Raw genomic sequence first — 72,089 nt, 5'->3', positions numbered from 1 at the left:
CCTAATTCTTAGATTACCAGACTTAATAAAAAGGGGCATATTCGATTTCGATAATTCAACCATAGAATGTAGTTTCACGTACTTGTGTCTATTTTGTAAATCATTTATAAAAATTGCGCATGTATTCTCAGCCCAAAAATATAAAGGGTAAAAAGGCAAATGAAACTCACCATACTGTATTTTGTAGTAAAAATACATATAACATCATTGAACAAGTGTAAGGTTGGCCTTGGATTCACGAACCTAAATTATTTATATATAATTATGTATTTGTCAATATTTGTCTAATACATTAAGTTAAGTCATAGTGTATCACAATCCTAATGCTCGAGTCTAATATGCAAAGGTCGACAAAAATTAGTTTGACTCAAAATGATTTCCATTAAAAATGATTATTATATGATTTTAAATATCGTCGTTTTATATTTTAAAAATATTTTAAAAGATTTAATAGAGTAAATAATATAATTCATTTATTAATAGATCCAATTTTATATTAAAGTATACTTTTATATATTTTAAGTAATAAAATTTATAAAGTGCATTTAGTATCATAAAAATATTGTGATAGATTCTATTGAGGTAATTATATAATTTATATTACATTTTTATTTGATAAACTAGCATTGATAAATATTATGATAATAAATATACTAATAACTATTTTATGTGATAATAATAATAATACTAATTATAACTTTAACGATAGTAATTATAAAAATAACAATTCTTAATAATAATAATAATGATAATAATAATAACTATAATAATAATAATAATATTAACAATTATATAAAAATTAGGACAACGATATTAACGATGATAATAATAATCATTTTTACGAAATTTCAATTGGCTATAACTTCTAATCCGTCCATCAGATCCATTTGGCACCTAAAGGTAAAGTTATTAATTTTTCATTAGCTTTCCAATGACATGCATATCTTATACCTTATTTCATCCCTAGTATTACAACCTTTAAGATTCAACATAACCTATCTAACGGCAATATCAAATATACAAGCATGCACAATCCTATATTCTCGAGCACTAGTCAGGGATACACTATTAGTAAATAAAAGTTAAGTTATGAGTGCTCACGTATCAATATTGAGGTTCAATATTGTAGGAAAGGTACGTAGACGCGACGGAGACCATAACTACCAATTTGACCTCAAGGGCATACCCATGAACAATACCCATCACCTCCATAGCCATAACCCATAATTTCCTTAGCCCTATCCTACTCATAAAACTTGTCTTGAAATGACCCGCTCATGACCTCGTCGTAGTATTTTATGTATATTACTGCTAATATTAATACTACTGATAATAATAATAAGATTAATAATATTATTAATCTTAATAATAATAATGATAATGATTATATATATATATATATATATATATATATATATATATATATATATATATATATATATATATATATATATTAGAGTGCAGAGAGGATAGAAAGAATGAATGAAATGAAAACGTAAACCAGAAATCGAACAATTTAAAGAAGTTAGCCACCTACCCAACGCATGGGGTCTCCTAGTATAATTCATGCTATCGCATGATTCTAAATTACAGCTCATATCACACTAACAAAACTTGCCGACAGTTGATATGTATCACATAACATATACGTAGGTTTTTTTTTTTTTTTATATTATTTAATATAAATTATATTTAATCTTTAGAATTAATTAAATATTATATTATATTTACGTTCATGGTAAAAATATAATTTTTACAAAAATGACACGGTCATGGTCTCACGACTCATGTACCACTTTCGGTTTTTCGGGCGCACTTTCGTATGTTTAGAAAACTAGCCTTTTACGTTACGTGACGTGTACCTTTTACAAAAAAATAGACTTACTCAGCAATAAATTACCTTTATAAAAATATAACTTATAAAATTGAGTGTTGTGGTCATTTCCTTCTATAAATTAGTGACTCGTTGTTTATCAAAATATTTTATTTTAAATTAAACATTTTGTGACACGTACCTTTATTAATAACTAGACTTAATTTAATTAAAAACTAACCCACACAAAGTGTAACTTAATCTTTTGAGTATTTTGGTCATTTACCTTTATAATTCATAAACTCGTTATTTAACAAAGTCTAACTATTAATATTAGTTTAAAATCAACACGTTCTATGATTAATTATAATCCATCACTTTATGTATTTTCTTTTAAAAATATAAACTCGTACGCATCGTACTTAATGGAAAAGTATATAATATAATACTTAGTTTTTCAAAGCTAATAATAGTTCAAAAATTATTTTAATTTCATTAGAAAATCTTCTAACACATTACGTTTATACTTCAAGCTTAATTTGATATAATTTCGTATATGCGACATCGTCTAAATTAATTTCCTTAAACTTTCAAAATATCTAATGAATCAAATAGTCAGATTCTATTATATCGCAAATCGTTTTCGTAAGTTTGAAAAATAGATCAATCAAGTGTTATGATATTCAATCCTCCACCAACTTCTGTCTAATCCTCAATAATAACACTTTTGTTCTTACATGTAACCACTTTTCCAAATATTCCGAATACCGATAAAAGTAAGGGTTTTCTAATTCAAGTGGACCTCATAACAAAGACTCGTAATTATAATTCAATGTACCTGATAAATCAATCACTTGATATTATCTTTTAATCTCATTGATAAACTTACATCGAACAAATACGTTCAAGTAAAGTATTATTCACTAACTACTGGGATAGCATTTCTATGTTCATAAAATAGATCTCGTAGCTTATATTCATATCAACTAATTCGTTCAATGCTTTCAAGTCACATAATAATCTCATAATCTATTTTTGTATCACCAAGCTCTTAAATGTTTTATCAATATTTCTTAGCTTAAAAAAAATACACATATGTACATACACATACATTTCTATTTACACATTTTTGTTCGTGAATCGTCAGACATGGTCAAAGGGTAATTGATTACATGAATATAGTTTTCAAACTTTTCGAGACTCAACATTACAGATTTTGCTTATCGTGTCGGATACATATAAAGATTAAAGTTTAAATTTGATCGGAAATTTCCGGGTCACTACAGTACCTACCCGTTAAAAGAAATTTCGTCCCGAAATTTGATAGAGGTCGTCATAGCTAATAGTAAGAATGTTATTATGACGAATATAAGCTGATACATAGAGTTTTATCATGATTAAGAAGTACGGATAAAATAATTCGATTTCTCGAAGCGTATGAGTGAAGCTATCGTAAAAGAGCGAAATGAGTAAATGTAGATTTGTTTTAACTGATGACGTAGCTATGATTGATTTCCGGAATTTAAGGGATTTAAAGAAAATTTTTGTAATAAGATTTGGTTCTTCGGCGACTTAGGAAATCAGGATCTTCTTTGAGTAAATGTAATAATCTGTTCCGATTGCTCTGTCGGATATTTTTCTATAAATCCACCCTCTTTGTTTCCTTACAACTCACACCTTCTATTCTTTCTCCTCAGTTCATACTTTAAAACATTCGTCAATATGCTCCATCCCATTTTGATCCTTGATATACTCTTAATTTTTACATCTATCATCCTTCTCTTTCATCTACCACCGGAAGATTTTATTTACTTCTACTATTATCTTGGGGTTATAGTGTTATTAATTTTTCCGTGCCTTTACGTGGCAATACGTATTGATATGCACGGTTTGTAGCTTCAGGGTGGTTGTTGAGTTTTATATCTTCCCTTATATTTCGATGCCCCTGCATCTGTCTTCTATAATCATTGTCACCCATAATTAATATTCTCTTTTATTTGCTGCGGTTTATGCTCCAATTTCTAGTTTGGAGCTTCATTCTTTCGTTTCCTCTTCCCGTCCTCGAGTCAAGCGAGTAATGGTCCAGAATTTGCAGTTATGAATTTCGGAATGAACATAGTTAATGTTCTAAGAAGGAAATCTTAATGATGCGATTTTGACTTGTCAAATTACCAGAATATCCTTTAAAAGATCGAATCATCAAGAAATATTTTCTTGCTATGTTTAAGGATTAGATCGAATGTAAGAGTCGTGTAAATGGCACATGATGATGGTGCTGTGAATCATCACATCCCATTAGAAACTTAACATGACCTACTGTAATATAATGACGTTGATCAAGTGTCATTATATTATATTAACTCATGTATCAGTTCCCAACACTACTTCAAAAACATTCATATTCGAATTTTTCAGTATTTAGAAACTAACACAGTTTCTTTTTATGTTGCAGATATTACAGAGAGATAATTGATTTCAAATGAGAATACTTATGAAAATATCTTCAGAATTATCAAGGATATTTATAATGAAAGATACTATGATATCTTAGAATATTCAAGATTTGATGATGATGAATAATATTTGTCTGTGGAGATTTAGAATAAGAAGTAAGGTGTTTGCTAACGAGTTCAGCAGGCACTGAATCATTTGGATCCTTTGAAGGCAGATTCAGTCTCTGTGATTTGTCCATGGCTTCCTTCATACTTTGCTCAATCCATTTTTCAGTACCAAATCCTTTCTTTTTCTGAGCTTTACCAACTCACTATCTTTTATCATCAAACTTTTGACCGTTTAAACCATCTACCATTTTTATGTTTCCTCTGCATTTAATGCAATAATATCTGAATCTCTGGTTATCAATCTGAGGTGGGTTCAGAAGAATCGTGTTTTAGATGATTAAACGCTGGTGGTAATATGGTGGAATATGAAAGGTTCCCCAGTAATAATGACGAAAGGGCAACGTATCTATCAGGGTTATAATAAGACTGGTCCGACTGAAAAAATCGAAGTTGACTTGCTGGATCCGTGACAAAATTGGCTACTTTGAAAAGGAATCGAAATGTTGTTCTTGCTAGAAGAATTCGACGCAGGTACATGTTAGATTATGACTTTGGTTTCGAGAGTTTTTCAGGTACAAAACTTCGGGTAACGTGTGGTTGGATCATCATCTCAATTGTTTATTATTTGAAGTGTCTTCTAGAATTTCGGAGGGTTTTGATTGCAGATTGTCATAGTCAATATCCAAATGATGAAATCGTCCTAAGTCCCGAATGATTTCTCATATCCATCTTGTGTGTTACGATTAAAAGTGATGTGCTATCACAGTTTTGAAGTCAAAGTATAGCTTTGAAAAATATAAGGATCTAAGAGTGATGATTTTGGTTGTATCTCGAGTTGAATTCTGAAATTCCCAAAATCAGAATATGTAATTAGATTCGAATGAGTATGATTGTTTTGATTTCTATAGAAGAATGTATATTGGTTTAGTTGATGATTATTGAATCAGAATTGAAGAATGTAACATATTAATTGTGATTTTATATATCTCTCGGGTATTACCTACCCGTTAAAAAAATTTCACAAATAATATTTTGAACAAGAATTCTCATTACAATCTTTATGAAAATATATGTGGGTATATTTTCTTCAGATGTAGTACAGATTCAATGAGTTAATATCATACTAAGCTCATTTGATTTTCGGATTGAATTAGAAATGAATTTTCTCTAAAACATTAGAGATTACATAATCTTCGCGAAGTATTTCACTAATGTAATCAATGCTTCAATGTTTATATGTATTTCCTTAGTGAATCATGCTGATGCTCATAGAACTGTTGCTAATTTCGCAAGATACGAATATTGTTTTCCCGTAAATTTCGGGTATATCGAAGATGAAAGTGTATAATCAAACATGTTATTGAATGATACACTTGATTTATTATGAACCGGAGTTCATTAGATTGAAACAGAGATTGTGGTTAACGATGATTAAGTTGTTAATGAAGGATGTACATCATAAGATATTAGTAATATGAATTTAAACGAGTAGTATCTACTCTTTTTCAATTCATACTTAATAGCTTAGTACAAAAAGATTTATTATAATTCCAGAATTCATATATATAAAATATATAATAATTCTTCAGAAGGAATGAGTTAATATAACTTGTTGATACAACATATTCGTTGTTGATTGGTAACGATTTCCACAGTGATTCTTGAACTGATGGGATTTGTGATGTCATAGGTGTTGCTGATTCTGACGATGCTGACGTTACTGACTATACTGGTGATGCTAACGGTACTGTTGCTGCTGATGATACTTCCGGTAATTGCTAGTGATGCTTATATAACAAGTAAATCGCGCACCAACCTTGTTAGGGTTTCGATTCTTCCTCGACTCATTTTGGTTCACTCATCTGATTTATGGTTAAGGCTGAGATAGATAATCTCTAAAACTTTAGAGATTACCTAATCACCACAGAATGTTTCTCCGATGAAGTTATGAATCAATACTTCATCGTTTGTTGTTGTTGGTACTCCTTGGTATCTTTGGTGCGTGTGACGTTGATATCCGATATACAGATTGGGATATTGAGGTGTGTGATGCGGATGTGATTGTTGGTGGTGGTAATGATCCTGTTGATGTTAATAATGGTGGTTGATGTTGATGTCGGTGATGCTGCTGGTGCTTTTAGTATTGAGACTTGCGATGTGGATGTTACTGGCGGTACTGGTTACGCTGCTGGTGCTGCTGATGGTGTTTGTAACCTTCGCACCGTATTCTCCAAAGCCACTACCCGAGCGCGAAGCTCGTTAACTTCTTCTATTACACCGGGGTGATCGTCGGTTCGGACGAGCGGATAAATATAATCAAGAATTTGGTGTAGTATATAATCGTGACGAGATACTCTGGAGATGAGAGAGAAAATGGTTTCTCGAACAGGTTCGCCGGTAAGTGCTTCAGGTTCATTGTCAATAGGGCAATTTGGTGGATGGAAAGGATCACCTTCTTCTTGTCTCCAATAATTGAGGAGGCTACGAACCCATCCCCATTTCATCCAGAATAGGTGATGACTGATTGGTTGATCTATTCCGGTCATACTGCTTTCGGAGCTGGAATGAGACTCCATATCGGAATAGCTGTCGTAATCTGAGGAATTCGAACTGGTTGAGGGATCCATCTCGTATGATCAAGGGAATGAATTTTTGATATGAAATAGATTATAGGAGTTAGATTTGATATCTTTCTATACATAATTTACATATGTATATATAATACCAAAATCCCATAAATTACGGAGAATCTTTGAAAAATGTCAGTCAAAGTTCACAGTATCAGATATGCTAAGATAAGAATTCGTCTATACACTATTATGCAATAAATGCAGGAAAGAGCGTCTAGACTTAAAAATGATAAGCAGGTAATTTTCGACACGAAATGATAAGCAAAACTTTTGACATGCAGACACGGTCGAAGTCCAGACTCACTAATGTATCCTAACGACTTATCAGTTAGACACACTAATGCAGACCTGGTTCGCTAAGACCACCGCTCTGATACCAACTGAAAGGACCCGTTCATATACATTATAAACGATTCACAATAGTTGATTACATTGCGAGGTATTTGACCTCTATATGATACATTTTACAAACATTGCATTCGTTTTTAAAAGGCAATCTTTCTTTACATCGAAAATTGACATGTATGCATACCATTTCATAATATCCAAACTATAAATGACCTAATCTGTCATTTACTTAATAATAATCTTTAATGAACTTCAACGACTCGAATGCAACGTCTTTTGAAATATGTCATGAATGACTCCAAGTATTATCTTTAAAATGAGCTAATGCACAGCGGAAGATCTCTTTCAAACCTGAGAATAAACATGCTTTCAAGTGTCAACCAAAAGGTTGGTGAGTTCATTAGTTTATCATAATCATTTATTTCCATCATTTTAATAGACCACAAGAATTTCATTTCCAGTTCTCATAAATATACGTCCCATGCATAGAGACAAAAATAATCATTCAAATGGTGAACACCTGGTAACCGACATTAACAATATGCATATAAGAATATCCCCATCATTCCGGGATCCTCCTTCGGACATGATATCTATTTCGAAGTACTAAAGCATCCGGTACTTTGGATGGGGCTTGTTGGGCCCAATAGATCTATCTTTAGGATTCGCGTCAATTAGGGTGTCTGTTCCCTAATTCTTAGATTACCAGACTTAATAAAAAGGGGCATATTCGATTTCGATAATTCAACCATAGAATGTAGTTTCACGTACTTGTGTCTATTTTGTAAATCATTTATAAAAATTGCGCATGTATTCTCAGCCCAAAAATATAAAGGGTAAAAAGGCAAATGAAACTCACCATACTGTATTTTGTAGTAAAAATACATATAACATCATTGAACAAGTGTAAGGTTGGCCTTGGATTCACGAACCTAAATTATTTATATATAATTATGTATTTGTCAATATTTGTCTAATACATTAAGTTAAGTCATAGTGTATCACAATCCTAATGCTCGAGTCTAATATGCAAAGGTCGACAAAAATTAGTTTGACTCAAAATGATTTCCATTAAAAATGATTATTATATGATTTTAAATATCGTCGTTTTATATTTTAAAAATATTTTAAAAGATTTAATAGAGTAAATAATATAATTCATTTATTAATAGATCCAATTTTATATTAAAGTATACTTTTATATATTTTAAGTAATAAAATTTATAAAGTGCATTTAGTATCATAAAAATATTGTGATAGATTCTATTGAGGTAATTATATAATTTATATTACATTTTTATTTGATAAACTAGCATTGATAAATATTATGATAATAAATATACTAATAACTATTTTATGTGATAATAATAATAATACTAATTATAACTTTAACGATAGTAATTATAAAAATAACAATTCTTAATAATAATAATAATGATAATAATAATAACTATAATAATAATAATAATATTAACAATTATATAAAAATTAGGACAACGATATTAACGATGATAATAATAATCATTTTTACGAAATTTCAATTGGCTATAACTTCTAATCCGTCCATCAGATCCATTTGGCACCTAAAGGTAAAGTTATTAATTTTTCATTAGCTTTCCAATGACATGCATATCTTATACCTTATTTCATCCCTAGTATAACAACCTTTAAGATTCAACATAACCTATCTAACGGCAATATCAAATATACAAGCATGCACAATCCTATATTCTCGAGCACTAGTCAGGGATACACTATTAGTAAATAAAAGTTAAGTTATGAGTGCTCACGTATCAATATTGAGGTTCAATATTGTAGGAAAGGTACGTAGACGCGACGGAGACCATAACTACCAATTTGACCTCAAGGGCATACCCATGAACAATACCCATCACCTCCATAGCCATAACCCATAATTTCCTTAGCCCTATCCTACTCATAAAACTTGTCTTGAAATGACCCGCTCATGACCTCGTCGTAGTATTTTATGTATATTACTGCTAATATTAATACTACTGATAATAATAATAAGATTAATAATATTATTAATCTTAATAATAATAATGATAATGATTATATATATATATATATATATATATATATATATATATATATATTAGAGTGCAGAGAGGATAGAAAGAATGAATGAAATGAAAACGTAAACCAGAAATCGAACAATTTAAAGAAGTTAGCCACCTACCCAACGCATGGGGTCTCCTAGTATAATTCATGCTATCGCATGATTCTAAATTACAGCTCATATCACACTAACAAAACTTGCCGACAGTTGATATGTATCACATAACATATACGTAGGTTTTTTTTTTTTTTATATTATTTAATATAAATTATATTTAATCTTTAGAATTAATTAAATATTATATTATATTTACGTTCATGGTAAAAATATAATTTTTACAAAAATGACACGGTCATGGTCTCACGACTCATGTACCACTTTCGGTTTTTCGGGCGCACTTTCGTATGTTTAGAAAACTAGCCTTTTACGTTACGTGACGTGTACCTTTTACAAAAAAATAGACTTACTCAGCAATAAATTACCTTTATAAAAATATAACTTATAAAATTGAGTGTTGTGGTCATTTCCTTCTATAAATTAGTGACTCGTTGTTTATCAAAATATTTTATTTTAAATTAAACATTTTGTGACACGTACCTTTATTAATAACTAGACTTAATTTAATTAAAAACTAACCCACACAAAGTGTAACTTAATCTTTTGAGTATTTTGGTCATTTACCTTTATAATTCATAAACTCGTTATTTAACAAAGTCTAACTATTAATATTAGTTTAAAATCAACACGTTCTATGATTAATTATAATCCATCACTTTATGTATTTTCTTTTAAAAATATAAACTCGTACGCATCGTACTTAATGGAAAAGTATATAATATAATACTTAGTTTTTCAAAGCTAATAATAGTTCAAAAATTATTTTAATTTCATTAGAAAATCTTCTAACACATTACGTTTATACTTCAAGCTTAATTTGATATAATTTCGTATATGCGACATCGTCTAAATTAATTTCCTTAAACTTTCAAAATATCTAATGAATCAAATAGTCAGATTCTATTATATCGCAAATCGTTTTCGTAAGTTTGAAAAATAGATCAATCAAGTGTTATGATATTCAATCCTCCACCAACTTCTGTCTAATCCTCAATAATAACACTTTTGTTCTTACATGTAACCACTTTTCCAAATATTCCGAATACCGATAAAAGTAAGGGTTTTCTAATTCAAGTGGACCTCATAACAAAGACTCGTAATTATAATTCAATGTACCTGATAAATCAATCACTTGATATTATCTTTTAATCTCATTGATAAACTTACATCGAACAAATACGTTCAAGTAAAGTATTATTCACTAACTACTGGGATAGCATTTCTATGTTCATAAAATAGATCTCGTAGCTTATATTCATATCAACTAATTCGTTCAATGCTTTCAAGTCACATAATAATCTCATAATCTATTTTTGTATCACCAAGCTCTTAAATGTTTTATCAATATTTCTTAGCTTAAAAAAAATACACATATGTACATACACATACATTTCTATTTACACATTTTTGTTCGTGAATCGTCAGACATGGTCAAAGGGTAATTGATTACATGAATATAGTTTTCAAACTTTTCGAGACTCAACATTACAGATTTTGCTTATCGTGTCGGATACATATAAAGATTAAAGTTTAAATTTGATCGGAAATTTCCGGGTCACTACATGTGAAGACAATTCTAGCTAGTACACAAGTCGTTCAGCAAAGGCAATAAAGACACGTAATTCATACGTCCAGAAACAAGTCATGCATTCTGGTTTTACTAGGACTACTTCCCATCCTTGGTCTTGTGCAACATAACCGTTATGGCCGTTGATAAGACAGCGTGTTGTAACGTCATCAAAGGGACGAGGGTTACGTAATGTCCAACAGTCCCGTAATAATCTAAAAACCTCATTTCTTACCCCAATTACCGACTCCGTCACTTGTGGAAACGTTTTGTTTAATAGTTGTAGCCCGATGTTCTTGTTCTCACTTTGGTGAGAAGCGAACATTACTAATCCGTAAGCATAACATGCTTCTTTATGTTTCATGTTAGCCGCTTTTTCTAAATCACGAAGTCCAATATTCGGATATATTGAGTCAAAATAATTTCTTAACCCGTTGCGTAAAATAGCATTTGGGTTCCCCGCAATATATGCGTCAAAGTAAACACATCGTAACTTATGGGTTTCCCAATGTGATATCCCCCATCTTTCAAACGAAAGTCTCTTATAAACCAAGACATTCTTGGAACGTTCTTCGAATGTCTTACAAACTGATCTCGCCTTAAATAGTTGTGCCGAAGAATTCTGGCCGACTCTAGACAAGATTTCATCAATCATGTCTCCGGGTAGGTCTCTTAAAATATTGGGTTGTCTATCCATTTTGTGTTTTTAAACTGTAAAATAGACAAGAGTTAGATTCATAAAAAAATACTTATTAATACAAGCAATTTTTACATATATCATAAAGCATAAGAACACTATATTCCATATATTACACCACACGAATACAACTATCTTATTCCGACTCGCTCGTTTCTTCTTCTTCGGTTTTGGTTCGTTTTGCCAAGTTTCTAGGGATATATGATGTTCCCCTAATACGAGCCGTCGTTGTCCACATTGGTTTAGAAAAACCTGGTGGTTTAGAGGTTCCCGGGTCATTGTTACAACTTAAGGACTTCGGGGGTTGACGATACATATAAAGTTCATCGGGGTTGGAATTAGATTTCTCTATTTTTATGCCCTTTCCCTTATTATTTTCTTTTGCCTTTTTAAATTCAGTTGGGGTAATTTCTATAACATCATCGGAATTCTCGTCGGAATCCGATTCATCGGAGAATTGGTAATCCTCCCAATATTTTGCTTCCTTGGCGGAAACACCATTGACCATAATTAACTTTGGTCGGTTGGTTGAGGATTTTCTTTTACTTAACCGTTTTATTATTTCCCCCACCGGTTCTATTTCTTCATCCGGTTCCGATTCTTCTTCCGGTTCCGATTCTTCTTCCGGTTCCGACTCTTCTTCCGGTTCCTCTTCGGGAACTTGTGAATCAGTCCACAAATCATTCCAATTTACATTTGACTCTTCATTATTATTAGGTGAGTCAATGGGACTTGTTCTAGAGGTAGACATCTATCACATAATATCAAACACGTTAAGAGATTAATATATCACATAATATTCATATGTTAAAAATATATAGTTTCCAACAAAAATGTTAAGCAATCATTTTTAAAGAAAACACGGTCGAAGTCCAGACTCACTAATGCATCCTAACAAACTCGATAAGACACACTAATGCAAATTTTCTGGTTCTCTAAGACCAACGCTCGGATACCAACTGAAATGTCCCGTTCTTATTGATTAAAAACGTTCCATATTAATTGATTTCGTTGCGAGGTTTTGACCTCTATATGAGACGTTTTTCAAAAACTGCATTCAAGAAACTTATTTTGTTGTAACATATTTGTATTGTAAACCATTATGTAATGGTCGTGTGTAAACAGGATATTTTAGATTATCATTATTTGATAATCTACGTAAAGCTTTTTAAACCTTTATTGATGAAATAAAGGTTATGGTTTGTTTAAAAATGAATGCAGTCTTTGAAAAACGTCTCATATAGAGGTCAAAACCTCGCAACGAAATCAATTAATATGGAACGTTTTTAATCAATAAGAACGGGACATTTCAGATTCCAAATATGTAATTTGTTTTGTTGTAAGCCTCCTAGATCGAATTTAGATGATGAATGATTGAATTGGGTGTTTGTGTGTGTGTTCTTGCTAGAGAGAAAGAGAGAGAGATGGAGATGATTGAATGATGGTGATTGAGGTGGACTAGTTGACCTAGTCAACTAGTTTGCCCCGTGTCAATTTTAGTCCCTCGAGTTTAGAAGCGGGTGCGGGATTTTACCGAACGGATATTTTGAAAACGCTCGAGTGAATGAGTGATGTTATAATTAAATAATGGAAATATTATGAACGTTAGTCAACGAAAGTTACGAATTTTAAATAACGAAAGATATTATAATAAAAAAAAAGACAGTGTTAAAAATAAATTTAACGGAAAAACGCGGGATGTTACATTATCCACACCTCAAAAGAAATTTCGTCCCGAAATTTAGTTGGAAGTAGTAGTTGTTGAATCTTCCTCGAGATCTTGCATTGTAAATTCTACGGATAAGTGAAGGTACGTCCTTGGGCATTTCAACGAACTTCGACGGTCGGGATTTTTACGTTGGATTGAAGTTTGGTTTCACGATTCATAATTTCAACCGGTTCTCCTAGGAAGTGGAGTGTACCATCGATAGCAAGCTCATCGAAGGGAATAGCAAGTTACGTCTTCAGGTTCTATGTAGGATGAACGGAGACTCGAATGAGTTGAAAAATCTAAACGGCTAGTAACGGGTCCAAAATGCCCCAGGATTTTAAAAGGACTAAAAATATCGCGGATTTAGCTATCTACGTTTCCCGAAATGGATTACACCTTTTCAAGGTGCGACTTTAACGTTACGCGGTTACCCACTTGGAATTTGAAATGTTTACGTCTAACATTGGCATAGTTCCTTTGGCGACTACGGGCCGTCTCGAGCCTTTCTCGGATTGGAACGATTTTATCGATTACTCCATGAATGAGTCCAGGTTCGGTGACTTGATTATCATTTACTTGGTTCTACAAAAGGAGAATGACGTTTCCGGTCATATAAGATTTCAAAAGGTGTGACGTTAAGACTTGAATGATAACCATCGTTGTAAGAGAATTTGGTTAAAGGCAAAAACTTTTCTCAAGTAAATTTGAAGTTGATAACGCAAACTCGTATTATGGTTTTCAAGGTTTGAATCATGTGTTTGCTTGGTCCGTCGGTTTATGGATGATACGCGGTACTCATGTTTAAACTTGGTCCCGAAGCTTTTTGTAAGGCACTCTGAAATCTAGAAGTGAAATGAGAATCTCAATCCGAAACGAGGTACATTTCTTTAAGGTATAATTGAAAAAGTTTGTTAGGACTTGAAAACGTTTGTTGGAACAAGTTTCTGTTTCTCAAGAATTTTGCGCCGCGGAAGATTTATCGGTTTCCGAAAATATTCGATAGGACTATTCACCCTCGAGGCGAATACTAGTATAGTGTGAAGAGTCTTTCTCTCCATTGAGAATTTAAAATAAAAGATTTCCTGAACCAGAATTACGAGTGTAAGGCGAGAGAAGTTTCCGCCTCGATGCGAGCATAACGAGTAAATTGTAGTTAGTCAATAAGACTGTGCGAGGACGAGATAGTATACACGTGTAACATACGGTTGAAGTCGAAAGGAATCGGTAATTCATTCGGAAGCATAAGTATAGTTCGACAAAAATCGAAGGTGTGTCCCCGGTATGGTTGTTATCAATATTCTCGGAGTTTTCAGATGTCCAACATGAATAGATGAAGTCATGTACATGGCTCATGGTGGTGTTTAGGTTGATCGAGTCTAACCACCATCACGTGTCACTAGAACTTTGGTATGTCTTACCGTAATATAACCACGTTGATCGAGTGTCGTTATATTACGCTAACTCATACCTCCATTCCCACATCACTCTATAGATTCAAGTTCGTGTAATCGTGAAGTTTAAAATAAACAAAGTGTAACGACGTCTCTAACGTAACTCGTATTGAATCGAAAGAGTTAGTGCAACTATAAAGAAGCGTTCCCCGAGGGAAGTGTATAAATGATTGTTCACGTCAATGTGGTTCGAGTCAGACAATAAGGTATTCAGGTATGAAAAGAGTAACGAGTCATGATAACGAGTAGCACGCAACCGTAGTGATAAATGTTGATGACGATACTCACCTAGAGTAGTGATGGTAGTAACACCAAAAAGTAGATAGTAAGAAACACCAGTGGGAAACCGATAGTAAGTTGAAACGGTGGCAAATAACAATCCGGGAGACAGAGTTCCCGAACAAGTATGACTAATGAAGTCGTCGTCATCCATACGTGTATGAATCATGAATTTACGTGTGTTACCAAAAAGTGGCGGAATACGAGTTCGTATGATGAAGGTTGGGTACCATTAAAAAGTTTGCCTAAGAATGATTCAAGTATAATGCACAAGTATTCAAGTAAGTGCTATCTATAGCAAATGTATGTCAGAATGCAATGGCTAACTATCCGGTTGTAGTCTAGACTCACTAATGCGTCCTAACGACTCTGTTAGACACACTAATGCACGTCCTAGTTCCCTACAACCAACGCTCTGATACCACTTGTAACGACCCGACCAAAACCGTTATTGACGGCGCCGTTAACTTAGGTCCCGTTGCATGGTCGTAGTCCCTATATGAGACTCGTTTGACCAAAATTATGTCGCATTCATTTGAAAGGTACAAGACTTGCAAGTTTAGTTTACAAAACCGTTCGACAACGAGTCTAAGTTTACAAAAGTCATAAAGTATAAATGAAATAACTTGCGACATAATTAGTTTAAAAACACAGTTGCTATAAATAGCGTAAGTATGTAAACAAAAGTTTGAATCCAAAAGTGCTATCCCTAGCGTATGCATGCATGGTTGACTCCAATCAAGTAATCAAAGAGTGCGGAAGCATGTATCAAGTAGCCAGGTATGAACCTGAGAAAACATGTAGAAAACTGTCAACGAAAAACGTTGGTGAAATCATAGGTTTAGTAAATGAGTATGTAAGTAAAATAAGTTGAACCACAAGTTATAGTATAAGTCGATTTTCCGAATCGTTTGAATTTCATAAGTGTTGTTGTTTACCGAGCACCCAATTATCAAAGCTTAACCGTATCATTTACCTCAGCATAAAAGTGTTAGAACATACACCGTACCAGAATATATTTCATTCGCTTAACGGTAGCGAACCGTCCGAATGAGGGTTAGTCAAACCCGTATGGATCCACACAACATAGTCTCGCTTACACCATCTGATGTAATTAATGATAATTGAATTGAGGGTTTTCGTTCAAACTCGTCCGTATCTTTGTATTCGTATTCGTGTTCGATGTATAAAAGTATGAAAGGTATATATACATATGAAATGTATATAAGTATGTAACGTATATGTTTCTCAGCCCACAATTTAAAAATATAAAAGTTGTTGAAAAAGTGGGACTATGATCTCACCTCGAGTGCGCGAGTATAAAAGTACTTCACAAAGTAAACGTGTGCATGATAGTTGCTTAGCCTTGACCTAAACAAGTACGTTGTATTAATTAACCGGTTACGTCACAAGGTCGGGCGAAATGTGTTCAATTAGTCCTATGGCTCGTTACGACTCGAATAGTATAGCATGTGAATCACGTTGTCAAGTTTCATGCAAGAATCACGTATAAAAGCATGTTAGAACGATTGCATAAAAGTTTGGTTAAGTTTGACTAAAAGTCAAACTTGGTCAAAGTCAACGAAAAGTCAACACGTTCGGGTCGGGTCCCGAACTATTTTTCTGTGCTAGTTATTCATATATAAGCATGTTAGAACAAGTTACATGTGAAATGGAGGTCTATAACATGTCAAACATTTTTGATAAAAAGTGACATCCAAAACAGAAACTGGAGCAGGCTTGTGGCGCGCCGCGGCCAGGCCTGTCGCGCCGCGACAATGGCCGTGGCCTGGTCCCTGGCCTGTTTCACTTGTTCAAGGCTTGGTAAAATTTCAAACAAACGCAAAACTCAAACCGTAAACAATTAGAAAGCGTATCTTATACCGTTGGAAAGCTCTTTTGACAAGGAACACAACTAAACATGTTTCATCAAACAAAAACAACATTTTCCATAACCGATTTCTCGTCAAGTGATCATTAAAAGTCCATTTTCAAAGTTTCAAGTTCATCAATTGCATTTTAAGTTTCGGGAATCCAATTCACACATATGATATGCCGTTTTGAAGGTAATGAAGCATGTAATACAACCAAGCACTTATCAATAACATTAACAAGCATTCAACGCATCAAAAGTTCGCTTTAAGGCTATCAAACCCTAACCAAAAGTTCACAAAATCAATAATCGCGTTTATGAAGTTTCTTTGATCAATCTATACATCAACATGAAGCTAATGATGCTAGTAACACTTTTAAAACATGAACTTTAACAATCAAACAACATTTAATCTTCCAAAATGCAAGATTAAGCAAACCCATTTCAAATGTTCAAACTAGTTACTCAAAACAACAAATCGAGCAAACAAAATATATATTCATGTTAGACACGAGCCATAGACACTAACTAACACCATTTCAAATCAAAAATACGAATTTAGAGAAATCTAGAGTTTTAGAAATGTTACCCAAACGAGATGAAGTTGGTATCAAATTGTAGAGGATGAAGAGGGGATTCCAAATATGTAATTTGTTTTGTTGTAAGCCTCCTAGATCGAATTTAGATGATGAATGATTGAATTGGGTGTTTGTGTGTGTGTTCTTGCTAGAGAGAAAGAGAGAGAGATGGAGATGATTGAATGATGGTGATTGGGGTGGACTAGTTGACCTAGTCAACTAGTTTGCCCCGTGTCAATTTTAGTCCCTCGAGTTTAGAAGCGGGTGCGGGATTTTACCGAACGGATATTTTGAAAACGCTCGAGTAAATGAGTGATGTTATAATTAAATAACGGAAATATTATGAACGTTAGTCAACGAAAGTTACGAATTTTAAATAACGAAAGATATTATAATAAAAAAAAAGACAGTGTTAAAAATAAATTTAACGGAAAAACGCGGGATGTTACAATATATCCAACTATAATTGACTTAGTAATAATCTTGATGAACTCGAAGACTCGAATGCAACGTCTTTTGAAATATGTCATGAATGACTCCAAGTAATATTTCTAATATAAACAAATGCACAACAGAAGATTTCTTTCATACATGAGAATAAACATGCTTTAAAGTGTCAACCAAAAGGTTGGTGAGTTCATAGGTTTATCATAACAATCATTTCAATATTTTAATAGACCACAAGACTTCATATTTCGAAAACAATCTGTGCAGGTCTGCTCACTGCTGTAAAAATCATTCATACGAATTGAACCCTGGTAACCGACATTAACAAAATGCATCTAGAATATCCACAAACATAAAAATATCGAAGTACTAAAGCAGTTCAAATTCTCTGACTGGGGCATGTCAAAGCCCATAGATCTATCTTTAGGATTCGCGTCAATTGGTGGCAATTATAATAAACACCAATTCTTAGGTTACCAAGCTCAAAGGGGTGATATCCGATATAACAATTCAATCGTAGAATGTAGTTTCTAATTACTTGTGTCTATTCGTCAAGTGTTTATAAAAGCGCATGTATTCTCAGTCCCAAAAATATATATTGCAAAAGCATTTAAACTGAAGGTATTTCGTATGCCCGAGAGACATATTAAATTAACGTGGCTGACGTGTTATGATCCAAGTCGGGTCATACCCAATAACAAACTTACTGACACCTTATTCATCTTTGATCTTAACGATTGAATTGTTGATCAAATACGCGACACTTGAACTTTGAGAAAAATGGTTTTCTTAAATAATACTTGGTGTGTATATATATATATATAAATTATGGAATAATTTATATTATATGGAATTAATTATTTATGGGTTAAATAATTAATTAATTTATGTTACATTTATATAAATTGGTTTTATATAAATAAAATGTACATAAATTAAATTGCAAGTTTATAAAATGTGCATTATAAATATATGGAAGTTTTATATAAACATATAACTTGTTTAAAACTAATTAATTTAAACAAAAGATGGAGTGGCCTTGGAGTTGTAAGTAAGCATGCTAATAACTCCAACACTTGTCCATACTTTCCCACTTCCATATACATGCACTTTGACTCCTTGGTGGATAATAATACTTGCAAAAATACATCAAAAAAACTGCACAAAGTCTCCCATTCTGCTGCTGCAGGCCGTGGGGTTTAGGGAGCAAGAAGGGGTTCATAATTTGGTTTTGTAAGTTTAATTCAAGTGTTAATTAAATCCTAACCAAAGTACAAGGTGTTGGTTACAAGTTTGGGGTATAATCTCTTGAGGTTTCATCCATTTGAAGCTCCATTCAACATCATCATCTTCATCACTTTCAACTAGCTTGGAATAGGTATAACATCTTATTCTTGCTTGTAGTTTGTAAGCTTATTTCTCAACTTGATCCTTTTCTTGGGATTTAACTTTTATATGGTTAAAGATTAACATGTTCTAAAATGGTAATTACATGCTTCCGCTTTTAGGAAGTGGAAGATCTTTAATTGAAAAATGACAAAACCGGACAGAAGCTGAAACAGCTTGTGCGCGCCGCGCACAAGAAGGGCTGCGAGCCGCGCACCCTTCTGTATAATTTTTTTTTTTTTTAGTCGTGCAGTTTTCGGTTGGATATTGGGTTGGGTTGTTACATAACATAGTAATTTTAAATAACTTACGTTCGTAAGAAATCTATTTCACTACAATTGAACAACACATATGAGTGTGCAATGGCCAAAGTGTCGTAGCCGAGTTTTACTACTATTGGTAAAACAGTCTCATCACCACCACCATCATGATTTCGACTAGTCTTATTATGTATAGTCTTGACATCACTAGCTAAATACAAAGAACAAAATGAAAGACACTCTTCAGCTAGATATCCTTCGGCAATTGAACCCTCGGGTTTACTCCTGTTCGCACATAAGATTTTAATGTACCTAAATACCCGATTAGTGGTCAAAATCATATTCAAAACAGTCATATATATTTAAAAAAGTACAGTATAATTTACTACAACATAAATGGTCACCTCTCGATTAGATACATCCAACGGTAATAAACAGGTCCCCCTAATCTGGCCTCTGAAGCTAGATGAACCGATAGATGAATCATGACTTCAATAAATGACGGTGGAAAAATCCTTTCTATATCACAAAGTATTTTTACAATATCTTTTTCTGTAATACCCCGTCAGAATCCACTAACGGTGTATTAACTCTGGTCCCACAGTTTAACGGTCACACCCTCTATATGTGACGTTTTCGAAAAAGTATTCGCATTAAATATCAAAACAAAGTCATTTATTAAAAGAAATATATCTGAAAAGCAGTTGACATAAACGACTAACTTAAATAAACCAAAACATTATTTGAAACGACAGTGTTCAATGCGAATATATGTTCTTTAAATTATGTCATGGCGAAAACATGCTGGACAACATCCAGTACTAGCAGCTAACAAGCAATCATGATAACTCTGCAAAGCAGAAGCAATACCTCTATGGACCTGAGATAAAAACATGCAAAACGTTAACGAAAAAAGTTGAGTGAATCTACAGGTTTAGTAAAGCATTTCATAAGTTATGCCACAAGATTTCGTAAGCTAAAGCGCTACACGTCTTCGCTTTACCCTTTCTAAGCATACACCGATTAAGTGTACAAGTTACAATAGAATAAGCACCTCGTAGGTTGAGGCGAGGTTCGTCAAACCTAATGGTACCTTCCCTATAAGTCGAGCTTACATAAAGTAATTATTATAATTGATATCGGCCAAAAAGTCACATTTTTACCCCCGATATTAGGCCACAAAACTCATAAAGTTCCAAACTTTATCGCAAAAATAATCGCTTTGTTGGTTGATTTTGTAGATTAAGTAATTACAAATGCGATGCAAAAAGAATCAACAAAAACGGAGCTAAAACGAAGAATCTAGAGCGAATACGGTGAAAGACAAGAAATCAAGTTACGATCCAGTGAAAATCAGCTGACCAGGCAGACCAAACGGATTGCCAAACAGCCTGCCAAACGACATGCCTAGCTCACAAACGGCCTGCCAAATGGCCAGATCAAACGGGCACCTTAAACGTCAAACCTGGCAAACGGCTCCTATAAACGGCCTGCCAAATGGCCTGCCAGCCGTTTGCAGGCAAAATCCAAGTCTATTTAAAGGGCTCTCTCCATCCACTTCAACACACACTCGATTTACAATTCATTTTATATTTTTAAGTTTTAGTTAGTTTTTAGTAGTAGTAGCTAGCTTAGCCTTTATTTTTCAGAGGATATCTCGGCGAGTCCCTGCGATCTAGGGCAGATTTCTTCAGCCTTTTTAGGTTTTTATCCGAAACGCTTGTCTTTTGTATTAAACATGTATTCTTACCTTTTATGTTTAATAATGCGTTCCGATATTACCATGCTAGCTTAATTAATCTGTATGTTTCCATGATAGAAGTTTGGGTTAGCGTAATTATGTTAAATTAGTACGGTTATTGTTATTATGCTGAACTTGTAAGCCGGATAGATTTGTGATATCGGGCAAAAAGTCACGTTTTTACCCCCTAAATTAAGCCCTAAAACAATAAAGATCAAAAATTTGTCGGCAAAATTATCATTTTTTCGGTTGATTTTGTAGATTAAGTAATTACAAAGGCGATGCAAAAAGAATCAAGTAAAACGGAGCTAAAACGAAGATTCTAGAGCGAAAACGGTGAAAGACAAGAAATCAAATTACGATCTAGTGAATCAAGGCTGACCAGCACCGAATACGGCCTGCCAAATGGTCCAGCAAACGGCCCCTCAATACGGCTTACCATGCAAATGGGCTGCCAAATACGGCCTGCCACACGGCCTGCCAGCCGTTTGCAGGCAAAATTGTGGTCTATTTAAAGGGCCTTCTCCGTCCATTCCAAGACACACTCAACTTGCAATTCATTTTATATTTTCAATCTTTTAGTTAGCTTTTAGTAGTAGTTACCTTAGCTTTTATTTTCTGGAGGATATCCCGGCGAGTCCCTGCGATCTCGGGCATATTTGTTCGGCCTTTTCAGGTTTTTATCAGAAACGCTTGTCTTTTATATTAAACATGTATGCTTACTTTTTATGTTTAATAATGTGTTCCAATATTGCCATGATAGCTTAATTAATCTGTATGTTGCCATGATAGAAGTTTGGGTTAGCGTAATTATGTTAATTTAGTACGATTACTGTTATAATGCTGAACTAGGAAGTCTGATAGATTTGTATGCTAGCATCTTAAGGATTGACCAACCTAGGTTGTGATCAGGACTTGTCCACCTATATGAAATTAGCTACTTCAAAGGATTAAGACACCTGGTTATACTGTATCTGAAGATTCTATGAACTCGGTATTGCCGGAGTTCCCGAGAGGCATCTAATGCACTTTTAGGACACGGAACTTAGGAATTGAGACATGAATGACCTAGTAAGCCTATGACTGTTCTGAAGAGGCCTCATAGGAGCTGTTAAGATCTAGTTAGTGCCTTTACTGTATGACCCAAGCCTATTGCATGTTCTTGTCTGATTGTTGCCCTAGGTCTTAGTCATATCAACTGTTTAGGTATTCATTAGGTTCTATCTGCTTTACTATCATTATATTAACTGTAATGCTGTATAATGCTTGAATTGTTGTGATCTCATTAGTATGATGAAATGGTTGTTAGTTTCCATTCAAGGTTTTGCCAACTTAAACCGACGGATCCCTTCCGTTTGTGATCAGTGTTCAATCAACACGGCACGTTGTTATTCAGTTACCTAAACTGATAACGAGGGTTAGGATTAGAGCTTAACTCACTAATAAACCTAGTACTCTACTGAGGATAACCTCCGAGGTATTGTTATACTTCAGTTATACGACCAAGTGACATACTTCTCACTGCTCAAAGAGAACTCCGAGAGTTCAGAGTAAAGTAGGTCTGTGTAATTAGCTCATCCAACCAGATCTACATCATTCCAAGCATAGTCTTAACATAAGCATAATTACCTTTCCCTAACCCAACACTGATATCTTGGTCAACATTTCCCTGATCTGCATACTCCAGATATCCTTCCACTTTATTTACTTTTTTGCATTTAGGACATTTAGCTAAAATCAACTACTATCATTTATTCAGGTAATTTAACTAAAAGACAATTATCCACTTGATCTTCGATTTGTTAATCAGCATAAAAATACGACACTAGGTTAACTCACACCTTCTACACTTTAGAAAGTAAAAGTAAATTTAGGCCCCACAAAATATAAATAAACAAAACCACTGTGTGCTACCTTGATCAACTGAATCAGACGTCCTGCAGCCTAATGACACCGCGCGAATAAAACCGTCCATTTCGGCCATATCATAGTAGTAACGAGTTTTCTTGCGCCGCTGCCGGGGGATCGAATATTTTGTTCGAGAAAGATTTTAAACAGACAAAGTATTGTTTGGTGGTGTCTAAGAAAGACAATTATACACTGACTTGGTTGTTGGATTTTCCGAACAGTCTCCAATTATATTGGAACCAAAAGGATCCTGCCTCTCCGTAGTCGGCCTGGCCACCTTAATAAAAGTAATATGTGAGAAGTCCTATTGATTGATATATCCGATCTGGTTAGCGACCGAATTTCAAGAATAATTGTTTTTATTAAAGTTATCGATCCTTTTAGTGAATTAATATTTTCTAAAAGTTACTTTTAAGTCTTCTTAAACAGAAAATCTAAAAAATGGAACAACAAGATACCCTTGCTTCTATGCATAAGTCATGCTTAGAGGAAAGAGGAGGACCAATCATCTTAGGAACCTAAGGAATTCCTGAAATCAGTTCACATATGATTAAACTAGTCAGTATGATCTGTAAATTTCAAGGATTACCGACTGACGATCCGAACTTTCATATAAAAAAATTTATCAGTCTGATTGACTCTTTTAAGAAGGAATGAAACGAGAAAAATATTTTAAAACTTCATCTTTTTCAATATTCGCTTTCTGCACACTCTTCAGCATGGTTTGACGAACTTATCCTGAATTCAATCCACACATGGGAGGATTTAGCCACTAAATTTCTAAACAAATTCTATCCACCCTCCCAGCAAACCTGTTTAAGAAATGACATCACAAACTTTTCTCAAAAAGAAAATGAGTCATTGTGTCTAGCATGGAATAGAGTAAAGATGATGCTTAAAAGATGCCCGAATCATTCGTTAAGTCGGGCAGACATAATATGTATGCTTTACAATGGTTTAACCAAAGATGACAAGTCTCTCCTAGACATGGCCTCGCAAGGCAATTTCATGTCTCGAACAGCAGACGGAGCTTGGGATCTCTTGGACACAATAGCTGCACAGCAGGAAGATTGGAATAATGAAGCTGCTGAGAAGGATGACGTCTTCGCTCATACGGTAAAAATACTGGAAACCAGGTTACAAGATCTCACCCTCACTCTTCAAAGTTTACTAATTCCTAGAAACTCTGATGCTACTAGAACCAATCTAAGGTATCCTTACCCTAGATGGGCACACAAACAGCAAAATAGCTCGGATCATAATATAGTATTCCCATTGCATAAACCAACTCTCCACTCTAAGGAAATTTTAGTTGAATTTATGAAAAAGCAATATATGAAAAACCTTCAAGTCATAGAATGCCAGAACAAATTTGATACATTGATGAAGACTTTTGAAGAATTAATCACTAGTTTTTAGCTTACGCTTAAACGATTAACCGTTAAAATTGATATAGAGTGTAGTGAGTTTGATGCCCTAGTAACTACTAGAGGAGGGAAAGAAAAAAACTGTTAATATACCCATACAAGATTTTTCCGATAAGGAACCTGTGTCAATTGACCCAGTTGTCAATCCACCGGAACCTATCTCTCCTAAGGCCCCGGAAATTATTCCGCGCGCCCGCATACCTTTCCCAGGTAGGCTTAGGAAGGAAAAACAAGTTGCGAAATTCGCTAAGTATTGGGATATTATCAAGAATTTGCATTTGAATGTATGACTAGTAGATGCTTTAGTAGAAATGCCAAACTGCGCTAAATTTTTCAAAGAATTACTTTCAAACAAAGAGAGATTAAGAGAGATAGTTAGCTTGCCCTTAAGGGAAGAATGCTCGTTAGTGTTACAACATGAAATCCCCCCTAAGTTAGGAGATACATGAAGATTTAAGGTACCTTGCTACCTGCAAGATGTCCAAATTAGCAATGCGTTAGCAGACTTAGGTGCCAGTGTAAACCTAATGCCCTATTCATTATTCAAGAAGCTAGGATTAAATGAATTAAGGCCCACTAGAATGACTATCCAACTTGTGGACAGATCAATTAAGATTCCTTGGGGAATACCTGAAGATGTCCTAGTTAGAGTGGATAAGTTCGCGTTTCCCAATGACTTCGTCATTATGGATATTGAGGAAGACACGAAGGTCCCACTCATTCTTGGCAGACCATTCCTGAACACTGCCAAGGTCGTAATTGACATTCACGAGAAATCATTGAAGTGAAGGGTTGGAGGAGAAGAAATCACATTCAATGTTGATCGCCTCATGAACCATCCTAAGGAAGAAGATGTGAATCTCTTTGATTCTTTTCAAGAACTCGTCAACGAATACCTGGAAGAGACTATGGCTATATGTAGTCAAGATCAAATTTCTAAGGATCTGTTCTTTACACCTCCTGAAGGAAATCTCAACAAACATTCCGCCATAGACCTTAGTCAACACATATCTCCCCTCTCTGAAAGTAACTTTCTTGCAATACTATTCAAATAGCACCACTAGGAAAAGGCATTCCTTTACCTCTATTAAGGAGAAGACCAAATGAAGAGACAGATTTCATTCCGATATATCAGGAACCCCAGTCAAGGGAAGACTGTGAGGAATTTCCCGAACCTACCTTCGAAACTAAGGAAGACGTTTCTGAAGAGGAAGCATTAAGAAGGACAATTTCTAGAAATGAAGAACAGATAGTATCAGTGACCGCTACCGAAGAATCAGAATTCCAGGAGAAGTACGACTCATTAGACAGAAAGGAGATAGCTAGGATGAAGCCATCTATCGAGGAGCCTCCAGAATTGGAATTGAAGAAGTTACCCGATAATCTGGAGTATGCATTCTTAGAAGGAGAATCGCAACTCCCTGTAATCATATCAAAAGACCTCACGCCACAAGAGAAGGCGAAACTGATTCAAGTTTTGAAATCATATAAGAAGGCAATTGCTTGGAAGATCTCCGACATCAAAGGGATCAGCCCCAACTATTGAACCCACAAGATCTTCATGGAAGATGATTTCAAACCATCAGTTAAGAGGCAAAGAAGGGTCAATCCTATGATTCAAGAAGTCATCAAGAAAGAAGTAATCAAACTTCTGGACGCCGTTCTGATATATCCCATCTATGATTCACCATGGGTCAATCCTGTTCAAGTGGTACCCAAGAAGGGAGGGATGACTGTAATTCAAAATGAGAATAATGAACTTATTCCAACTCGGGAAGTCACCGGTTGGAGGGTTTGTGAAATGTCCCGTTCTTATTGATTAAAAACGTTCCATATTAATTGATTTCGTTGCGAGGTTTTGACCTCTATATGAGACGTTTTTCAAAGACTGCATTCATTTTTAAAACAAACCATAACCTTTATTTCATAAATAAAGGTTTAAAAAGCTTTACGTAGATTATCAAATAATGATAATCTAAAATATCCTGTTTACACACGACCATTACATAATGGTTTACAATACAAATATGTTACATCGAAATCAGTTTCTTGAATGCAGTTTTTACACAATATCATACAAACATGGACTCCAAATCTTGTCCTTATTTTAGTATGCAACAGCGGAAGCTCTTAATATTCCCTGAGAATAAACATGCTTTAAACGTCAACAAAAATGTTGGTGAGTTATAGGTTTAACCTATATATATCAAATCGTAACAATAGACCACAAGATTTCATATTTCAATACACATCCCATACATAGAGATAAAAATCATTCATATGGTGAACACCTGGTAACCGACATTAACAAGATGTATATATAAGAATATCCCCATCATTCCGGGACACCCTTCGGATATGATATAAATTTCGAAGTAATAAAGCATCCGGTACTTTGGATGGGGCTTGTTGGGCCCGATAGATCTATCTTTAGGATTCGCGTCAATTAGGGTGTCTGTTCCCTAATTCTTAGATTACCAGACTTAATAAAAAGGGGCATATTCGATTTCGATAATTCAACCATAGAATGTAGTTTCACGTACTTGTGTCTATTTTGTAAATCATTTATAAAACCTGCATGTATTCTCATCCCAAAAATATTAAATTTTAAAAGTGGGACTATAACTCACTTTCACAGATTTTTACTTCGTCGGGAAGTAAGACTTGGCCACTGGTTGATTCACGAACCTATAACAATATATACATATATATCAAAGTATGTTCAAAATATATTTACAACACTTTTAATATATTTTGATGTTTTAAGTTTATTAAGTCAGCTGTCCTCGTTAGTAACCTACAACTAGTTGTCCACAGTTAGATGTACAGAAATAAATCGATAAATATTATCTTGAATCAATCCACGACCCAGTGTATACGTATCTCAGTATTGATCACAACTCAAACTATATATATTTTGGAATCAACCTCAACCCTGTATAGCTAACTCCAACATTCACATATAGAGTGTCTATGGTTGTTTCGAAATATATATAGATGTGTCGACATGATAGGTCGAAATATTGTATACGTGTCTATGGTATCTCAAGATTACATAATATACAATACAAGTTGATTAAGTTATAGTTGGAATAGATTTGTTACCAATCTTCACATAGCTAAAATGAGAAAAATTATCCAATCTTGTTTTACCCATAACTTCTTCATTTTAAATCCTTTTTGAGTGAATCAAATTGCTATGGTTTCATATTGAACTCTATTTTATGAATCTAAACAGAAAAATAATAGGTTTATAGTTAGAAAAATAAGTTACTAGTCGTTTTTGTAAAGGTAGTCATTTCAGTTGAAAGAACGACGTCTAGATGACCATTTTAGAAAACATACTTCCACTTTGAGTTTAACCATAATTTTTGGATATAGTTTCATGTTCATAATAAAAATCATTTTCTCAGAATAACAACTTGTAAATCAAAGTTTATCATAGTTTTTAATTAACTAACCCAAAACAGCCCGTGGTGTTACTACGACGGCGTAAATCCGGTTTTACGGTGTTTTTCATGTTTCCAGGTTTTAAATCATTAAGTTAGCATATCATATAGATATAGAACATGTGTTTAGTTGATTTTAAAAGTCAAGTTAGAAGGATTAACTTTTGTTTGCGAACAAGTTTAGAATTAACTAAACTATGTTCTAGTGATTACAAGTTTAAACCTTCGAATAAGATAGCTTTATATGTATGAATCGAATGATGTTATGAACATCATTACTACATTTAGTTCCTTGGATAAACCTACTGGAAAAGAGAAAAATGGATCTAGCTTCAACGGATCCTTGGATGGCTCGAAGTTCTTGAAGCAGAATCATGACACGAAAACAAGTTCAAGTACGATCATCACTTGAAATAAGATTGTTATAGTTATAGAAATTGAACCAAAGTTTGAATATGATTATTACCTTGTATTAGAATGATAACCTACTGTAAGAAACAAAGATTTCTTGAGGTTGGATGATCACCTTACAAGATTGGAAGTGAGCTAGCAAACTTGAAAGTATTCTTGATTTTATGTAACTAGAACTTGTAGAATATATGAAGAGCACTTAGAACTTGAAGATAGAACTTGAGAGAGATCAATTAGATGAAGAAAATTGAAGAATGAAAGTGTTTGTAGGTGTTTTTGGTCGTTGGTGTATGGATTAGATATAAAGGATATGTAATTTTGTTTTCATGTAAATAAGTCATGAATGATTACTCATATTTTTGTAATTTTATGAGATATTTCATGCTAGTTGCCAAATGATGGTTCCCACATGTGTTAGGTGACTCACATGGGCTACTAAGAGCTGATCATTGGAGTGTATATACCAATAGTACATACATCTAAAAGCTGTGTATTGTACGAGTACGAATACGGGTGCATACGAGTAGAATTGTTGATGAAACTGAACGAGGATGTAATTGTAAGCATTTTTGTTAAGTAGAAGTATTTTGATAAGTGTCTTGAAGTCTTTCAAAAGTGTATGAATACATATTAAAACACTACATGTATATACATTTTAACTGAGTCGTTAAGTCATCGTTAGTCGTTACATGTAAATGTTGTTTTGAAACCTTTAGGTTAACGATCTTGTTGAATGTTGTTAACCCATTGTTTATTATAACAAATGAGATGTTAAATTATTATATTATCATGATATCATGATATATAATATATCTTAGTATGATGTATATACAGTTAAATGTCGTTACAACGATAATCGTTACATATATGTCTCGTTTCGAAATCATTAAGTTAGTAGTCTTATTTTTACATATGTATTTCATTGTTAATACACTTAATAATATATTTACTTATCATTTAAAATAATTAACCAAGTGTATCAATATCTTAATATGATTCATATGTACCTAGTAAGACGTTGTTATAACGATAATCGTTATATATATCGTTTTCGAGTTTCTTAAATTAATAGTCTCATTTTTATGTATATAACTCATTGTTAAAATACCTAATGAGATACATACTTATAATAAAAACATGTTAACTATATATATAACCATATATATGTCATTGTATAGTTTTTACAAGTTTTAACGTTCGTGAATCACCGGTCAACTTGGGTGGTCAATTGTCTATATGAAACATATTTCAATTAATCAAGTCTTAACAAGTTTGATTGCTTAACATGTTGGAAATATTTAATCATGTAAATATCAATCTCAATTAATATATATAAACATGGAAAAGTTTGGGTCACTACAGTACCTACCCGTTAAATAAATTTCGTCCCGAAATTTTAAGCTGTTGAAGGTGTTGATGAATATTCTGGAAATAGATGCGGGTATTTCTTCTTCATCTGATCTTCACGCTCCCAGGTGAACTCGGGTCCTCTACGAGCATTCCATCAAACCTTAACAATTGGTATCTTGTTTTGCTTAAGTCTTTTAACCTCACGATCCATTATTTCGACGGGTTCTTCGATGAATTGAAGTTTTTCATTAATTTGGATTTCATCTAACGGAATAGTGAGATCTTCTTTAGCAAAACATTTCTTCAAATTCGAGACGTGGAAAGTGTTATGTACAGCCGCGAGTTGTTGAGGTAACTCAAGTCGGTAAGCTACTGGTCTGACACGATCAATAATCTTGAATGGTCCAATATACCTTGGATTTAATTTCCCTCGTTTACCAAATCGAACAACGCCTTTCCAAGGTGCAACTTTAAGCATGACCATCTCTCCAATTTCAAATTCTATATCTTTTCTTTTAATGTCAGCATAGCTCTTTTGTCGACTTTGGGCGGTTTTCAACCGTTGTTGAATTTGGATGATCTTCTTGGTAGTTTCTTGTATAATCTCCGGACCCGTAATCTGTCTATCCCCTACTTCACTCCAACAAATCGGAGACCTGCACTTTCTACCATAAAGTGCTTCAAACGGCGCCATCTCAATGCTTGAATGGTAGCTGTTGTTGTAGGAAAATTCTGCTAACGGTAGATGTCGATCCCAACTGTTTCCGAAATCAATAACACATGCTCGTAGCATGTCTTCAAGCGTTTGTATCGTCCTTTCGCTCTGCCCATCAGTTTGTGGATGATAGGCAGTACTCATGTCTAGACGAGTTCCTAATGCTTGCTGTAATGTCTGCCAGAATCTTGAAATAAATCTGCCATCCCTATCAGAGATAATAGAGATTGGTATTCCATGTCTGGAGACGACTTCCTTCAAATACAGTCGTGCTAACTTCTCCATCTTGTCATCTTCTCTTATTAGCAGGAAGTGTGCTGATTTGGTGAGACGATCAACTATTACCCAAATAGTATCAAAACCACTTGCAGTCCTTGGCAATTTAGTGATGAAATCCATGGTAATGTTTTCCCATTTCCATTCCGGGATTTTGGGTTGTTGAAGTAGACCTGAAGGTTTCTGATGCTCAGCTTTGACCTTAGAACACGTCAAAGATTCTCCTACGTATTTAGCAACATCGGCTTTCATACCCGGCCACCAAAAATGTTTCTTGAGATCCTTGTACATCTTCCCCGTTCCAGGATGTATTGAGTATCTGGTTTTATGAGCTTCTCTAAGTACCATTTCTCTCATATCTCCAAATTTTGGTACCCAAATCCTTTCAGCCCTATACCGGGTTCCGTCTTCCTGAATATTAAGATGCTTCTCCGATCCTTTGGGTATTTCATCCTTTAAATTTCCTCTTTTAAAACTCCTTGTTGCGCCTCCTTTATTTGAGTAGTAAGGTTATTATGAATCATTATATTCATAGATTTTACTCGAATGGGTTCTCTGTCCTTCCTGCTCAAGGCATCGGCTACCACATTTGCCTTCCCCGGGTGGTAACGAATCTCAAAGTCGTAATCATTCAACAATTCAATCCACCTACGCTGCCTCATATTCAGTTGTTTCTGATTAAATATGTGTTGAAGACTTTTGTGGTCGGTATATATAATACTTTTGACCCCATATAAGTAGTGCCTCCAAGTCTTTAATGCAAAAACAACCGCGCCTAATTCCAAATCATGCGTCGTATAATTTTGTTCGTGAATCTTCAATTGTCTAGACGCATAAGCAATCACCTTCGTTCGTTGCATTAATACACAACCGAGACCTTGCTTTGATGCGTCACAATAAATCACAAAATCATCATTCCCTTCAGGCAATGACAATATAGGTGCCGTAGTTAGCTTTTTCTTCAATAACTGAAATGCTTTCTCTTGTTCATCATTCCATTCAAATTTCTTCCCTTTATGCGTTAATGCAGTCAAGGGTTTTGCTATTCTGGAAAAGTCTTGGATGAACCTTCTGTAGTAACCAGCTAGTCCTAAAAACTGGCGTATGTGTTTCGGAGTTTTCGGGGTTTCCCACTTTTCAACAGTTTCTATTTTTGCCGGATCCACCTTAATACCTTCTTTGTTCACTATGTGACCGAGGAATTGAACTTCTTCCAACCAAAATGCACACTTTGAAAATTTAGCGTACAATTCTTCCTTCCTCAATACTTCTAACACGTTTCTCAAATGTTCACCGTGTTCTTGGTCATTCTTTGAGTAAATAAGTATGTCATCAATGAAAACAATGACAAACTTGTCAAGGTATGGTCCACACACTCGGTTCATAAGGTCCATGAACACAGCTGGTGCATTAGTTAAACCAAATGGCATGACCATAAACTCGTAATGACCGTAACGTGTTCTGAAAGCAGTCTTTGGAATATCGTCTTCTTTCACCCGCATTTGATGATACCCGGAACGTAAGTCAATCTTTGAATAAACAGACGAGCCTTGTAGTTGATCAAATAAGTCGTCGATTCTCGGTAGTGGGTATCGGTTCTTGATGGTAAGTTTGTTCAACTCTCGGTAGTCGATACACAACCTGAATGTACCATCTTTCTTCTTGACAAACAAAACAGGAGCTCCCCACGGTGACGTGCTTGGTCGAATGAAACCATGTTCTAAAAGTTCTTGTAATTGGCTTTGCAGTTCTTTCATCTCGCTGGGTGCGAGTCTGTAAGGAGCACGAGCTATTGGTGCAGCTCCTGGTACAAGATCTATTTGAAATTCAACGGATCGATGTGAGGGTAATCCCGGTAATTCTTTCGAAAATACATCGGGAAAATCTTTTGCGACGGGAACATCATTGATGCTCTTTTCTTCAGTTTGTACTTTCTTGACGTGTGCTAGAACAGCATAGCAACCTTTTCTTATTAGTTTTTGTGCCTTCAAATTACTAATAAGATGTAGCTTCGTGTTGCCCTTTTCTCCATACACCATTAAGGGTTTCCCTTTTTCTCGTATAATGCGAATTGCATTTTTGTAACAAACGATCTCTGCTTTCACTTCTTTCAACCAGTCCATACCGATTATCACATCAAAACTCCCTAACTCTACTGGTATCAAGTCAATCTTAAATGTTTCACTAACCAGTTTAATTTCTCGATTCCGACATATATTATCTGCTGAAATTAATTTACCATTTGCTAATTCGAGTAAAAATTTACTATCCAAAGGCGTCAATGGACAACTTAATTTAGCACAAAAATCTCTACTCATATAGCTTCTATCCGCACCCGAATCAAATAAAACGTAAGCAGATTTATTGTCAATAAGAAACGTACCCGTAACAAGCTCCGAGTCTTCCTGTGCCTCTGCCGCATTAATATTGAAAACTCTTCCGCGGCCTTATCCATTCGTGTTCTCCTGGTTCGGGCAATTTCTAATAATGTGGCCCGGTTTTCCACATTTATAACAAACTACATTGGCATAACTTGCTCCGACACTACTTGCTCCGCCATTACTCGTTCCGACACCATTTGTTCCTTTCGTTCTATTAACCCCTGGTCCGTAGACCTCACACTTCGCCGCGCTATGACCATTTATTTTACACTTGTTGCAAAATTTGGTGCAGAACCCCGAGTGATACTTTTCACACCTTTGACATAACTGCTTCTGATTGTTGTTGTTGTTGCGGTTATTATTGTTGTTGGGATGATTGTTGTAGTTGTTGTTGTTGTTGGGCCGTTTGTTGTAGTTGCGATTGATGTTGCGATTGTTGGGATAATTGTTACGATTATTGTTGTAATTGCTGTTGTTGTTGTATTGGTGATTCTTATCACCATTTTCCTCCCACTTTCTTTTGACTTGCTTCACATTGGCCTCTTCAGCAGTCTGTTCTTTAATTCTTTCTTCAATCTGGTTCACTAGTTTGTGAGCCATTCTACATGCCTGTTGTATGGAGGCGGGCTCGTGTGAACTTATATCTTCTTGGATTCTTTCCGGTAATCCTTTCACAAACGCGTCGATCTTCTCTTCCTCATCTTCGAATGCTCCCGGACACAATAGGCACAATTATGTGAATCGTCTTTCGTACGTGGTAATATCAAATCCTTGGGTTCGTAACCCTCTAAGTTCTGTCTTGAGCTTATTGACCTCGGTTCTGGGACGGTACTTCTCGTTCATCAAGTGCTTGAATGCTGACCACGGTAGTGCGTACGCATCGTCTTGTCCCACTTGCTCTAGATAGGTATTCCACCATGTTAACGCAGAACCTGTGAAGGTATGCGTAGCATACTTTACTTTGTCCTCTTCAGTACACTTACTTATGGCAAACACCGATTCGACCTTCTCGGTCCACCGTTTCAATCCGATCGGTCCTTCGGTTCCATCAAATTCCAAAGGTTTGCAGGCAGTGAATTCTTTGTAGGTGCATCCTACACGATTTCCTGTACTGCTAGATCCAAGGTTATTGTTGGTATGTAGCGCAGCCTGTACTGCGGCTATGTTTGAAGCTAGAAAAGTACGGAATTCCTCTTCATTCATATTCACGGTGTGTCGAGTAGTCGGTGCCATTTCCTTCAAAATTGTCAAATGGAACAAGTTAATCATACAGAATATTAAGAGTAGTTAATAGTATTTCGTAGCATAATATGAACTCATTTATAAAAGCTTTTTCTTCATATTAGCGTTTTATAAGTTTAAATTCGGGTAGTACCTACCCGTTAAGTTCATACTGAGTAGCTAATATACAATTCAACTACTACAATTCTATATGAAAAACTGATTATAATAATATTTCGCGTTCAAACTTTTATACAATATTTTACAAACTTACAATACCGCTTATTTTACATAAAGCATGAAATATAGCACGCAATAACTTTGATACAAGATAGTTGTGAAGATAATTCTAGCTAGTACACAAGTCGTTCAGCAAAGGCAATAAAGACACGTAATTCATACGTCCAGAAACAAGTCATGCATTCTGGTTTTTCTAGGATTACTTCCCATCCTTGGTCTTGTGGAACATAACCGTTATGGCCGTTGATAAGACAGCGTGTTGTAACGTCGTCAAAAGGACTAGGGTTACGTAATGTCCAACAGTCCCGTAACAATCTAAAAACCTCATTTCTTACCCCAATTACCGACTCCGTCACTTGTGGAAACGTTTTGTTTAATAGTTGTAGCCCGATGTTCTTGTTCTCACTTTGGTGAGAAGCGAACATTACTAATCCGTAAGCATAACATGCTTCTTTATGTTGCATGTTAGCCGATTTTTCTAAATCACGAAGTCCAATATTCGGATATATTGAGTCAAAATAATTTCTTAACCCGTTGCGTAAAATAGCATTTGGGTTCCCCGCAATATATGCGTCAAAGTAAACACATCGTAACTTATGGGTTTCCCAATGTGATATCCCCCATCTTTCAAACGAAAGTCTCTTATAAACCAAGACATTCTTGGAACGTTCTTCGAATGTCTTACAAACTGATCTCGCCTTAAATAGCTGTGCCGAGGAATTCTGACCGACTCTAGACAAGATTTCATCAATCATGTCTCCGGGTAGGTCTCTTAAAATATTGGGTTGTCTATCCATTTTGTGTTTTTAAACTGTAAAATAGACAAGAGTTAGATTCATAAAAAAAAATACTTATTAATACAAGCAATTTTTACATATATCATAAAGCATAAGCACACTATATTACATATATTACACCACACGAATACAACTATCTTATTCCAACTCGCTCGTTTCTTCTTCTTCGGTTTTAGTTCGTTTTGCCAAGTTTCTAGGGATATATGATGTTCCCCTAATACTAACTGTCGTTGTCCACATTGGTTTAGAAAAACCTGGTGGTTTAGAGGTTCCCGGGTCATTGTTACAACTTAAGGACTTCGGGGGTTGACGATACATATAAATTTCATCGGGGTTGGAATTAGATTTCTCTATTTTTTTTGCCCTTTCCCTTATTATTTTCTTTTGCCTTTTTAAATTCAGTTGGGGTAATTTCTATAACATCATCGGAATTCTCGTCGGAATCCGATTCATCGGAGAATTGGTAATCCTCCCAATATTTTGCTTCCTTGGCGGAAACACCATTGACCATAATTAACCTTGGTCGGTTGGTTGAGGATTTTCTTTTACTTAACCGTTTTATTATTTCCCCCACCGGTTCTATTTCTTCATCCGGTTCCGATTCTTCTTCCGGTTCCGATTCTTCTTCCGGTTCTGACTCTTCTTCCGGTTCCTCTTCGGGAACTTGTGAATCAGTCCACGAATCATTCCAATTTACATTTGACTCTTCATTATTATTAGGTGAGTCAATGGGACTTGTTCTAGAGGTAGACATCTATCACATAATGTCAAACACGTTAAGAGATTAATATATCACATAATATTCATATGTTAAAAATATATAGTTTCCAACAAAAATGTTAAGCAATCATTTTTAAAGAAAACACGGTCGAAGTCCAGACTCACTAATGCATCCTAACAAACTCGATAAGACACACTAATGCAAATTTTCTGGTTCTCAAAGACCAACGCTCGGATACCAACTGAAATGTCCCGTTCTTATTGATTAAAAACGTTCCATATTAATTGATTTCGTTGCGAGGTTTTGACCTCTATATGAGACGTTTTTCAAAGACTGCATTCATTTTTAAAACAAACCATAACCTTTATTTCATAAATAAAGGTTTAAAAAGCTTTACGTAGATTATCAAATAATGATAATCTAAAATATCCTGTTTACACACGACCATTACATAATGGTTTACAATACAAATATGTTACATCGAAATCAGTTTCTTGAATGCAGTTTTTACACAATATCATACAAACATGGACTCCAAATCTTGTCCTTATTTTAGTATGCAACAGCGGAAGCTCTTAATATTCACCTGAGAATAAACATGCTTTAAACGTCAACAAAAATGTTGGTGAGTTATAGGTTTAACCTATATATATCAAATCGTAACAATAGACCACAAGATTTCATATTTCAATACACATCCCATACATAGAGATAAAAATCATTCATATGGTGAACACCTGGTAACCGACATTAACAAGATGCATATATAAGAATATCCCCATCATTCCGGGACACCCTTCGGATATGATATAAATTTCGAAGTAATAAAGCATCCGGTACTTTAGATGGGGCTTTTTGGGCCCGATAGATCTATCTTTAGGATTCGCGTCAATTAGGGTGTCTGTTCCCTAATTCTTAGATTACCAGACTTAATAAAAACGGGCATATTCGATTTCGATAATTCAACCATAGAATGTAGTTTCACGTACTTGTGTCTATTTTGTAAATCATTTATAAAACCTGCATGTATTCTCATCCCAAAAATATTAAATTTTAAAAGTGGGACTATAACTCACTTTCACAGATTTTTACTTCGTCGGGAAGTAAGAATTGGCCACTGGTTGATTCACGAACCTATAACAATATATACATATATATCAAAGTATGTTCAAAATATATTTACAACACTTTTAAGATATTTTGATGTTTTAAGTTTATTAAGTCAGCTGTCCTCGTTAGTAACCTACAACTAGTTGTCCACAGTTAGATGTACAGAAATAAATCGATAAATATTATCTTGAATCAATCCACGACCCAGTGTATACGTATCTCAGTATTGATCACAACTCAAACTATATATATTTTGGAATCAACCTCAACCCTGTATAGCTAACTCCAACATTCACATATAGAGTGTCTATGGTTGTTCCGAAATATATATAGATGTGTCGACATGATAGGTCAAAATATTGTATACGTGTCTATGGTATCTCAAGATTACATAATATACAATACAAGTTGATTAAGTTATAGTTGGAATAGATTTGTTACCAATCTTCACGTAGCTAAAATGAGAAAAATTATCCAATCTTGTTTTACCCATAACTTCTTCATTTTAAATCCTTTTTGAGTGAATCAAATTGCTATGGTTTCATATTGAACTATATTTTATGAATCTAAACAGAAAAAGTATAGGTTTATAGTCAGAAAAATAAGTTGCTAGTCATTTTTGTAAAGGTAGTCATTTCAGTCGAAAGAACGACGTCTAGATGACCATTTTAGAAAACATACTTCCACTTTGAGTTTAACCATAATTTTTGGATATAGTTTCATGTTCATAATAAAAATCATTTTCTCAGAATAACAACTTGTAAATCAAAGTTTATCACAGTTTTTAATTAACTAACCCAAAACAGCCCGCGGTGTTACTACGACGGCGTAAATCCAGTTTTACGGTGTTTTTCGTGTTTCCAGGTTTTAAATCATTAAGTTAGAATATCATATAGATATAGAACATGTGTTTAGTTGATTTTAAAATTCAAGTTAGAAGGATTAACTTTTGTTTGCGAACAAGTCTAGAATTAACTAAACTATGTTCTAGTGATTACAAGTTTAAACCTTCGAATAAGATAGCTTTATATGTATGAATCGAATGATGTTATGAACATCATTACTACCTTTAGTTCCTTGGATAAACCTACTGGAAAAGGGAAAAATGGATCTAGCTTCAACGGATCCTTGGATGGCTCAAAGTTCTTGAAGCAGAATCATGACACGAAAACAAGTTCAAGTAAGATCATCACTTGAAATAAGATTGTTATAGTTATAGAAATTGAACCAAAGTTTGAATATGATTATTACCTTGTATTAGAATGATAACCTACTGTAAGAAACAAAGATTTCTTGAGGTTGGATGATCACCTTACAAGATTGGAAGTGAGCTAGCAAACTTGAAAGTATTCTTGATTTTATGTAACTAGAACATGTAGAATATATGAAGAACACTTAGAAATTGAAGATAGAACTTGAGAGAGATCAATTAGATGAAGAAAATTGAAGAATGAAAGTGTTTGTAGGTGTTTTTGGTCGTTGGTATATGGATTAGATATAAAGGATATGTAATTTTGTTTTCATGTAAATAAGTCATGAATGATTACTCATATTTTTGTAATTTTATGAGATATTTCATGCTAGTTGCCAAATTATGGTTCCCACATGTGTTAGGTGACTCACATGGGCTACTAAGAGCTGATCGTTGGAGTGTATATACTAATAGTACATACATCTAAAAGCTGTGTATTGTACGAGTACGAATACGGGTGCATACGAGTAGAATTGTTGATGAAACTGAACGAGGATGTAATTGTCAGCATTTTTGTTAAGTAGAAGTATTTTGATAAGTGTCTTGAAGTCTTTCAAAAGTGTATGAATACATATTAAAACACTACATGTATATACATTTTAACTGAGTCGTTAAGTCATCGTTAGTCGTTACATGTAAATGTTGTTTTGAAACCTTTAGGTTAACGATCTTGTTGAATGTTGTTAACCCATTGTTTATTATAACAAATGAGATGTTAAATTATTATATTATCATGATATTATGATATATAATATATCTTAGTATGATGTATATACAGTTAAATGTCGTTACAACGATAATCGTTACATATATGTCTCGTTTCGAAATCATTAAGTTAGTAGTCTTATTTTTACATATGTATTTCATTGTTAATACACTTAATAATATATTTACTTATCATTTAACATAATTAACCAAGTGTATCAATATCTTAATATGATTCATATGTACCTAGTAAGACGTTGTTATAACGATAATCGTTATATATATCGTTTTCGAGTTTCTTAAATTAATAGTCTCATTTTTATGTATATAACTCATTGTTAAAATACCTAATGAGATACATACTTATAATAAAAACATGTTAACTATATATATAACCATATATATGTCATTTTATAGTTTTTACAAGTTTTAACGTTCGTGAATCACCGGTCAACTTGGGTGGTCAATTGTCTATATGAAACATATTTCAATTAATCAAGTCTTAACAAGTTTGATTGCTTAACATGTTGGAAATATTTAATCATGTAAATATCAATCTCAATTAATATATATAAACATGGAAAAGTTCGGGTCACTACAGTTTGCATAGACTATCGTAAACTAAACGATGCAACCTGGAAGGATCATTTTCCATTATCTTTCAACGATCAAATGTTGGAACGTCTATCAGGAAATGAATTCTACTATTTCCTTGACGGTTTTTCCGGCTACTTTCAAATTTCCCTCGATCCAAAGGACCAAGAGAAAACAACCTTTACCTGTCCTTATGGAACATTTGCCTATCAACGCATGCCCTTTAAGTTATGCAATGGACCAACTACATTCCAGTGATGCATGGTAGCAATATTCCATGACATGATTGAACGTTGTATGGAAGTCTTCATGGACGATTTCTCAGTCTTTGGTAGTACCTTTGATTCATGCCTTTCAAACCTTGACAAGATGCTCACCAAGTGGGATGAGTCGAATTTAGTTCTGAATTGGGAAAAATGTCACTTCATGGTAAGAGAAGGGATAGTTTTAGGACATAAGATCTCAAAAGCAGGAATAGAAGTTGATAAGGCTAAGATTGAGACCATTACTAAACTTCCAGAACCTACCACAGTAAGAGCGGTAAGGAGTTTCCTAGGACACACCGGTTTTTACCGACGCTTCATTAAGGATTTTTCAAAGGTCACACGACCTCTCACTCACCTCCTAGGAAAGGAAGTCCTGTTTGTATTCGATGAAGAATGTCAAAAAGCATTCAACTATCTAAAAGAACAGCTAACACATGCGCCCATCATGATAGCTCCTGATTGGAGTCTAACCTTCGAAATCATGTGTGATGCGAGTGATTTCACAGTTGGATCTGTGATTGGACAACGGGTAGATAAACACTTTCATCCAATCTATTACGCAAGCAAAACCTTAACTGGAGCTCAAGAGAATTACACTACCACGGAGAAGGAGCTGCTAGCTGTAGTACTAGCCTTCGACAAATTCCGTTCCTATCTCATTCTGTCCAAAACTACAGTCTATACAGATCATTCAGCCCTCAAATATCTATTCACTAAGCAAGATGCAAAGCCAAGACTCCTACGATGGATCTTACTCCTTCAAGAATTCGATATTAAGATTAAAGATAAGAAAGGAGCAGAGAACTTCGCAGCAGATCATCTTAGTCTTTTGGAGAACCCAGCGATGGAAAAAATTGCTGAACAAGATATCAGAGATAAATTTCCGGAAGAACAGCTTATGAGTTTAGGACAAACTCACATAGGATCACAATTTACTGACACTCCTTGGTATGCCGACATGGCCAACTACCTAGTTGCCGGAGTAGTACAAAAGGGAATGAGTACCTCCCGAAGAAGGAAGTTCTTCAGGGATGCCAAGTACTACTACTGGGAAGATCCTTACCTGTTTAGAATTTGCCCTGATCAGATAATCAGGAGGTGCGTCGATGAAAATCAAGCAGCAGGGATTCTTCACCAATGTCACCATGGACCAACTGGAGGTCATCATGGAGCAAACTTAACCGCGAGAAAAGTCTAGGAATCAGGATTCTATTGGCCGTATATACTCCGAGATGCGCAAGAGCTTGTAAAGCATTGTGACGCATGCCAAAGGCAAGGTATTATCTCTATGAAGAACGAGATACCTCAGACTAATATCCAAGCTTGCGAGATCTTCGATATATGGGGATTAGACTTCATGGGCCCATTCCCAAAGTCTAACGGGAAAGAATATGTCCTCGTAGCAGTAGATTACGTCTCCAGATGGGTCGAAGCCCAAGCATTTCTGACCAATGATGCCAAAGTCGTCACCAATTTCCTGAAGAGACTCTTCTGCAGATTTGGAGCTCCCCGTGCGATAATTAGTGATAGAGGCACACACTTTTGTAATACTCAGTTTACGAAGGTGATGCAACAATACGGAGTAACCCACAAAATGTCCACTGTCTATCATCCGCAGACCAACGGACAAGCAGAGGTCACGAACAGAGCACTCAAAAGAATCTTAGAACGAACTGTCGGCCATCATGGAAATAAATGGGCCGAGAAGTTAGATGATGCTTTGTGGGCATTCCGGACTACCTACAAGAATCCTCTAGGAACTACACCCTACCGCATGATCTATGGAAAAGCTTGTCACCTTTCGCTGGAACTTGAATACAAAGCACTCTGGGTACTGAAGACCTGCAACCTTGATCCCTCAGTTACCAAAAGACATAGGAAAATGCAAATAAACGAACTCGCCGAATTGAGAGACCAAGCATACGAAACATCATACATCTACAAGGAACGAATGAAGCTTACGCATGATATAAAATTGATTCCTACAAAGTTCGCCTCTGGAGATAAAGTTCTTCTCTTCAATTCTCGGTTCAAGAAGTTCGCGGGAAAATTTAGATCAAGATGGAGTGGCCCATACAAAGTTGTACATGCTTTTCCTCACGGAGCCGTGGAATTGGAAGGACCTACTGGTAACTTCAAAGTTAATGGCCACCGGTTGAAAGCTTATCTAGAAGACCACGATAAGGAGGAGCACCTTTTCTCCTTTGATCCATTCTGAAGATCTGACAAGGAAAAGTCGAGCTGTAACGACTTGATAAACAAAGCGCTCTTGGGAGGCACCCCTTGCTTATCCTTTTTATTACTTATTTTTCAATTATTTTCAGTCTTAAGATATTATCTCTATGTACTAACAACTAAGCGCCATACTTGCGCTTAGTACTTATAAAGTTTGTGGAATGTGTTTAGGCGAAGTGCCAAGTTCAGGAGCTTCAGTTTACATCCCAGTTCGCAGGAGGAGGACTCCTAGAGTTTACTCATCTGGAAGCAGTGCTGATCAGAACATGCCATCAACAGGGCAACTAGGCCCAAGGCGATTGTTATTGGAGAGTGTTGAGGAAAATATCGGCACGGCACCGCCAGCTCCTCCCGTTCGACGATCTAGACGTTTAGCCAGGAGACCAGCCGAGCACACACAGTTTCCAGATACGCATGAGCCAAAGACAGTGATACACTATGGAGCCACTTTGAGTGACCCTGATGTTGTATGGGCACTACTTAGAGATCAGCAGAGACTATACAAAGCTCTGAGAGCATACCTCCAGCGCGAGGGGATGCCGCGCAGTACTCTGGGCCCGTCTTCAATTAGGATAGCGTGCTGTGTTCAGACAACACGACAAGCTACGCCTAGGCATTCCACACAGGTCTCAGTTCACTCAGATGCCTCAGCTGCCATACCTGCACATGCTACTCCTATTCCCATCACGCCGCCTGCTCCAGTTACCAAGCCAGTTCCAGTCACTGAGTTACCAGAGGGTTGTCATCTAGTTACTATTCCCATTTCAGTGGAGCCACCAATAGCCCAGGCATTTGAGATAACAGGGAGCATACTTGACGAGGAGCCTTTCCCGAGCTTATCCCACCTGGAGCTGCCATCAGGCTTATGTCTGGATTCAATACTAGGCCCTAAGTTGGATATAGGGCAACCTCTCGAGTACATACCGAGCCTAGAGGATGATGATGATGAGATCTTCAGATACTTCGCTACGCCAACACAGTATTGACCAGGATAGTATCCCATAGACTACTTTATCTTTATTTTAATTTTGTTTTTATCTTTTTGAAGCATTGTACTGAAAAGTTATATATAGTAGAAATGCTGCCTTTCTCTTTTTGTTCTTCATGTAGAAATATTATCAAAAGAGACTGGTCCGTAGGAGATTGACCGTAGGAAGGCCCAGCACTAGGAAAGTAACACGACCGTATGGACGTAATCATTTCTTAAACCCATTTCAATTATAACACACTAAAATCTCTAAGTGTGGGGTAACCCCCAAAACTAACTTAGAATTTTAGAAGTCAATGTCCTTAATTTATAAAGCATTAAAATATTCTTTCTAAGAGAACATTAGGGATAATGTTCTTCTAAGTGTGGGGTAATGGGTAAGGTTTTTAAAGGTTGAAGTTTTAAATAGTCAAATTCTTTTGTCCAAAAGTAATTAAGCAATGGATATTGGGTAATTTTGAAAAATTCTTACTTTGTTTTTGCCCAAAAGATCTAATAAAATTGCAACATTTATTAGAATGGAACGATTAAGCTGAAACTTATGTTTTGTGTCAAAAGATTTCTTTTAAGAAAATATGTAAAAGGCTACGCATGATCAAGCACGACCCCTATTCTAAAAAGTGAGGAATCTTGGACCCAGAGTATCTGTATGACCCATCAAATCTACAGTACTTTGTTATTTCAATTGATGAGTGTGCCGGTGTACGGATCAAGTTAGAACTTGGTTCAGACATACGTTTCAAGACCAATGGTTAGTGAGCGCCATACGTGGTGCAGGTGCGATACTCCTTCCGAAATCATTCTGAATAGAGAAGACAAAAAGCCATCCGTTTCCGTTTCCACTTCACGCAATTTAAACCGACCAACTCACATAAAGAGTTGATGAATCAGAAATATTCACCCCAAATTCACTCTCAAAATACACCATTCAGATTCACTCCCCATTCCATTTCACCAAAAGATCCAGAGATTAAAAAGAGATAGATCGATCAAATTCACTTCAAAAGCACTAGTTGAAAGATTCCGAACCCCTGATTGTTTTTGATAGGTCAAAGACCTATTTTCAGTGGATTATCACTTCCTCTCTGGGCACCAGGAATGGAAGACAAAATTTATGAAGAAAGGGTACGCCAAAAAAAATGATTATGAAAGAGCAAAGTCTCTAAATAAGGCAGAAAGAAACCTGAGAAGATGCCCTGAAGAAGAAAGTTGGAAGAGCAAAAGAAAAATTCTAGACAAAGTCTTAGCAAAATCCACCTCTTCCGAAGAAAACCTTTACGGAATTTTAAGCCATTCTCTATCCAAAAATAGATACTCTGAAGAATCAAAGTCTATCAATTCTCTTAAAAATCAAAAGATCTGGATACCTTTCACCGAATCATAAATTTTCAACCAAACCCTATAACCCGTCTTCCTCTTGAAAGAATGCTTAGGAAGAAGATCAGTGCCGTCCTTACTTAACCGGTGGAGATATCGATGCTTTACCAAGCCTATGATGAGAACTGTTACACGACTGGCTTCTGAGCGACGATACAATTAGAATAAGACACCATAAACACTTGAGTGATATGAGTGATCCGCTAGTGAGGAGCCTGATCATGTATACTCTACATCCGAGAGTTGGAAAGTACGCCTTTTCCACTATGGACGCAATTGAAATCTAGCGACCAAATCATCGAAGCTTGAAACTTTTTCTAATACTTTCGAAAGATGTGCCGACTTCTGATGAAGGCATAATAAAAAGATCTACGGGAGGGGCAAGGGAGAATCTATTAGAAAGATCCTTATATTCCCGCTTTTTGCTTGAGGACAAGCAAAGCTAAGTATGGGGTATTTGATATCGGGCAAAAATTCACATTTTTACCCCCTAAATTAAGCCCTAAAACAATAAAGATCAAAACTTTGTGGGCAAAATTATCTTTTTTCCGGTTGATTTTGTAGATTAAGTAATTACAAAGGCGATGTAAAAAGAATAAAGTAAAACGGAGCTAAAACAAAGATTCTAGAGCAAAAACGGTGAAAGACAAGAAATCAAGTTACGATCCAGTGAATCAAGGCTGACCATCACCGAATACGGCCTACCATACGGCCTACTAGTATGGAGTACGGCCTGCCAAATGATCCAACAAATGGCCCCTCAATACGGCTTGCCATACAAACGAGCTGCCAAAGACGGCCTGCCATACGGCCTACCAGCTGTTTGCAGGCAAAAATGTGGTCTATTTAAAGGGCCTTCTCCATCCATTCCAAGACACTCAACTTGCAATTCATTTTATATTTTCAATCTTTTAGTTAGCTTTTAGTAGTAGTTAGCTTAGATTTTATTTTCTGGAAGATATCTCGGTGAGTCCTTGCGATCTCGGGCATATTTGTTCGGCCTTTTCAGGTTTTTATCCGAAACGCTTGTCTTTTGTATTAAACATATATGCTTACTTTTTTTGTTTAATAATGCGTCCTGTTATTGCCATGATAGCTTAATTAATCTGTATGTTGGCATGATAGAAGTTCGGGTTAGCATAATTATGTTAATTTAGTACGATTACTGTTATAATGCTGAACTAGGAAGTCTGATAGATTTGTATGCTAGCATCTTAAGATTGACCAACCTAGTGTAGTGACCCGAACTTTTCCATGTTTATATATATTAATTGAGATTGATATTTACATGACTAAATGTTTCCAACGTGTTAAGCAATCAAACTTGTTAAGACTTGATTAATTGAAATAGGTTTCATATAGACAATTGACCACCCAAGTTGACCGGTGATTCACGAACGTTAAAACTTGTAAAAACTATACGATGACATATATATGGTTATATATATAGTTAACATGATTTTATTATAAGTAAGTATCTCATTAGGTATTTTAACAATGAGTTATATACATAAAAATGAGACTATTAAATTAAGAAACTCAAAAACGATATATATAACGATTATCGTTATAACAACGTCTTACTAGGTACATATGAATCATATTAAGATATTGATACACTTGGTTAATTATGTTAAATGATAAGTAAATATATCATTAAGTGTATTAACAATGAACTACATATGTAAAAATAAGACTACTAACTTAATGATTTCGAAACGATACATATATGTAACAATTATCGTTGTAACGACATTTAACTGTATATATATCATACTAAGATATATTATATATCATAATATCATGATAATATAAAAATTTAACATCTCATTTGATATAATAAACAATGGGTTAACAACATTTAACAAGATCGTTAACCTAAAGGTTTCAAAACAACACTTACATGTAATGACTAACGAAGACTTAACGACTCCATTAGAATGTATATACATGTTGTGTTTTGATATGTATTCTTACACTTTCAAAATACTTCAAGACACATATCAAAGTACTTCTACTTAATAAAAATGCTTACAATTACATCCTCGTTCAGTTTCATCAACAATTCTACTCGTATGCACCCGTATTCATACTCGTACAATACACAGCTTTTAGATATATGTACTATTGGTATATACACTCCAATGATCAGCTCTTAGCAGCCCATATGAGTCACCTAACACATGTGGGAACCAACATTTTGCAACTAGCATGAAATATCTCATAAAATTACAAAAATATTAGTAATCATTCATGACTTATTTACATGAAAACAAAATTACATATCTTTTATATTTAATGCATATACCAACGACCAAAAACACCTACAAATACTTCCATTCTTCAATTTTCTTCATCTAATTGATCTCTCTCAAGTTCCATCTTCAAGTTCTAAGTGTTCTTCATAAATTCCATAAGTATAGTTTCATAAAAATCAAGAATACTACCAAGTTTGCAAGTTTAAATATATCATTAAGTATGTTAACAATGAACTACATATGTAAAAACAAGACTACTAACTTAATGATTTCGAAACGAGACATATATGTAACGATTATCGTTATAACAACATTTAAATGTATATATATATATATCATATTAAGATATATTAATATATCATAATATCATGATAATTTAATAATTTAACATCTTATTAGATATAATAAACATTAGGTTAACAACATTTAACAAGATCATTAACTTAAAGGTTTCAAATCAACATTTACATGTAACGACTAACGATGACTTAACGACTCAGTTAAAATGTATATACATGTAGTGTTTTAATATGTATTCATACACTATTGAAAGACTTAAACACACTTATCAAAATACTTCTACTTAATAAAAATGCTTACAATTACATCCTCGTTCAGTTTCATCAACAATTCTACTCGTATGCACCTGTATTCGTACTCGTACAATACACAGCTTTTAGATGTATGTACTATTGGTATATACACTCAAATGATCAGCTCTTAGTAGCCCATGTGAGTCACCTAACATATGTGGGAACCATCATTTGGCAAGTAGCATGAAATATCTCATAAAATTACTAAAATATGAGTAATCATTCATGACTTATTTACATGAAAACAAAATTACACATCCTTTATATCTAATCCTTATACCAACGACCAAAAACACCTACAAACACTTTCATTCTTCAATTTTCTTCATCTAAGTGATCTCTCTCAAGTTCTATCTTCAAGTTCTAATTGTTCTTCATAAATTCTATAAGTTCTAGTTTCATAAAATCAAGAATACTTCCAAGTTTTCTAGCTTACTTCCAATCTTGTAAAGTGATCATCTAACTTCAAGAAATCTTTCTTATTTATAGTAAGATATCTTTCTAATACAAGGTAATACTCATATTCAAACTTTGATTCAATTTCTATAACTATAGCAATCTTATTTCGAGTGAAAATCTTACTTGAACTTGTTTTCGTGTCATGATTCTGCTTCAAGAACTTTCAAGCCATCCAAGGATCCTTTGAAGCTAGATGCATTTTTCTCATTTCCAGTAGTTTTATCCAGAAAACTTGAGGTAGTAATGATGTTCATAACATCATTCGATTCATACATATAAAGCTATCTTATTCGAAGGTTTAAACTTGAAATCACTAGAACATAGTTTAGTTAATTCTAAACTTGTTCGCAAAAAAAAGTTAATCCTTCTAACTTGAATTTTAAAATCAACTAAACACATGTTCTATATCTATATGATATGCTAACTTAATGATTTAAAATCAGAAAACACGAAAAACACCGTAAAATCGGATATACGCCGTTGTAGTAACACCGCGGGCTGTTTTGGGTTAGTTAATTAAAAACTATGATAAATTTTGATTTAAAAGTTGTTCTTATGGGAAAACGATTTTTCTTATGAACATGAAACTATATCCAAAAATTATGGTTAAACTCAAAGTGAAAGTATGTTTTTCAAAATGGTCATCTAGACGTCGTTCTTTCGACTAAAATGACTACCTTTACAAAAATGAATTGTAACCTGTAATTCCGACTATAAAATTATACTTTTTATGTATATATTCATAAACTTAAGTTCAATATGAAACCATAGCAATTGGATTCACTCAAAACGGATTTAAAACGAAGAAGTTATGGGTAAAACAAGATTGGATATTTTTGATCTTTTTAGCTATGTGAAATGTTTAACAAATCTATACAAATCATATCCTAGCTAACTTATATTGTATTATACATGTATTCTAATATATTATGTAATCTTGGATACCATAGACACGTATGCAAATATTTTGACATATCATATCGACCCATGTGTATATATTATTTGGAACAACCATAGACACTCTATATGCAGTAATGTTGGAGTTAGCTATACAGGGTTGAGGTTGATTCCAAAAATATATATACTTTGAGTTGTGATCTAGCCTGAGACGTGTATACACTGGGTCGTAGATTGATTCAAGATAATATATATCGATTTATTTCTGTACATCTAATTATGGACAACTAGTTGTAGGTTACTAACAAGGAAAGCTGACTTAATAAACTTAAAACAGTAAAACGTATTAAAAATGTTGTAAATATATTTTGAACATACTTTGATATATATGTACATATTTGTTATAGGTTCGTGAATCGACCAGTTTTTAAAAGTTATCATGCAAATGAAATACATCAAGGAACATATAAAATAACATATTTCAGAAGATCAAAGCCTCAATCAATTTCTAGTTCACTCTAGACATTTTCTTTCACATTCGAAAACCGTTTCAGCTCTCTTTAAAACATGAATCTTCGTTTTGACGCACCGAGAGCATCACAAAAGCTTTTGACGCAAATCTTAAGTCCAAAATGTATGATTTTTCACAAGGAATACAATGGTACATATTTTAATAGCTAAATCACAAAGTACCTAAATCGGAAAATTCGGATTACATGTAAACCCTAATCAAAACTTCGATCTAGCATATCTTGAGCATACGATAACGAAATCAAGCGAAATCAAAGTTCAAACTTATTAATTTTTCGACGCCTATCCATCTAGATAACATAAAATATCAGTATATATACCAATTTGATCAGATCCATGTCATACAAATTCCTGATACATGCAAACGATAACAATCGAGCAATTAAACAAAAAACGACAACTCTATACATCATCAATTGAGCACTATACTTTATTACACTATAAAATTGATAAAAAAAACTGATTTTTAAAAATTAGGGTTTGCAAATATACCATAAAAAACAAATTGATTGATGCTAGGGTGTGTAGAAAGATCTAGGGAACAACCTTTATGCACAACGTTTCTTCTAATTTCAACTTTTGATGATGATGGTGGTGGGGTTTATGGTCGACGACAAAAAGAGGGAGGGAGAGGGAGTAATCGGCCAAGAAAAGAGAAAAAGTTAGGGTTTAGGCTATTTAATTGCTATTTATATGTAGGGTTGGGCCTAATTAAGCTAGTAGTGATCCCCTAGTCCAAGTTTAAGTCCAATTAAGGAGTCTATGAGAGGGATTTGGCCGAATGGCCCTTCTAGGGGGTGTTCTGGGCTCGTTTTGCTTACTTTCTTGTACGCGTGTGGTCCGTTTCGAGTGCTGTTAACCGTACCGGGTCTGAGGAACGTTAACTAGTCGTTGAAATGAAATCACCGGGTTTAATTCATTAAATAACTAATAAACTAAATAAGCTTTTCCTAAAGTCAATAATTATTAAAAATAATTATTTTATCGTTTTTCTAAGTTCCGTAAACTGAAAAGCTTTCTAGGCGATTAACTTAATCGTATCGTTTTCTAGTTATTTCGTTCTCCAAAATAAGTTCATAAATTAATATAACATATTAATTCAAGTAATCCAATAGGATCAAGTATGCATTTAAATTCCATTGAGCACACAAAGTTCTAAGTAATCACCGTTAAATATTTAACGGACAAGTAACGATAGTAACAGAAAAAGGCGGGTTGTTACATTACCCACCTATTATGAAAAATATTGTCCCAAAGTTTTAGTGCACGTCCACCGAAGTCATCTCCTCAGGAAACAATTGCGGATACTTAGTCTCATTTGGTCTTCACGCTCCCACGTGAATTCTGGTCCTCTACGGGCGTTCCATCGAACTTTAACTATCAGAATTTTTCTTTGCTTTAACTGCTTGACCGCACGACCCATAATTTCAACAGGTTCTTCAACAAAATGAAGCTTAGGGTCAACTTGTATCTCCTCCAAAGGAATTACTAAACTTTCGTCTGATAAGTATTTCTTTAAGTTAGAAACATGGAAAGTGTCATGAATTTCGCTTAGTTCTTGCGGTAGTTTCAGTCTATATGCTACCAGTCCAAATCTTTCGATAATCTCAGAAGGTCTAATATATCTCGGACTTAGCTTGCCTCGCTTACCAAAATGCACTACACCCTTCCAGGGTGATACCTTGAGCATAACTTTGTCTCCAACCTGAAATTCCAAATCACGCCTTCTAACGTCGGCGTAACTCTTTTGATGACTACGCGCCATTTTCAGTCTCTCTTGTTTCTGCGCAATCTTCTCAGTTGTTTCGTGTATAATCTTAGGACCAGTCAGTTGACTATCTCCTAAATCAGTCCAACACACGGGTGATCTACACTTCCTGCCATACAGTGCTTCAAAAGGCGCTGCCTTTATACTTGCGTGATAACTGTTGTTATATGAGAATTCTACTAACGGTAGATGTCTATCCCATCCATTTCCGAAATCGATAACACATGCCCTTAACATGACTTCTAGTTTTTGGATGGTTCTCTCGCTTTATCCATCAGTTTGTGGGTGATACGCTGTGCTCATGTCTAAACGAGTTCCCATGGAATCTTGCAAAGCTTGCCAGAATCTATATGTAAATCTACTGTCTCTGTCAGAAATAATAGATATTGGCGCTCCATGTCAGGAAATGACTTCCTTTATAGAGATATGTGCCAACTTCTCCATCTTATCCATTTCCTTAATCGGTAAAAAGTGAGTTGAGTTTGTGAGATGATCAATGATAACCCAAATAGTATCATAACCTCCCACAGTCTTGGGTAACTTAGTTATGAAATCCATAGTAATATTTTCTCGCTTCCATTGGGGAATCTCTGGCTGTGTCAGCAATCTTGACAGTTTCTGATGCTCAACCTTGACCTTAGCGCAAGTCAAGCACTTACCAACATACGTAGCAATATCAGCTTTCATGTTAGGCCACCTGTACAGTGCCTTAAGATCTTGATATCTCTTGTTGGATCCAGGGTGAATAGAATACCTTGTCTTGTATGCCTCATCTAGCACTAGTTCCCTTAATCTACCAAACTTCGCTACCCAAATTCTATCTATGAAGTATCGGGTTCCATCTTCTCGAATAACAAACTTCTTATCGATTCTTCGAAGTGACTCAGTAGCAATATTTCCTTCATTCAATGCCTCTAGTTGTGCATCGCGTATCTGAGAAGTAAGGTTCATTCGGACAGTCATGTTCAATGCTCTAACTCGGAGAGGTTAAACCTTTTCCTTCCGGCTCAAGGCATCCGCAACCACATTAGCCTTGCCAGGATGATAACAAATCTCGCAGTCATAGTCATTCAATAGCTCTATCCAACGTCTCTACCTCATGTTAAGCTGTTTCTGGTTGAAAATATGCTGTAAGCTCTTGTGATCGGTGAAAACAGTAAACTTAGTACCATATAAATAGTGTCTCCACCTCTTCAGTTTAAAGACCACAGCACCAAGTTCCAAATCTTGAGTCGTGTAATTCTATTCATGTACCTTCAACTGTCGTGATCCGTAGGCAATCACTTTCTTATGTTGCATTAACACGTAACCAAAACCCTGTCGTGATGCATCGCAATAAATCACGAAGTCTTCCTTTCCTTCAGGAAAAGACAAAATCAAGGCAGTAGTCAACTTCTATTTTAACAACTGAAATGCAGACTCATGTAGCTCAGTCCATTCATACTTCTTTCCCTTGTGAGTCAATGCTGTTAATGGTCGGGCAATAGTAGAAAATCCCTCAAAAATCTTCTATAATAACCTACAAGACCTAAGAATTGTCGTATCTGCGTTAGCGACTTAGGAGTTTCCCATTTCTGAACTGTCTCTATCTTCGCAGGATCAACTTGAATACCATTGACACCTACGATATGACTCAAAAATTGCACTTCTTGCAGCCAAAAGTCACACTTCGAAAATTTCTCGTACAACTGCTCTTTCCTGATCATCTCAAATAATAAACGGAGATGTTTCTCATGTTCTTCCTCGTTCTTAGAATATACCAGAATATCGTCAATGAACATAATAACAAACTTGTCTAGATATGACTTACACACATAGTTCATGAGATCCATGAACACAGCCGGTGCATTCTGTAGTGACCCGAAGTTTTCCATGTTTATATATATTAATTGAGATTGATATTTACATGACTAAATGTTTCCAACATGTTAAGCAATCAAACTTGTTAAGACTTGATTAAATGAAATAAGTTTCATATAGACAATTGATCACCCAAGTTGACCGGCGATTCACGAACGTTACAAATTTGTAAAAACTACATGTTGTGGTATATATAGACATATATATATGGTTGACATGAGATTATGATGAGTAAGTATCTCACTAAGTATATTAACAATGTGTGATATACATAAGAAATGAGATTACTAAGTTAAGAAACTCGAAATGATATATATAACGATTATCGTTATGATACGGTCTACTAAATACATATGTATCATATTAAGATATTGATACACTTTATTTAACATGATAAAATGATATTTAAATATATCATTAAGTATGTTAACAGTGAACTACATATGTAAAAACAAGACTACTAACTTAATGATTTCGAAACGAGACATATATGTAACGATTATCGTTGTAACGAAATTTAAATGTATATATATATCATATTAAGATATATTAATATATCATAATATCATGATAATATAATAATTTAACATCTCATTAGATATAATAAACATTGAGTTAACAACATTTAACAAGACCGTTAACTTAAAGGTTTCAAATCAACATTTACATGTAACGACTCAGTTAAAATGTATATACATGTAGTGTTTTAATATATATTCATACACTTTTGAAAGACTTAAAGACACTTATCAAAATACTTCTACTTAACAAAAATGCTTAAATTACATCCTCGTTCAGTTTCATCAACAATTCTACTCGTATGCACCTGTATTCGTACTCGTACAATACACAACTTTTAGATGTATGTACACTCCAATGATCAGCTCTTAGCAGCTCATGTGAGTCACCTAACACATGTGGGAACCATCATCTGGCAACTAGCATGAAATATCTCATAAAATTACAAAAATATGAGTAATCATTCATGATTTATTTACATGAAAACAAAATTACACATCCTTTATATCTAATCCATATACCAACGACCAAAAACACCTTCAAACACTTTCATTCTTCAATTTTCTTCATCTAAGTGATCTCTCTCAAGTTCTATCTTCAAGTTCTAAGTGTTCTTCATAAATTCTATAAGTTCTAGTTTCATAAAATCAAGAATACTTCTAAGTTTGCTAGCTTACTTCCAATCTTCTAAAGTGATCATCCAACTTCAAGAAATCTTTCTTATTTATAGTAAGATATCTTTCTAATACAAGGTAATACTCATATTCAAACTTTGATTCAATTTCTATAACTATAACAATCTTATTTCGAGTGAAAATCTTACTTGGACTTGTTTTCGTGTCATGATTCTGCTTCAAGAACTTTCAAGCCATCCAAGGATCCTTTGAAGCTAGATCCATTTTTCTCATTTCCAGTAGTTTTATCTAGAAAACTTGAGGTAGTAATGATGTTCATAACATCATTCGATTCATACATTTAAAGCTATCTTATTCGAAGGTTTAAACTTGAAATCACTAGAACATAGTTTAGTTAATTCTAAACTTGTTCGCAAAAAAAGTTAATCTTTCTAACTTGAATTTTAAAATCAAATAAACACATGTTATATATCTATATGACATGCTAACTTAATGATTTAAAACCGAAAAACACGAAAAACACCGTAAAACCGGAAAACACGAAAAATACCGTAAAACCGGATATACGCCGTTGTAGTAACACCGCGGGCTGTTTTTGGTTAGTTAATTAAAAACTATGACAAATTTTGATTTAAATGTTGTTCTTCTGGAAAAATGATTTTTCTTATGAACATGAAACTATATCCAAAAATCATGGTTAAACTCAAAGTGAAAGTATGTTTTCCAAAATGGTCATCTAGACGTCGTTCTTTCGACTGAAATGACTACCTTTACAAAAATGACTTGTAACCTATAATTCTGACTATAAACTTATACTTTTTCTGTATAGATTCATAAACTTAAGTTCAATATGAAACCATAGCAATTGGATTCACTCAAAACGGATTTAAAACGAAGAAGTTATGGGTAAAACAAGATTGGATATTTTTGATATTTTTAGCTACGGGAAATGTTTAACAAATCTATACAAATCATATCCTAGCTAACTTATATTGTATTATACATGTATTCTAATATATTATGTAATCTTGGGATACCATAGACACGTATGCAAATGTTTTGACATATCATATCGACCCATGTATATATATTATTTGGAACAACCATAGACACTCTATATGCAGTAATGTTGGAGTTAGCTATACAGGGTTGAGGTTGATTCCAAAAATATATATACTTTGAGTTGTGATCTAGCCTGAGACGTGTATACACTGGGTCGTGGATTGATTCAAGATAATATATATCGATTCATTTCTGTACATCTAATTATGGACAACTAGTTGTAGGTTACTAACAAGGACAGCTGACTTAATAAACTTAAAATAGTAAAACGTATTAAAAATGTTGTAAATATATTTTGAACATACTTTGATATATATGTACATATTTGATATATATGTACCAGATGCTTTAGTACTTCGAAATTTATATCATATCCGAAGGGTGTCCCGGAATGATGGGGATATTCTTATATATGCATCTTGTTAATGTCAGTTACCAGGTGTTCACCATATGAATGATTTTTATCTCTATGTATGGGATGTATATTGAAATATGAAATCTTGTGGTCTATTGTTACGATTTGATATATATAGGTTAAACCTATAACTCACCAACATTTTTGTTGACGTTTAAAGCATGTTTATTCTCAGGTGAATACTAAGAGCTTCCGCTATTGTATACTAAAATAAGAACAAGATTTGGAGTCCATGTTTGTATGATATTGTGTAAAAACTGCATTCAAGAAACATATGTCGATGTAATATATTTCTATTGTAAACCATTATGTAATGGTCGTGTGTAAACAGTATATTTTAGATTATCATTATTTGATAATCTACGTAATGCTTTTGAAACCTTTATTGATAAAATAAAGGTTATGGTTGTTTTAAAAATGAATGCAATCTTTGAAAAACGTCTCATATAGAGGTCAAAACCTCGCAACGAAATCAATTAATATGGAACGTTTATAATCAATATGAACGGGACATTTCAGTTGGTATCCGAGCGTTGGTCTTAGAGAACCAGAAAATTTGCATTAGTGTGTCTTATTGAGTTTGTTAGGATGCATTAGTGAGTCTGGACTTCGACCGTGTTTTCTTTAAAAATGATTGCTTAATATTTTTGTTGGAAACTATATATTATTAACATGTAAATATTATGTGATATATTAATCTCTTAACATGTTTGATATTGTGTGATAGATGTCTACCTCAAGCACAAATCCCATTGACTCACCTAATAATAACGAAGCGTCGAATATATATTGGCAAGATTCATAAGTTCCCGAAGAACCGGAAGAAGAGGAAACGGAACCGGAAGAAGAGGAACTGAAAGAAGAGGAACCAGAAGAAGAGGAACCGGAAGAAGAAGAGGTTCCGGAGGGGGGAATAGTAGGAACCACAGAAAACCGGTTAAATAAAAGAAAATCCTCAATCAATGGACCAAAGTTAATAATGGTCAATGGTGTTTCCGCTAAGGAAGCAAAATATTGGGAAAATTACCAATTTTCTGATGAATCGGATCCTGATGAGGATTCCGATGATGTTATAGAAATTACCCCGACCCAATTTAATGAGGTAAAAGAAAATAATAAGGGAAAAGGCATCAAAATAGAGAAATCTGATTCCGACCCCGATGAACTTTATATGTACCGTCAACACCTGTATTTTCAATATTGTGACAATAACCCGGGAACCTCTAAACCACCAGGTTTTTCTAAACCAATATGGAAAACGACGACTCGTATTAGAGGAACATCATATATCCCTAGAAGATTAGGAAAAAGAACCAAGTCCGAAGAAGAAGAAACCAGTGACTCGGATTAGAGGGGTGTGAGCATGTTGTGTAATAAATGTATTGTAGTGTGCTTGTACTTTTATGTTCTATGTAAAAATTGCTTGTATTGTTTGTTTTTACGAATCTAATCCTTGTCTATTTTACAGTATAAAAACAAAATGGACGTTAAGGGTAGACAACCGAATATTTTATAAGACCTACCAGAGGATATGATTGAGGAAATCTTGTCTAGAGTCAGTCAGAATTCATCAGCACATTTAGTTATGGCGAAATTAACTTGTCAAACATTTGAAAGACTTTCCAGAAATGCCTTAGTTTATAAAAGGCTTTCCTTTGATAGGTGGGGTATATCACATTGGGGAGACCGTAAGTTACGCCGTGTTTTCTTTAAAGCGTTAAATGCGGGGAACCCAAATTCAATTTTACGTTACGGGTTAAGAACCTATTTTGACTCAACATATCCCAACATAGGATTTCGTGAATTAGAAAGAGCTTCTAACATGCAACATAAAGAAGCATGTTATGCTTACGGGTTAGTGATGTTCGCTTCTTACCAAAGTGAGAAAAAGAACATCGGATTGCAGCTTTTAAATAAAACTTTCCCACAAGTGACGGATTCAGTAGTTGGGGTGAGAAACAAGGTTTTTAGATTATTACGGGGAGTGTTGGACATTACGAAACCCTAGTCCTTTTGACGACATTACAACATGCTGCCTAGCCAATGGTCATAACGGTTATTTTCCACTAGACCAAGGATGGGAAGTCGTCTTAGTAAAACCAGAATGCATGACTTGTTTCTGGACTTATGAATTACGTGTCTTTATTTCCATTGCTAAACAACTTGCGTATTAACTAGATTTATCTTCAAAACTGTCCTGTATCATAGTGTACTATATTTCATGTTATATGTAATATAGCGAAGTTGTAAGTTTGAAGAATATTTGTGTGTGATATATTTTTATAATCAAGTTTTTCATATGGAATTGTAGTAGTTGAATTGTATATTAGCTACTAAGTATGAACTTAACGGGTAGGTAGTACCCGAATTTAAACTTATAAAACGCTAATATGAAGAAAAAGCTTTTATAAATGAGTTCATATTATGCTACGAGATACTATTGACTACTTTTAATATTCTGTATGATTAACTTGTTTCATTTGACTATTTTGAAGGAAATGGCACCGACTACTCGACACACCTTGAATATGAGCGAAGAGGAATTTCGTGCCTTTCTTGCTTCAAACATAGCCGCAGTACAGGCCACGCTACATACCAACAATAACTCTGAATCTAGCAATACAGCTAACGGCGCAAGAAATCGTGTAGGATGCTCCTACAAGGAATTCACTGCCTGCAAACCTTCAGAATTTGATGGGACCGAAGGACCAATCGGATTGAAACGGTGGACCGAGAAAGTTGAATCGGTCTTTGCCATAAGTAAGTGTGCTGAAGGAGACAAAGTGAAGTACGCTACGCATACCTTCACAGGTATTGCGTTAACATGGTGGAATACCTATCTAGAGCAAGTGGGAGAAGATGCTCCTTAAGCGCTACCGTGGTCAGCATTCAAGCACTTGATGAATGAGAAGTACCGTCCTAGAACCGAGGTCAATAAGCTCAAGTCAGAACTTAGAGGGTTACGAACACAGGGATTCGATATTACTTCGTACGAAATACGATTCACAGAATTGTGCCTATTGTGTTCGAGAGCGTTCGAAGATGCGGAAGAGAAGATCGACGCGTTTGTAAAAGGGTTACCGGAGAGAATCCAAGAATATATAAGTTCACACGAGCCTGCCTCCATACAAAAGGCATGTAGAATGGCTCACAAACTAGTGAACCAGATTGAGGGAAGAATTAAAGAACAGGCGGCCGAAGAGGCCAACGTGAAGCTAGTCAAAAGAAAGTGGGAGGAAAACAGTGATAAGAGTCACCAAAACAACAACAACTATCCCAACAATCGCAACATCAATCGCAACTACAACAAACGACAAAACAACAACAACAACAACTACAACAATCATCCCAACAATAATAACAACCGCAACAACAACAACAACAATCAGAAGCAGCTATGCCAAAGGTGTGAAAAGTATCACTCGGGGTTCTGCACCAAATTTTGCAACAAGTGTAAAAGAAATGGTCATAGCGCGGTGAAGTGTGAGGTATACGGATCAGGGGTTAACAGAACGAAAGGAACAAATGGTGTCGGAACGAGTAATGGCGGAGCAAGTAGTGTCGGAGCAGGTTATGCCAATGTAGTTTGTTATAAATGTGGAAAACCGGGCCGCATTATTAGAAATTGCCCGAATCAGGAGAACACGAATGGACAAGGCCACGGAAGAGTTTTCAATATTAATGCGGCAGAGGCACAGGAAGACCCGGAGCTTGTTACGGGTACATTTCTTATTGACAATAAATCTGCTTACGTTTTATTTGATTCGGGTGCGGATAGAAGCTATATGAGTAGAGATTTTTGTGCTAAATTAATTTGTCCATTGACGCCGTTGGATAGTAAATTATTACTCGAATTAGTAAACGGTAAATTAATTTCAGCAGATTATATATGCCGGAATCGAGAAATTAAACTGGGTAGCGAAATATTTACGATTGATTTGATACCAGTAGAGTTAGGGAGTTTTGATGTAATAGTTGGCATGGACTGGCTGAAGGAGATGAAAGCAGAGATCGTATGTTACAAAAATGCAATTCGCATTGTACGAGAAGAAGGAGAACCCTTAATGGTGTACGGAGAAAAAGGCAACACGAAGCTACATCTTATTAGTAATTTGAAGGCACAAAAACTAATAAGAAAAGGTTGCTATGCTGTTCTAGCACACGTCGAGAAAGTACAAACTGAAGAAAAGAGCATCAATGATGTTCCCGTCGCAAAAGAATTTCCCGATGTATTTCCGAAATAATTACCGGGATTACCCCCACATCGATCCGTTGAATTTCAAATAGATCTTGTTCCAGGAGCTGCACCAATAGCTCGTGCTCCTTACAGACTCGCACCCAGCGAGATGAAAGAACTGCAAAGCCAACTGCAAGAACTATTAGAACGTGGTTTCATTCGACCAAGCACATCACCATGGGGAGCTCTGTTTTGTTTTTCAAGAAGAAAGATGGTACATTTAGGTTGTGTATTGACTACAGAGAGTTGAATAAACTTACCATCAAAAACCGTTATCCACTGCCGAGAATTGACGACTTATTTGATCAACTACAAGGCACGTCAGTTTATTCAAAAATCGATTTACATTCTGGATATCATCAAATGCGAGTAAAGGAGGATGATATTCCAAAAACTGCTTTTAGGACGCGTTATGGTCATTACGAGTTTATGGTTATGCCATTTGGATTGACTAACACACCAGCTGTGTTCATGGACCTTATGAACCGAGTGTGTGTGCCATATCTTGACAAGTTTGTCATTGTTTTCATCGATGACATACTTATTTACTCAAAGAATGATCAAGAGCACGAAGAACATTTGAGAAAAGTGCTAGAAGTATTGAGAAAAGAAAAACTGTACGCTAAGTTTTCAAAGTGTGAATTTTGGTTGGAAGAAGTTCAATTCCTCGGTCATATAGTGAACAAAGAAGGTATCCAGGTGGACCCGGCAAAGATCAAAACCGTTGAAAAGTGGAAAACCCCAAAAACTCCAAAGCATATACGTCAATTTTTAGGATTGGCTGGTTACTACAGAAGATTGATCCAAGATTTCTCCAAAATAGCAAAACCCTTGACTGCATTAACGCATAAAGGGAAGAAATTTGAATGGAAGGATGAACAAGAGAAGGCGTTTCAATTATTGAAGAAAAAGCTAACTACGGCACCTATATTGTCATTGCCTGAAGGGAATGATGATTTTGTGATTTATTGTGACGCATCAAAGCAAGGTCTCGGTTGTGTATTAATGCAACGAACGAAGGTGATTGCTTATGCGTCTAGACAATTGAAGATTCATGAGCAAAATTATACAACTCACGATTTGGAATTGGGTGCTGTTGTTTTTGCATTAAAGACTTGGAGGCATTATTTATATGGAGTCAAAAGTATTATATATACCGATCACAAAAGTCTCCAACATATATTTAATCAGAAGCAACTGAATATGAGACAATGCAGGTGGATTGAACTGTTGAATGATTATGATTTTGAGATTCGATACCACCCGGGGAAGGCGAATGTGGTAGCCGACGCTTTGAGTAGAAAGGACAGAGAACCTATACGGGTAAAAGCTATGAATATAATTATTCGTACTAACCTTACTACTCAAATAAAGGAGGCACAACAGGGGGTTGTAAAAGAAGAAAAGTTGAAGAATGAGATACCCAAAGGATCAGAGAAACATATTAATATTCGGGAAGACGGAACCCGATATAGGGCTGATAGAATTTGGGTACCAAGGTTTGGAGATGTGAGAGAAATGGTACTTAAAGAAGCACATAAAACCAGATATTCAATACATCCTGAAGCGGGAAAGATGTATAAAGATCTCAAGAAACACTTTTGGTGGCTGGGTATGAAAGCCGATATTGCTAAATATGTAGGAGAATGTTTGACGTGTTCTAAGGTCAAAGCTGAACATCAGAAACCATCAGGTCTACTACAACAACCTGAAATCCCGGAATGGTAATGGGAAAACATTACCATGGATTTCATTACTAAATTGTCAAGGACTGCAAGTGGTTATGATACTATTTGGGTAATAGTTGATCGTCTCACCAAGTCAGCACACTTCCTGCCAATGAGAGAAGATGACAAAATGGAGAAGTTGGCGCGATTGTATTTGAAGGAGGTTGTCTCCAGACATGGAATACCCGTCTCTATTATCCCTGATAGGGATGGTAGATTTGTTTCAAGGTTCTGGCAGACGTTGCAACAAGCATTGGGGACTCGTCTAGACATGAATACTGCCTATCATCCACAAACTGATGGGCAGAGCAAAAGGACGATACAAACGCTTGAAGACATGCTACGAGCATGTGTTATTGATTTCGAAAACAGTTGGGATCGACACCTACCATTAGCAGAATTTTCCTACAACAATAGTTATCATTCTTGTATTGAGATGGCGCCGTTTGAGGCACTTTATGGTAGAAAGTGCAGGTCTCCAATTTGTTGGAATGAAGTGGGGGATAGACAGATTACGGGTCCGGAGATAATACAAGAAACTACCGAGAAAATCATCCAAATTTAACAACGATTGAAAACCGCCCAGAGTTGACAAAAGAGCTACGCGGACAGTAAAAGAAAAGATATAGAGTTTGAAATTGGAGAAATGGTCATGCTTAAGGTTTCACCTTGGAACGGCGTTGTTCAATTTGGTAAACGGGGGAAACTAAATCCAAGGTACATTAGACCATTCAAGATTATAGATCGTGTCGGACCAGTAGCTTACCAACTGGAGCTACCTCAACAACTCGTGGCGGTACATAACACTTACCACGTCTCGAATTTGAAGAAATGTTTTGCTAAAGAAGATCTCACTATTCCATTGGACAAAATCCAAATCAATGAAAAACTTCAATTCATTGAAGAACCTGTCGAAATAATGGATCGTGAGGTTAAAAGACTTAAGCAAAACCAGATACCGATTGTTAAGGTTCGATGAAATGCTCGTAGAGGACCCGAGTTAACCTGGGAGCGTGAAGATCAGATGAAGAAGAAATACCCACATCTATTTCCAGAAGATTCGTCAACACCTTCAACAGCTTAAAATTTCGGGACGAAATTTATTTAACGGGTAGGTACTGTAGTGACCCGAAGTTTTCCATGTTTATATATATTAATTGAGATTGATATTTACATGACTAAATGTTTCCAACGTGTTAAGCAATCAAACTTGTTAAGGCTTGATTAAATGAAATAAGTTTCATATAGACAATTGATCACCCAAGTTGACCGGCGATTCACGAACGTTACAAATTTGTAAAAACTACATGTTGTGATATATATAGACATATATATATGGTTGACATGAGATTATGATGAGTAAGTATCTCACTAAGTATATTAACAATTTGTGATATACATAAGAAATGAGATTACTAAGTTAAGAAACTCGAAATGATATATATAACGATTATCGTTATGATAACGTCTACTAAATACATATGTATCATATTAAGATATTGATACACTTTATTTAGTATGATAAAATGATATTTAAATATATCATTAAGTATGTTAATAATGAACTACATATGTAAAAACAAGACTACTAACTTAATGATTTCGAAACGAGACATATATGTAACGATTATTGTTGTAACGACATTTAAATGTATATATATCATATTAAGATATATTAATATATCATAATATCATGATAATATAATAATTTAACATCTCATTAGATATAATAAACATTGGGTTAACAACATTTAACAAGATCGTTAACTTAAAGGTTTCAAATCAACATTTACATGTAACGACTAACGATGACTTAACGACTCAGTTAAAATGTATATACATGTAGTGTTTTAATATGTATTCATACACTTTTGAAAGACTTAAAGACACTTATCAAAATACCTCTACTTAACAAAAATGCTTACAATTACATCCTCGTTCAGTTTCATCAACAATTCTACTCGTATGCACCTGTATTCGTACTCGTACAATACACAGCTTTTAGATGTCTGTACTATTGGTATATACACTCCAATGATTAGCTCTTAGCAGCCCATGTGAGTCACCTAACACATGTGGGAACCATCATTTGGCAACTAGCATGAAATATCTCATAAAATTACAAAAATATGAGTAATCATTCATGACTTATTTACATGAAAATAAAATTACATATCCTTTATATCTAATCCATATACCAACGACCAAAAAAACCTACAAACACTTTCATTCTTCAATTTTCTTCATCTAAGTGATCTCTCTCAAGTTCTATCTCCAAGTTCTAAGTGTTCTTCATAAATTCTATAAGTTCTAGTTTCATAAAATCGAGAATACTTCCAAGTTTGCTAGCTTACTTCCAATCTTGTAAAGTGATCATCCAACTTCAAGAAATCTTTCTTATTTAAAGTAAGATATCTTTCTAATACAAGGTAATACTCATATTCAAACTTTGATTCAATTTCTATAACTATAACAATCTTATTTCTAGTGGAAATCTTACTTGAACTTGTTTTCGTGTCATGATTCTGCTTCAAGAACTTTCAAGCCATCCAAGGATCCTTTGAAGCTAGATCCATTTTTCTCATTTCCAGTAGTTTTATCCAGAAAACTTGAGGTAGTAATGATATTCATAACATCATTCGATTCATACATATAAAGTTATCTTATTCGAAGGTTTAAACTTGAAATCACTAGAACATAGTTTAGTTAATTCTAAACTTGTTCGCAAACAAAAGTTAATCCTTCTAACTTGACTTTTAAAATCAACTAAACACATGTTCTATATCTATATGATATGCTAACTTAATGATTTAAAACCGGAAAACTCGAAAAACACCGTAAAACCGGATATACGCCGTTGTAGTAACACCGCGGGCTCTTTTGGGTTAGTTAATTAAAAACTATGATAAATTTTGATTTAAAAGTTGTTCTTCTGGGAAAATGATTTTTCTTATGAACATGAAACTATATCCAAAAATCATGGTTAAACTCAAAGTGGAAGTATGTTTTCCAAAATAGTCATCTAGACGTCGTTCTTTCGACTAAAATGACTACCTTTACAAAAATGACTTGTAACCTGTAATTCTGACTATAAACTTATACTTTTTATGTATAGATTCATAAACTTAAGTTCAATATGAAACCATAGCAATTGGATTCACTCAAAACGGATTTAAAACGAAGAAGTTATGGGTAAAACAAGATTGGATATTTTTGATCTTTTTAGCTACGGGAAATGTTTAACAAATCTATACAAATCATATCCTAGCTAACTTATATTGTATTATACATGTATTCTAATATATTATATAATATTGGGATACCATAGACACGTATGCAAATGTTTTGACATATGATATCGACCCATGTATATATATTATTTGGAACAACCATAGACACTCTATATGCAGTAATGTTGGAGTTAGCTATAAAGGGTTGAGGTTGATTCCAAAAATATATATACTTTGAGTTGTAATCTAGCCTGAGACGTGTATACACTAGGTCGTGGATTGATTCAAGATAATATATATCGATTTATTTCTGTACATCTAATTATGGACAACTAGTTGTAGGTTACTAACAAGGACAGCTGACTTAATAAACTTAAAACAGTAAAACGTATTAAAAATGTTGTAAATATATTTTGAACATACTTTGATATATATGTACATATTTGTTATAGGTTCGTGAATCGACCAGTGGACAAGTCTTACTTCCCGACGAAGTAAAAATCTGTGAAAGTGAGTTATAGTCCCCCTTTTAAAATCTAATATTTTTGGGATGAGAATACATGCAGGTTTTATAAATGATTTACAAAATAGACATAAGTACGTGAAACTACATTCTATGGTTGAATTATCGAAATCGAATATGCCCCTTTTTATTAAGTCTGGTAATCTAAGAATTCGGGAACAGACACCCTAATTGACGTGAATCCTAAAGATAGATCTATTGGGCCTAACAAACCCCATCCAAAGTACCGGATGCTTTAGTACTTCGAAATTTATATCATATCCGAAGGGTGTCCCGGAATGATGGCGATATTCTTATATATGCATCTTGTTAATGTCGGTTACCAGGTGTTCACCATATGAATGATTTTTTCTCTATGTATGTGATGTATATTGAAATATGAAATCTTGTGGTCTATTGTTACGATTTGATATATATAGGTTAAACCTATAACTCACCAACATTTTTGTTGGCGTTTAAAGCATGTTTATTCTCAGGTGAATACTAAGAGCTTCCGCTGTTGCATACTAAAATAAGGACAAGATTTGGAGTCCATGTTTGTATGATATTGTGTAAAAACAGAATTCAAGAAACATATGTCGATGTAATATATTTCTATTGTAAACCATTATGTAATGGTCGTGTGTAAACAGTATATTTTAGATTATCATTATTTGATAATCTACGTAATGCTTTTGAAACCTTTATTGATAAAATAAAGGTTATGGTTGTTTTAAAAATGAATGCAGTCTTTGAAAAACGTCTCATATATAGGTCAAAACCTCGCATCGAAATCAATTAATATGGAACGTTTATAATCAATATGAACGGGACATTTCACATTCGTTAATCCAAACGGCATTACTGTGAACTCTTGATGTCCATAGCGTGTTCTAAATGCTGTCTTCGGTATATCTGTTTCCTTTACTCTCATCTGATGATAACCTGACCTCAGATCGATCTTAGAGTAACATGCTGATCCTTGCAACTGATCAAACAAATCATCAATCCTCGGTAACTGATATCTATTCTTGATAGTCAGCTTATTCAATTCCCTGTAATCAATACATAGTCTCATAGATCCATTCTTCTTCTTTACAAAAAGAACGGGAGCTCCCCATGGTGAAGAACTCGGTCGAATGAATCCCTTGTATAAAAGCTCTTGTAACTAACTAGACAGCTCTTGCAATTCTGAGGGTGCAAGTCTATATGGTGCGCACACTACAGGTGCTGCTCCAGGCACTACGTTAATCTGGAACTCTACATCTCTATGCGGAGGTAGTTCGGGCAACTCATCCGAAAAAACATCGGGAAATTTTCTAACAATCGGCACATCTTCGAGTTTCTTGCCTTTAGATTCAGTTTTGCTCACATGAACCAGCATATCAAGAAAACCCTTTCTTATGTGTTTCTGCGCCTTCAAACAATTAATGAAGTGTACCGGTTTACTGCTTCGCTCTCCATACACCATCAAAGGTTCATCTGCGGTAACATGTATGCAAATCGCTTTCTGATGACAAACGATGTCGGCTCTATTCTCAGCTAACCTATCCATTCCAACCACAAGGTCAAAACTTCCTAGCTTAATCGGTATCACATCTATTCTAAAAGACGTCCCAGCCAAAATCAAAGTACAATCACGATAGAACTTATCATCTCTCATTAGATTACCATTCTCTAGTTCTATAGAGTATAAGTTTTCTAATCACGATACAAGATTCTTAAGATTATGGAAAAAATCTCTAGACACAAAGCTTCTTTCAGCTCCAGAATCAAAAAGTACATAGGCATGATGATTGTTGATGCTTCTCCCTCTAGCAGGTTTAGCACTCTTACTTGCAGTCGGACAATCCTTCTTAAAGTGACCAGCTTTTCCGCATCCATAGCACATAATTGAACCAGATTTACACTCTGCAGCCAAGTGTCCATTCTTCTTACACTTATCACACTTCTTGATGCAATCTCCCGGATGATGCCTATTGCATTTAGCACACAACAGAAATCTTCCCTTGTAACCATAATTGATATTTGGAGTAGCACTGTTGCCCTTGGCAGTATCTTGTTTCTTATAAGGCTGCTGATTGTAGTTCTTCCCAATGTTATTGTTGTCGTTGTTCCATTTTCTCTTGTTATCATAAATCTTAGTCTTAGTTGAAGCAGGAGCCTTTCCTCGCTGTTCAACTTGATCCATCAACTCATTAGCCATCTCAATGGCCTCTTGGACACTCCTTGGCTTAGAAGTAGTCACACCGCTATGAATATTCTCAGTTAGCCCTTTCACATACAGAGTGATCTTGCGGCATTTAGGAGTAACCATATTCGGACATATAAGAGCAAGCTCGAAGAATCTCCTATTATAGCTGGCTAAATCAGTACCAACCAATTTCAATTTCTGAAATTCCCGCTCCATCTTAACAATCTCATTATAAGGACAATACTCTTCAATCTTCCTCTGTTTCAAATCCTCCCATGATGTCTCAAAAGCCTGATCCATACCTACAGACTTTGCATAAGTATTCCACCAAGTTAAAGCACCATCAGACAACTTACAGGACACAAACTTCGTACTATCAGCATCTCTGCAACCGCTGATACGAAAAACAGACTCAAGCTTCTCAAACAAATGAGTCAGGCCAACTAGGCCTTCAGTACCAGTAAATGAGTGTGGTTCACAGCTCGTGAAAGTCTTATAAGTGCATCCTCCTTGGTTAGTGTTGGTGTTGAAAATATTGGGTTACTGATTGCGGGTGTCATTTGCATTGGGGGTAGCATCTTGGTTGGTGTTGTTCTGAATGTTGGTGGTGTCCTGGTTGGTCCGGTTCTACTGATTACCAGTGTTAGTAGTGTTGTTGTTGTTGATTCCGTTACGGAGTTCTGCCATAGCTTCAGTTAGTCCTTCATTGATCCATCGACGGACATCAGCTTGGGTAACCTTCTTTGGTGGCATTATCTTTCTGGTCAAGATAACACTAGCGTCAATAAAATCAATACATAAAATATACTAGCAATGGATAGTGATTCATAGTAAGTAATATTAAGTCATAAAGATTCAAGTAGTGTTAGTAATAAGTAGTAGTGGTATATAGTGCTTAATAGTAACAGTAGTAATGACAGTATACAACTCGCATCAGTAATTAATGACTTATCATGCATTACAGTATAGTAGTAAACCAAGCACTTAGATAACAAAATTTCTCATTCATAATTCATGAATATCCAAAGAAAGTAAAACATCCCTCATGTCATAAGTAAAAACCACAAAAGTAAAACCACATCTAACAATGTATGTGCGAACACCAAGTAATAAGCAAATATAATAAAATAGTATCTCGTAAAGTGGAACAAATTCACTAAAGCAGCTCTATTTCGGTTTTTGAAGTTCCTTCAACAGGTACTCGACCATCTTTTCTAGGTTCTCAAGTCTCGATCTAAGTTCATCGGTATTGTTGTCATTAGCAGCAGCAGTGGAGGTGTTAGTTTTAGAGGTAGAGGTAGAAGCGTCATAGGGATGAAAACGACGACACGTCTAAAGTGATTGGCTATCATAGCGAAAACTCTTATAAAATGGGTTATTAGCTCGAGCAGGTCCTTTCGGTATCCTACGGTGGCCTCTCAATCAGTAGGGGTTAACAAAATCGGGAACAACAAAAGGTGATTGGGATCCAGTAGGTGAATCGGGTAAATTGGGTTCGGATTCGGATTATGAGACGACCCGTCCTAATCCATAAGAACGAATACAATAACATATGATTACATCGCGAGGTACTTGATCTCTATATGATACATTTTACAAACATTGCATTCGTTTTTAAAAGGACAAACTTTCATTACATCGAAAGTTGACGGCATGCATACCATTTCATAATATATCCAACTATAATTGACTTAATAATAATCTTGATGAACTCAACGACTCGAATGCAACGTCTTTTGAAATATGTCATGAATGACTCCAAGTAATATCTCTAAAATGAGCAAATGCATAGCGGAAGATTTCTTTCATACCTGAGAATAAACATGCTTTAAAGTGTCAACCAAAAGGTTGGTGAGTTCATTAGTTTATCATAATCGATCATTTTCATCATTTTGTATATATATATATATATATATATATATATATATATATATATATATATATATATATATACAAGATTTTCATTTCCATTGCTCATAAATATACGTCCCATGCATAGAGACAAAAATAATCATTCATATGGATTGAACACCTGGTAACCGACATTAACAAGATGCATATTGAATATTCCCATCATTTCGGGACACCCATCGAACATGATAAACTCGAAGTACTAAAGCATTCTAAATTCCAGAATGGGGTTTGTTAAGCCCATAGATCTATCTTTAGGATTCGCGTCAATTAGGGGTGCACTAATTCTCAAAATTAGTGATGTTCCCTAATTCTTAGATTACCAGGCTAAAAGGGGCATATTCGGCTTCGATCCATTCAACCATATAATGTAGTTTCGATTACTTGTGTCTATTTCGTAAAACATTTAAAAAGCGCATGTATTCTCAGCCGCAAAAATATATATTGCAAAAGCATTTAAAAAGTGAGTAATGAAACTTACCATACTGTATTTTGTAGTAAAAATACATATGACGATATTGAACAATGCAGGGTTGGCCTCAGATTCACGAACCTTTATCATTTGTATATTTATTAATACATATAATCGAAATCGACTAAATATATATTATTATTAGTGATGTAAATTATATATTTAATAATTTATAAGTTTCATTTATATATTTTTATTTTATATATATAATTGTTAATATAGTTAAGTTAAATATATTTTTATATGGGGATTACCTGTTTGTAATTAATAATTATGATAACAATAAAAATGATAATAATAATAATGTTAATAATGATATTAATAATGATAATAATATTAAATTGTATTAAAGTAACTATGATAATATTAATTATAACAATTCTTTTAAAACATACTTTAGTTAAGATTTTAATAATTTCATATTAATATTTATATCTAAAATTTCTATATTTTTAATCTTAACAATATTATTAAACCTATATATTCATAGTTATAATAATAATAATCATAACTCTCGTGTTTAATTTATATACTAATGACTATAGTTTCTTTTAATATTAATTTGTATTCATAATCATAATCTACACGTATTCATATAATTATAATCAATTTCCTAATCTTCATCATAATACTTTTTATTATAAATTAACCTGTTTAGTATTCTTGAAATCTTAATAGCAAAAATAACACAATTAATAATACTATAAATAATAATATTTGTAATGATGATACTAAATGATAATACTAATATAGTTAATAATAATAACCAACTTAATAATGATAATAGTATTAATGTTAATAATAATAATAATTTAATTATTAATAATAACTATAATTAGTAATACTAATACTAATAATTATCATAACTTCAATATCAACAATAATAATAATTCTAATAATAATAATCAAATTGATGATGATACTAATGATAATAATTATATAATAATAGTAACAATAATAATAATAATAATAACATTAATAATAATCATGATAATTACTAATAATAGAAATAAAATTTAAGGGTGTATACCCTTTCAAATGTTTTTCCAAAAAGAATTGCCAATGATGGGGCTCGAACCCGAGACCACTCGCTACTCTGACCATTCCCTTAACCCTCCAGCTGAATCCATTTTTCTGTATTTATAATCACCCAATATTTATTTAAACCATTTTATGTTATCCTCTACCTTCTTCAACCTCACAAATCATTCGATGGATTCCATAACAGCAAATAACATGAATTTTGGGTTAAGACTTATAATATATATAAAAGAAGTAACTTGTTTTAGTACTTGGAATTAACAGATTGAATAAGTAATTTAAAAAAAAAATGTTGTAACAGCTTACGAAGAGCACTTGTGTACTCCACCATTGATTTTGAATTATAGGTTGTTTTAGATTATAAGTTCAACATGAAAAAGACTGTACATCGTACATATAAACTTTATAAATCATTGATTTTACCAGAAACATCAAAACGAATACAAATTTCGTGATAAACAAATAGTTTGACTTTTTTGTTCGAAATCTTTGACTTCAAAATTGGAACTCAAATTAAAGAATTGAAAGCTGAAACTTTACAGATAGTACGTTTAAAGGATTCCTAACAAAACTGCAACATTAGATTTTGAAATTGATTTCTTAATCGTTCAAATTGAAAATTGAAAATAAGAGCAGGGTATGAGCTGTGTTCTTGCCTTTTTTTCAATAGAATAAAAGCTAGTGAATTGATAATTGAATATGGTGATGAAAGAACTGAGTAATTTTTCTAATAATATTGATAATATAATCGATTTATAACCCAATTGAATCCAACAGCTATATTCGATCGTATAAAAAAATATAAAAAAATAAAAG

The sequence above is a fragment of the Rutidosis leptorrhynchoides genome, chromosome 11, assembly GCF_046630445.1.
Source record: "Rutidosis leptorrhynchoides isolate AG116_Rl617_1_P2 chromosome 11, CSIRO_AGI_Rlap_v1, whole genome shotgun sequence".
Classification (NCBI taxonomy): Eukaryota; Viridiplantae; Streptophyta; class Magnoliopsida; order Asterales; family Asteraceae; genus Rutidosis; species Rutidosis leptorrhynchoides.
This window is presented reverse-complemented; position numbering follows the sequence as displayed.